The sequence below is a fragment of the Citrus sinensis genome, chromosome 2, assembly GCF_022201045.2.
Source record: "Citrus sinensis cultivar Valencia sweet orange chromosome 2, DVS_A1.0, whole genome shotgun sequence".
NCBI classification, from domain to species: Eukaryota; Viridiplantae; Streptophyta; class Magnoliopsida; order Sapindales; family Rutaceae; genus Citrus; species Citrus sinensis.
This window is the reverse complement of record NC_068557.1, coordinates 10,750,549-10,822,637: the sequence shown is the minus strand read 5'-3', so window position 1 is coordinate 10,822,637 and position 72,089 is coordinate 10,750,549. Positions and strand designations below refer to the sequence as shown.

Below are 72,089 nucleotides of genomic sequence, written 5' to 3'. Positions count from 1 at the left end.
TTTTAGTAGAGTGGATTAGTATTCCTTTAGGTTAGCACATGCTATGTCATCAATGTTGTTTGAGACAAAATCAATCGCTCAAGTCTAACAAAGACCAAATCTTAATCGTTTGGACAATTAATGCTTCGTGGTTATTGGATTATTGACATATACACCAATCAGAATGATAATGGGTTTTATCTTGTTATTATAAGCATTGCCTTGGTGCAAGTCATTTCATTCTCTTCTTTCACATGATTTTCAGTGAAAGATTACTTATTACGTCTGAATTGATACCTTTTAATCTCAATGATTGTTTTTAGCTAGATTATATTAAATATTCTGACTTTATTGGGCTGAATGGTATTAGGCTAAGCTTGCTGCTGCAAAAGAAAAGTTTGGACGAGAAATCCGTGTTTTTGAAACATCTGCACTTTCTTCATCACCAACTGTTGTCTCCAGCAGTGGTATAAATCACCATAACTCTTAAAACCCTTTACTAGGCCAATTGTGCATGCATTAATACTAGCCATCAAAGTATATGTAGTGTCTTTAACATCTATGAAATCTTATTTGTGAAGCCCTGATGCAGTGCTTGTTTATTTTCTGACTAGACGAGCCAGATGACTTTTATGAGTTCACTGCCGAAGATTACTATCGAATTTTGGCAACTAAAAAGGAAGGTAATTTGCCTCTGGCCAGCATTTATTCATGAGTGTATGTACCTTAGTTTCATAATAATCCCCTATTTGCACATTAATGTGCGATTTATTGGGGAAATTAATTATAAGTACGATAAAAATATGTCTAAGAAAATAATAAGAAATTCATATTGATGTATATATGTATACAAGTGTCCATGTAATTTGATGGTTCTAATGATGTCTAAATGAATTATGAACAGATAAATTCTTGAAGACAAAAAAAATTCGAGAAGCAGAAGAGGCAGCTCGCAAGTCCAAATTCACAAAGGTGCTCACTGGAACATTTCTGTGATTTTTTTATTTGTTCACATGTTGTGAGTGCTCGAAAACTGATTAGCTATCATGAATATATGATTAATGAATTCCAAATCCTAGTTCGGGTCAGTGAGTGTATAACTTATGTATCACATGCATGCAGGCTGTAATAAGGGTCCGCTTTCCTGATAATCACACATTAGAAGTCAATTTCCATCCATCGGAAACAATGCAGAGTTTGGTTGATTTTCTCAAGAGAGTGCTTTCTCAGCCAGATCTACCATTCTATTTATGTAAAGTACATTTAGATTATACACCTTGGATATTTTCTATGCAATTGACGGTTGATTCTGAAAATGATGCTGTAAGCCTCACCATTGGTCATTTTGCAGATACTACTCCTCCGAAGAAGATAATAAAAGACATGTCACAAGATTTTTTTTCAGCTAGCTTTATTCCCGGTGCTATTGTGTATTTTTCATATGATCTTCCAAAAGGTTAGCTCATGTTGTTGTTGCCATAAGAATGTAGGGATCTTGAATTTCTTAGAATTTATTGTCGTCAATCTCCCCCACCCCCCCTTTTCTGAATATGGCTGTTCATTTCGTACTTTCTTGGCGGCTGAGTAGACTGCTAGTTCCATAAGATTTAAAAATGCATTTCATTTGCCAAGCATGGCTGGAAGCTTTAATGTACCACTGAAAATTAATAAGTTACTTTATTAAAATTGTGTTGTGCTCCATGAATTCAGTTCTGGTTGATAAGGAAGATTTTTCTTTTTTGTTTCTAGTATTATGGATGTGATGATCTGATATTTAGTGAATGAAGATACTCCATTTTCCTTCCACCCTTTTAGCTGCTTGAGAAGTGAGTTTCGGTCCTATCCGATGAAAACATTTCAATTCTATAATTTGAGGTTACCCACCCAGTGAATATTGCCCTTGAACCCTTGCAATATAGTCTATTGATTGAGGATTGTAGCAAAGAGCTTATTTGTTTTGTATGTTGAGTCCAGGTGATGATGTGGTAGCTGCTAACTCAGGCCCATTCCTTCACGAAGATGTTATGTCTTTGAAAGGTTTGGAAGTCATTGCTGAGCAGCCAGACCCTGTTCAGAGTGCACCAGAACCTGCAACCGTTATTCGTCCTCCAGTCACTCAAGACCCTAAACCTGCTGAGAAAAAGTCTGTCAAGCCTAAGTGGCTGAAAATGTGATATGACCACATCAAGTGAGCTCTTTGTGCCTTGTTTGACTATGGCCTGTTTCATCTGGGTTATCTGTCTTCATCTCAACCTGCCAAGAAAAGAAATATTTAGATAGAAGAAAGAAATTAGGAGACTGATTTTGGCTTTTTGTTGGTGCAGGTGCGCTTCAACATCTGCTCTTGAAGTCTTATTAAAAGTTCAGTTCAAAGAATAGATCAAGGCAGATGGCATACAAATTGGTTTAATTTGTAAAGGGTCTGAAGCAGGTTTGTTCTTTCAGCAAAGCTGCTACCCTAATTTCTGTTGTGGTTGTTTATACAATAATGTGTGAATGTCTTTGTATCAGAGTTGTTCCTTTTAATTATTGTTTTTAATTTAGCCACTAGCATACCAATGTTCTTATTATTGGTTAACTCGTCCATTTTGTAGATGAGGAATTTTTGTTTTGAGGAATTTTTAATCTTAAATTTGCAAAATTGATGGCAATGTGTTATTGGAAGAGGAATTTACATGATTTGATACCGAAAGTGGTAACTTCGTTAGTTTATTTGTTCAATTAAACTGCTATATTTATGTATAGCATTGATTGTATATTGTCTCAGTTGGGTTTCAAGTTAACACCCCTCCAAAATACTTATAAAATTAATAAAAAATGCTCTTAGTTTAATTGATATTTATAAATTATATATTAAAATTAATCATTGTTCCATAAAATTTTACCCAAAAATGCATCCTTATATAAATCTTCTTAAAAAAATTTCTTCGTATTATATAATTTTTATAACTGTAAACTTTTATAATTTTTCAAAAAAATATATATTTCAATAAAATTTAAAATATATCAATTATGAAAAAAAGTTTGTTAAAGGAATAATTGATCTAGGTGCTTAATTGTATTTTCATTTAAAACGAGAAAAGATCTAAGCGGTGTTGGGTTATTTAATTTCCATCAGGGGGGGTCTAACAGAAATATGACGGGGTGTTAAAAAGCCCACTCCCTGTTAAAGCTTCTGGGCTAGCCCATAAAAGTTATGTTTAGTGTTGAAGCGCTTAACTTGGCGTACAAGCAAATTGGATAAACATATTCCCAAAATTCAAACAAGGGCCTCTCAGTCGTGAATCAGACTTTTATGGTCCGTTTAATTGTCGAAAATTGTAAACCAAGATTAGATTTATTGACGGCAATGTTGACTTCACAAAGTAAGAGTTAGATTTATTGTGTTGACTTCACAAAATAAGAGTGAAGCATGAGAATCAATTTAAGATGGTCCACAACAATTTTGGGTTGTAACAATTCATCATGATTCTAAAATAAAAACACCAATAGAGCTCATCTGAATTCCAATTCTCTCAACTTTAAGAAAACAAATTATGTAGATTTCTAGTTTTCATTATAATTCTAACTCATTTAAATTTTAACCTATTTAAATTTTAGTCTATTTCAAAGCAATTTGTCATGCAAATAAAACGATGTGGCATACATATTATTTATCAAAACAACTTGCCTGCACTTATGTTAAAGTTAACACCCTTCTAAATCCATAACCCTTTTGAATTTGTTTTCAAAAATACTTGTAGTTTGATTGATATTTTCATAAAATGACGTTTCATACATAATATATATTAAAACGACTAATCATACACATGTATTAATAAAAACGACTTATCATAATATTTTTATATAAAACGACTTATCGTATATTTATTTGAGAGCGACTTATAAATAAAAATGACTTGTCATTTATGTTTATGCATAACAATGACATGTCATACATACGTATATGAAAAACGATTTGCTATATAGACATACACCAAAACGACGTGTCATACATGTCGTATATGTATCAAAATGACTTTTCATAATGTACCGAAACAGCTTGTCGTATACATTGATATATCAAAGCCACTCATCATCATTTATTTCAAAACGAATTGTCATATATGTATATTTATAATGTCAAAACAACTTGTCATACATATATAAAAATGGCTTGCAATATTATTATTAAAAATGATTTGTCATATGTTATTATCAAAACAACTTGTCATACATTTATCTTTATCAAAAACAAGATAAAAGAAGAGGATTTTTTTATATATCACCTACTCAAAAAGAATATATTGAATTATCGTTAAGAGACATAGAGTTAAGAGAGAGCCAAAAAAGAATATATTGAATATACAAACCAAAAATGACTTGTCATATGTTATTATCAAAACAACTTGTCATGCATTTATATTTATTGAAAGCACGATAAAAAGAAGAGGATTTTTTATATATCACCTACTCAAAAAGAATATATTGAATTATGAGAGCCAAAAAAGAAACTTTTATGTATCGTCCCGCATAATCTTGAATGTGTGGCTACAGGCAAAATTAAAGGTAGTCGTTATGGTTCAATTGGAGGTCGTATATATAGGCCCTCTTATCTTTTCCTTGTATGAGCTCGAGTTATGGAAGAAGGAAAAGAACGAATTGAGAAGGAGGTTTGATGTCCTAAGCGTAGAGGAACTACACCAAACCATCCCAAATTTAGTGGTTAACAAAGAAACAGTTTGAGAATGTTCAATTATTCAAAATGAATTCCTAAATTAGTAAATTTATCAATATACACAATACGTTGTCTGACGTTTGTATGAAAAGTCATTTGGATATTATTATGAACGTATGACAAGCCGTATAAAAAAAAGACATATGATAGGTTGTTTTATTATAAATACATATGACAAGTCATTTTCATAAATAAATGTATGACATGTCTTTTTGATATTCCATATGCATGACCAGTCGTTTTGGTATAAATGTATGACAAGTTGTTTTGATAAATAAATGGATACGATATGTGGTTTTGGTGTAAATATGACAAGTAGTTTCAATATATATACAAGACAAGTTGTTTTGCTATATCAAATGTGAAAAGTCGTTTTGATATATGTACGACAAGTGGCTTTGATATATCAATGTATTGACAAGTTGTTTTGATATATTATGTACAACAAGCTGTTATGTTTCTATACGACATGTAGTTTTTTATTTCTAAGAGTCATTACAAGTCGTCTTTGTATACATACAACAAGTGGTTTTTATATATCAAATGTATGACAAGTCGTTTTGACATATCTTATGTATGACAAATCATTTTATTATTTCAATCTGTGCAGCTAGTAGTCTTGTATATATGACAAGTCATTTTGATATGTAAGCGTATATGATAAGTCATTCTAATAGATATCTTTTACAACAAGTTTTTTACTTTTATATGACAAGTCATTTTTGTCATTTTTATATGTATGACTACTCTTTTTAGTATGTATAATATGTATGAAAAGTCGTTTTGTAATCATTTATGGGTAATACTTATACAATTGCATAGATCCGGTAATAAGAGTTCCAATGACACCAAAATGAACTTCAACAGACATAAAAAACGATGGCCAACTGCAACCCTTATGGGGTCGTATCCGAACCATCTTAACCATGCATTTTAAGTTAGTATGATAAAAAAATGAAATCTAATGCTATGTGGTGTGTGCAATGTATTTATGGTGTATTTGACACACTGTATATTATATTGTATTATATTATTTAATGTAAGTATATTGTATTATATTAACATTGAATGTTGTACAATGTTTGGTGTTACACTATATTATATTAATTGTATATTAATATTTTTTAATATTTATTATTATTTTATTGTTAATTATAATATATAAAATAAATTAATAATTAATTAATTTTTATATTAATTATTAATATATAAATATAATATTATATAATAATAATATAAAATATAGTATTATAGAACAAAAATAATTTATTTAAACAAATAATTATTTTTATAATATTACAATAAAATAAATTTGAGGCAAAAGATAATACCTCAATTGAGGCAAAAGCTACCGCATTATACAAACCTGAGGGAGCCCTAGGTTTATGTAATGCGTCTAAATGACTCATGCCCCACAATGAGGTTCTAAATTTTACCTAACATCTCCTTGGTAATAAACTAATATGAATAATGTTATAATACTACATTATCTTAGGGTCCAAGCACACCCTTAATGTTTTGATTTTGCATTAATTTAAAAGTTAATGCAATGCAATTGATCCTCCAAATATTGGATAAAATTTATTTTAATGAGGAATAGTATTCCAATGCCATATAATGCAGTATCCCAAACATAGAGTGTATGAAAAATGGAGAAGTAGATTTATACAAAACCAAATAGACAATAAGAACTTTTACATTTACAATAATTCTAAAATATATTTAATAATAATGAATAGTTACCTTAAACTTTAAAGACTAAAACAATAAGAACGTTTATTCAAATGTTCTCAACTACAACCTACCATCATCCACATGCAATTATGCAAACCAAATTTCAACTGTCGGCCAATTGTTTGGTTAAATTCAATGGCCTGTGAATTCACTGGCAAACAATACAAAGTCGAAATCATAAATGTGGAAATTTTAAATTATCTTGTAGAAATATCTTATGTTAGACACCAGAACCTACACACTTTTAGAGATTAAATTGATATGCGATTGCTGACTAAATAATAATAATAAGAACAACAACAACAATAACAAAAACACAAATGTCATAAATAAAAAATTATAAATTACTGTCTGTTTAGTAAATCTTATCTAATGATCATAAGTGTTTATTTAATTCCATAAGTTCTTTTTAAATTTTTTGTTGTTGTTTATTTTTTATTTTTAGTGGAACTTTTGAAAATTAAATAAGCTATTTTGCCTTTACTAGTAAAAGGTCAAATTTTGAGCATTTAGAAGTAGATGTTGAAAAACTTTTTAAAATATTAAAATATTAAAATATCTTTTTTTTCATAATCTTATTTCATTTCTTTATAACATAACTTTAAATAACTTACCTATTGAAGTAATTTTATAATTTTTAATATAATTTCTCATTGACAACTAAACAACCAAAATTTTTTTGGTAAAAACTCTACTTAAATAAGTTTTATTTGAAAAATTATAACCGGAGCCTTATTACTACTATTGTCATTACTATTTATTTTTAGTAATTAATTCTCATTATTAATACGAATAATAACATCACAAATATGAAATATTGTAATAAATAATAATAATATTTACAATAATAATAAACTAAGAATATTTTAGTAACTTTTAATAATTCATTTCGATTTCAAAATAAATTATATACACCAATAGTAATATAACTCATTCCAAATTTGATTTCTGTAATTTAAATAAACATAATATTCTGATTCTCATTCATATTTTGATTCCATCCCATTCCGATTTCAATTCCGGTCCATTTTAATTTTAACCCATTTTGATTGCGAAGCGATAAACGAACCATTATATTTCTGATGCCAAAATCCAACAATCTGACACAGGTAACCGACTTCACGCCCATCAGCTTGTGCAATGTAATCTACAAAATCATGGCCGAAGTAATTGCCCAAAGGCTAAAGAATATGCTCGACCTTATCCTATAGTCTATTCTAGAGTGCTTCCCTTAGAGAATGATCATTGATAATATTGTTATTGCTCATAATTGTCTACACAGCATCTGGTTCAGAAGAACTGTAAGGGCATGGTTGGTGGCTTCAAAGCTTGATATGAGCAAAGGTTATGATCGTGTTGAATGGTTATTTCTGGAGAAAGTAATGTGAAAACTTGATTTCGCTGTCGAACTTGTAAGGAGCTGCGTTGCTTCCATATCCTTCTCAAATTTAATCAATAGAGAAGCCAATGAGTATTTTCAGCCCCCGAGGGAACTCTGACAAGGATGCCCTATTTTCTCGTACTTATTTTTAACTCGTGCTAGTGTCTTCTCTTCTCTTCTTACGCATGTCGTGGAAAGGAAATTAATTCACGACATTATATTTAAACATACCCTCTGTGACGACTATTGTAATTTGAAATAAATATTTGACAGGCAATGAGCAGGTTGAGGCAATATGTTTTAGACAAATTTTCCATAAAAGAGATTTTCCAACTCAATACTTTTGGAGAGCCTTCTAAGATATTCTTCCTGTCTCACACAATTTGTTTAGATAGAGAATTCTGGAGAGTCCTACTTGCAAAATTAGCTCTCTCTCCTTATGGCGATATGGATGGAAGAAATTCTAACAGTAGTTGTGAATTTCTTGTAATGCTCTATTCAATTATTGTTAGAAATATGAGTCAATATTGCTTCTTCAAACTCTAAAACCAGCATCACAACAACATCGATTAACAAATGTTGACTATCAATAGGCTGACATGAATATAAAACATGAAGAATGAAACTACATGAATAGTAGCGATTGATATTATTAGCATTACTATTTACGGGTATTGTTCATCCGATATTATGCGGATTGACCTTTAGGATTCAATGAAACTATTGTAAAGTTGCACTTGAAGCACAATGATTTAGAACAATAAGAGAAAAATTGATTACGAAAATATGAGATAGAAGGAGAGGTAATAGTGGTGCCTTGAAGTTTTGTATATCTCCTTTATAGAGAAAACTCGCATAATCTTTTACGTAATTCAATTTGAATTGATTACTCAATTTCCTTATTTATTTAAATTAGTCATCCATGTATCACATAATTTGATTTAATTTAAATAATACAAATCACATCTAGATTTGTCTTATTCCACTTTAATTTGTAATTATATCAAATATATGACTAATTTTAAATTAAATATAAAAATAATTTTTCTCACTTACCTCAAATGTGGGACATTAGTATTTAAAAAATAAATAAAACTCTTAACATTTATTAATGATGTGCATCTATCGGAAATCCCAAGCGCACAAGTTTCTTCTTGAACTTCAATAAGCCTAGGTTTATCCAGCTGATTTATGTATCAAATTTTATGTATATAGATCTTACTCTTTTTTTTTTTAATAAATTCCAGGGGTTGTATTGAATGTGATTTCAATTTCTAAAATTGTACTCTGGGTTTATTTTCTGTTCTGTACTCCTGCCATTTATGGCTAAATGAAAATTTTGCTTATCTACAAAGAATGATTAGTGTACACAGAGGGCGAAAGTAAGAGAAGGCTAACTTGGTCGAGGTTTTTAGTAAAAAAAAATTAATTATAAATTTGTACTTATTAAACTTATGCTAAAAAATAAACGGTGTGTGTGAATCAAGGACATATTTTAAATTTGTGTTTATTTTATATTTATCAAATAAAATTTTGGGGGCGAGCGATTTACTTCGTCAAGCATTACATGTGAATTTTAAAACATTTTAAATGTTACACACTTCATCTCAACTACCAAAAAAATTCTTTAAAGACTACGGGATAGTGGTTGAGAAAATTTTATTAAGGGTGTAGTTTTATTTTGTGAAAAAAATGAGATGGATATGCTCGATGTGAAAGCTCGCCATAAGAAAGTATTTTTTTTCTTCATGAAATTGACTAAGACAACACATCAAAACGAGATGGAAAACGAATTTCTTTTAGATTATATAGTTGTTTGCAATGAAAGAGAAATTACAGACAATACTGACTCACATGAGATAATAGATTAGTTTACTTTTTTAAAAGATCGCGTGACACAACTTCTCGATAGTGTTTTTCTTATTTTTAATATTATATTTTTATTATTAGTTTTTTACTTATGCAGTGCATTTCAATAATTTCTCTTGTTTAGAACATACTTTTTGAGAAATAAATTTAATTTGAAATTCGCCACTAAGTGTACATACAATGTAGCTCCGTAACGGTGTGGAAGCTGAGATTAAATTTTCATATCAGGCCCATAGACAAAGACTCGTCCTTTCACATGTTCAAAGTCAAATACCATTGTCGACTATCCACAAATGAAAAATACAAGTCGTGAATGAATCAGTTGATCAGGTGTATGAATGAGCTACAAGACATGGAGCCTTATAATGTTATTCATAACTAGATATTTGATGAGAACTTTTTGTATAAGTTTTGGTACCACAAATTGTAAATATATGGAGCCGTGACTACAACAGACTGAATCTTTCTAAACATGCAATGAAAAAATCTTCTTTCACTCATATACATGGGTCTAAATTTCTTACATATGAACAAAGAGATATGGTTCGTCATTGCAACAATCAATGGTATTCTTTGTTGAATTGCAGTCACGCCTATAGGATTTTTTTTAAAAAAAAAAACAAAGAGACTTGGAATTTCTTGGGAATTGAGTTTGGTAAGACTCCTACTTCTTTTTTTTTTTTGAATGAGAACTATTGTTTATGATATTTATAAATACTGAGACCCGTTTACATCAATTTTGATATGGCATCGTTTAGATTTTTAATCCTCTTGAATATTCGAGGGACGTCAACTCTCATCTTGGGAGAAAGACTGCCTTTACTCAAGCTCTAGAACTCCGAGAAAAAAAATTTAAATTAAACTCCTGCAATACATTTGCGGAGACTCGAACCGCATCCCTCACATTTGTGAGGGAGTGGCTCTAGCCACTTGGCCGTGGTTGGTAAGACTCTACTTCAAGACAGGTGCCATTGCATTACAGCAAAAGGGTTGTTGCCTAATAATAAGTAATTCATCAATAGGACTTCAATTTGTTGTGCTCTATCTTTCCTTAAAAGTTGTTTGACAAATGTTTTCAACTACCATTTAAATTCCTACCAATCAAGGTGGCAGCACTTTCTTCTTTCTTTTATTTGATTTGATTTTTATTTTTTATTTTTTATTTTGACAACAATGGCATATCATAATTTAATCTCTAAAGCGACTAATTTTTGTGTAGATTGTGTTGTCTGACATAAGATATTTCCATAATGTGACAAGTTTTATTAATTAATAGCGAGTTAATCCACACTTAAGATTTCCACTTTGTATTGTTTGCCATTGAATTTAAACAATTGGCCCGCAGTTGAAAATAGGTTTGCATAATTGCAAGGGGATGGTAGATTTTAGTTGAGAAAATTTGCAGAATGTACCATATTGTGTCATATGGGTAAATCTCGTTTTAGTCTCTATAGTTTAGGCTAACTATTCAATTAGTATTAAATATATTTTAAAATTATTCTAAATGTAAACTTTCTTATGATATCTTTTTTGGATAAATCTGTTTCTCCATTTTTCATCTATTGTATATCAAAATTGTTTGAATTCTAAAATTATATCTAAAAAATTATAATTTGCTCTTAAACAGTTATATAGTATAGCTTTTTAAAATTAACTCTAGATAAATTAATTAGTTCTATCATACACTAAATTTTTACAGTTCCGACTTGAGCAAATAAGAGTTAATTTAATAATTTTGGTAAATTAATAAGATAATCCCTTTTCCCCCCTAAAATTTCTATTGCTTTTTTTTTTTAAACTCAAGGACTAACTAAACGGTTAAACCTAACTTCAGAAGCTAAAGAGTAATTCATATATTAGAGCACTGCATTGCATAGCTAAAATATTATTCCTAGTGAAGATAATGTTACCAATGTTCAGCGGATCATTTGCATTGCATCATCTTTTAAATTAATGCAACATCCACAACATTAAATATATATACATGCACCAACCTTCATTTTTTTAATCGTATTACCTTTCATTAAAACATTTTCTTTATTTGTTTTCATTACTTTTTAAATGGAAAAAGAATTGTGAACCCCCTAATGTTTGGAAAAAAAGACAAAGTCTCTTAATATTTCAAAAAAGACATATAACTCCCATTTTTGTTAGTAAATTCATATTTGTTTTAATAATAAATTTATTTTTAATTTATAATTACTATTATGTCCCTATAATAAATAAATCAATATCTTGATTTTAAGGCATGTCGTTGATGATGTGTATAATGAAATGAATAACTTTTTATTTAAAATTTAAAATTAAGATATAATTACTTTTTGCCTAAATTATTCACTCTAGGTTATGAATATACCCTTCCCGATGATAGGATAATAAAAATGATGAATAATGGATAAAATTAAAATTCACTCTAAAAATAATAAGTAATTTGGGAAATAGGTAATTACATCTAAATTTTAAGTTTTAAATAAAAAGTTGTTGATTTCATTATACACATGACATGTCTAAGCCAATATATTAATTTATTTATTATAGGGACATAATAGTAATTATTAATTAAAAATAAATTTACTATTAAAACAAACAAATCTATATATATCTATATCTATCTATCTATATATATATATATATATATATATAATTGGGACTTGAGAAGGTGATGTGGCATCACCATTTCGCTTCTTTGTATATTCTCTATTATTTAATAAATAGAAATTTTTTTTTTAGATTTGGCTTTTCATCTTCTCATAATTAATTTCATTATATTTAACTCATTTAATAAATAGTAACTTTATTAATATGTATCATTCATCATCTTTTTATATTTTCTATTATCTAAAATATCTAAAATATTGGTAGATATTCTTTGTACTTTTTTTCTCTTTCTATTTAAATTCAACAATATGTAATCATTAATAATAATTAATTATAAGTCTTTTGAAACATTTATTTATTTTATTATCGTACCAATTAAACTTTAGTGACTTAAAATACATGAATTAATTAACATAGGAAGAGATGTTCTTTCATTTTTCCTCAACAATGCCACTAATGCCTATTTTTAATGTCATAATCTCATATTTAATTATGCAACCTTCTGTTGAGTGTCTTTTGGCTTCTTTAAAATTTATTATGCTATCAATTAAACTTTAGTGCCTTAAAATATATCACCTAATCTATATCTATCTATCTATCTATCTATATATATATATATATAAAGTTGGGACTTGAGGAGGTGATGTGGCATCACCATTTCTCATCATCTCATATTCTCTATTATCTAATAAATTGGTTGAAATTAAAAAATAATTACATTACAAAATATTAAAATAGAAAATAATTATTAGATTATAAATGATTACATGTCTTTTCCTCTTTCTATTTAAATTCAACAATATGTAACCATTAATAATAATTAATTATAAGTCTTGAAACATTCATTTATTTTATTATGCCAACAATTAAATTTTAGTGGCTTAAAATACATCAATTAATTAATATTAATATATGAAAGAAGGTTCCTTCATCTTCCCTCAACAATGCCATTAGAGCCTAATTTTAATGTCATAATCCCATATTTAATTATTCAATATTTTATTTAGTGCATTTTGGCTTCTTCAAACTCCATAAACATTAAGTATTTAAGATTTGTGGCATCATTATTTCTCATCTTTTTATATTCTCTATTATCTAATATATTGGTTGAGATTAAAAAATAATTACATTACAAAAAATTAATATATATATATATATATATATATATATAAAGTTGGGACTAGAGGAGGTGATGTGGCATCACTATTTCTCATCTTCTTGTATTCTCTATTATCTAATAAATTGGTTGATATTAAAAAAATAATTACATTACAAAATATTAAAAATAAAAAATAATTATTAGATTATAAAAGATTATATGTCTCTTCCTCTTTCTATTTAAATTCAATAATATGTAACCATTAATAATAATTAATTATAAGTCTTCAACCATTCATTTATTTTATTATGCCAACAATTAAACTTTAGTGACTTAAATATATCAATTAATTAATATAGGAAGGAATGTTCCTTCATCTTCCCTCAATAATGCCATTAGGGTCTAATTTTAATGCTATAATCTCATATTTAATTATGCAACATTTTGTTTAGTGCCTTTTGGCTTCTTCAAACTCTATAAATATTAAGTAGTTAAGATTTGTGGCATTATTATTTCTCATCTTTTTATATTCTCTATAATCTAATATATTGGTTGAGATTAAAAAATAATTACATTACAAAATATTAAAAATAGAAAATAATTAGTAAATTATAAAAGATTACATGTCTCTTCTTCTTTCTATTTAAATTCAACAATATGTAACCATTAATAATAAATTAATTATAGTTTTTAAACATTCATTTATTTTATTAAGCCAACAACTAAACTTTAGTGGTTTAAAATACATCAACTAATGAATATAGGAAGGAAGGTTCTTTCATCTTCCCTCACCAATACCACTAGGACCTAATTTTAATGTCATAATTTCATGTTTAATTATGCAACCTTTTATTTAGTGTCTTTTGGCTTCTTCAAACTATATAAATATTAAGTATTTAAGATTTGTTATGTTTGGATTTTTTTTATTATTTAACCAACATTCTCTTTAGAAATGTAGTTCTTGTGTTTTTATTTTTTGACTTATTTAATTTTTTTGTATTGTGTGCTTCATGGAGTATTCTTTTCTTCATGAGTTAAACAATGATAAAGATAGTTTGATGATAAAGGTTAGGCTTTGTAAAATGTGGGAGTCTGTTAATACCAATAAGAATGGAGAGTTGATTAGTGTGAACATAATTTTTATTGATGAAAAGGTTGTGTACACTTAACTATACAGATTAATATATATTTTTAAAGTTAACAAAAAAATAATTAACTTTCATAAATAACATTAGTCTTATAAGGCCGCGTCATCTTTAAAAAAAAATCAATTCATATTTTTTATCAGTTTTATCAAATGTAAAGTAATAAATAGAGAAATTAAACTCAATACCATTAGTTCAATACTTTTATTTTATACGTACAAAATTTAATTTAATTTTTATTAATTATTTTAAGATAAAAATAAGAGTACAATATAATATTATCATATTATATGATATTAAAAGTGCATTATAATTGTTGGAACAAGAAATGTGGAATGTCAAAAATTGAAAATCAGATTTTAGTCAAATAAGCAAGACAACATGAGAGCACAACTACAAGAGAACATAGTAACTGGAAGCTTGGATAAGTCAAATATGCATAACTGCAGGAAAGCACAATAGTAAGAGAACTTAGTAGCTAGAAGCTTAAATAAGTCAAATAAGCACGACTATAAGAGAGTACAGCTACAGGAGAGCTCAGTAGTTGAAGTTTGAATAAGTTTAATAAGTACAACTGTAGAAGAGTACAGCTACAAGAGAGTACAATAGTAGGAGAACTCAATAGTGAAAAAATTAAATAAGTCAAATAAGCACGATGGCAGAAGAGCATAGCTTTAGGAGATAAGTTTAATTAAATAACCACATATGTTGAATCCAGTATTCAGGGTCCAGTAGTTGGAAACTTTATTTAGACCAGCAAAATTTTTTATTCATGATTATTAAAATAGAAGAATCTAGAAGCTCTAAAAGCTCAATGTAAATTTGAGAAGAGGATAAGTGTTGAAGATAAATGTTGACATCAAATAAAACTCTAACTAAGTGATAAAGATTATCAAAATGAGGAGTCATTAAAGATTTGGGTTATCTAAATTATTTGATAAATAGAGAGTTCTTGACTCATAAAAGGGGTACAAGCAAATACTTAAATAGAAAAAATTTTAAAAAAACTCAATTGTAGTCATTATACAATAGTGAAATTGTTATTTCTTTATCTATGACGTAAGCTAAGTGCTAAACACATAAATTCTTTGTGTCTTATTTATTATAGGGATATTATCATTCGTATACCCTATAGATGCTATATTATCAAAAATACTACAATATTTTGAGGGTGTATCAATCGTCCACCCTAAATTGACAAAAGTTATCTGCCGACCAAACCGTTAGCTGCCGTTTGTAAGTTAACGGAATTATAGCGAATTGACGATTTTACCCTTAAAAATTATCACTTGTATACCCTTAAATTCTTTTATTATCATTTATATACCCTTAAATTATCAATTGTTTCATATGAAAAAACCAAATTACCCTTATGGTGTTATCCTATTTAAACGGCAAGTAACGGTTTGGTGGACGGCATATACATTTTGTCAATTTAGGGTGGACGATTGATACACCCTCAAAGTGTTGTAGTATTTTTTATAACAGAGCATTTATAGAGTATACAAATGATAACTTCCCTTTATTATATCACCCTTATTTATTTCTTTAATTGATTAGAAATATGCGTTAATCTCTAGTGATGATATCCTCACTTAATTAAAATGAGAATGCCACGAACAAAAAAAAAATTGTTTTTAATGTATTGAAAGTTATATATATTTTTTTAATTTTTGTAATATTGTTACTTTAACAAAGTAACGATGTGTTGCTTTCTCTAATTTGACCAAATATAGAACTGTGTTAACTAATGTAAAATAATTCCTTATAACGTGGTATACCAAAACACGTCCTTAGTTGATAGTTACCTTTCAAGAATATCATAAGAAGTAGATGAATGGCTGAGATTATTTTTTCCTATGTGATTTTATCAAAGAAAGAAAAAAAATCTTCATTCATTAGGGAAAAAAAGTGACGTCATAAGTAAATGAACAGGTATATGCACCCTGCTTGTATAAATAAGTACCAGTACTTATTTCTCCTCGATACGATCTATTGAATAATAACTGATCAAGGAAAGCAATTGGGTCATCAGAAGCAATTTGTTCTGAGTTGCCAGATGAATTCTAAAGCTTGTAATGTGATACCACCAAGGCAATCTGCCAATTATAAGCCAAACATTTGGAAATATGATTTCATTCAATCCCTTCACAGCAAATATAAGGTACAATTAATTTATACCCAGTGGTTGATTGTTTTAAATTTATTAGTTCTGTTAAACTTTTGGTTGGTGTTTTGATGATTATCAGGAAGAAGGATGTAGAAGCCGAGCCGAGAAGCTAACGAACGATGTGAAGCAAATGTTTCTTGAAGCAGCTGACCTTTTAGCCAAGCTGGAGCTCATTGATAGAATCTGTAAACTAGGCCTGTCCTATCTCTTCGAGGAACAAATTCGGGAAATTTTAGTCGACACAGTTGCATTTTTAAAAAATGACACTGGTTGTTTAGAAGTAAAGGATCTTTATGCTACTGCATTATGCTTTAAGCTCCTCAGGCAGCATGGCTATGAAATCTCACAAGGTATATAATATACATCAAACTTAATTTCATATCGCTGTCAGCTATGAAATCTCACAAGGTATATAATATAATTGCTGTCAAATACTAAATACTTAAATGCCTAATGTGCATGCGCATATTAATTATTTAGATATGTTTATCGACTTCATGGATGAAACGGGTACAACATTCTCAACTAGCAAGTGTACGGATATCAAAGGACTGATTGAACTTTTTGAAGCCTCACATCTAGCTTTAGAAGGTGAAAGCATATTGGATGAGGCCAAGGTTTTCTCCGGAGGAACTCTAAAGGGTATCTATTCTTCTTTGAATACTGACCTTGCACAAACAGTGGCCAGAGTTTTGGAACTTCCATCGCATTGGAGAGTGCCGTGGTATGAAGTCAGATGGCAGATAAACTCATATGAAAAAGAGAAACACATGAACACAATTTTGCTTGAATTAGCAAAACTTAACTTCAATATTGTTCAAGCCACACTCCAAAATGATCTAAGGGAGCTTTCCAGGTAATAACAATGACAAAACGATTTTATTTTAATTTGTAGAAATTAGTAATATTTAAATATGGTCCCTAGCTACAACTTTGAAAAGAAAAATTGTGGCAAAGAAATTGAAGCAACATTTTGTTCTTTTGTGAAAACAGGTGGTGGAAGAATCTGGGTTTGATTGAGAATTTAAACTTCTCTCGAGATCGACTGGTAGAATGTTTCTTGTGTGCAGTGGGGCTAGTTTATGAGCCCAACTGCAGCTGCTTTAGAAAATGGTTGACTAAGGTCATTATATTCATATTAGTCATCGATGATATCTATGATATTTATGGTTCGTTGGAGGAACTAGAACACTTCACCAGTGCTGTTGAAAGGTTAGTTTTGACATACGTATCATCATCACCAAAAAAGAAAGAAAAAACGACAAATGTTAATATCAATCAATTGCTATTGGCCCATTTGGTATTCTTGTGGTAGCTATGCCGTAAAACCTAGATAGTTTCTAAGTCTAGCAGTTACGAATTCTATTCTACAATAGTTGTGGTTATGCTTAATCACCTCAAAACCAATAAATCCTATAAAATATCTCAAGCGCACTACGTCAAAATATAGGTCTGACATAAATATTTCTTAAATTCAGGTGGGATTTCAAGGAAATTCAACGTTTGCCTGAGTGTATGAAGCTTTGTTTCAAAGCACTCTACGACACTACTAATGAAATGGCTTATGAAATTGGGAGGAGAAATACTTGGAAACAAGTCTTACCTCATCTAAAAAAAGAGGTATCAATGTGTTTGACGTTAATAATGATTAGTTTGAGGCTTAGAGCTATTAACTAATTAAAAAGAATAAGCTTTTTTTTTTGGTTTATTAAAGTGGTCAGATTTCTGTAAATCATTACTTGTGGAAGCAAAATGGCAGAAAAGGGGACACACCCCTTGCTTACAGGAGTACTTAAGTAATGCATGGATTTCATCATCCGGCACCGTGCTTTCTGTCTATTCATTTTTTGGCATAATGAAAGAAGCGACCGAAGAGACTGCAGGTTTTCTTAAGCTAAATCAAGATCTTGTGTATAATTCATCTCTGATCATTCGACTGTGCAATGATCTAGGCACTTCATCGGTAAATTTTCAGTCACGAATTCCTAAAATTTGACAGATGACTTGATTTCAATTTTCAAGTTTGTTATTATTAGTATTATTTTTTTTCTTATCAGTAAATTAAATTGTAATAACAGGCGGAGCTAGAGAGAGGGGACGTGGCTTCATCAATCCTGTGTTGTATGACGGAAATGAATATTTCGGAGGAGATAGCTCGAAATTATATTAAAGGCATGATAAGTAAAACATGGACAAAGATAAATGGACAATGCTTCACACAATCACCCTTGTTGCAGTTATTTATCCATATCACTACAAATTTTGCACGTGTGGTGCACAGTCTTTACCAATATGGAGATGGATTTGGAGTTCAGGACAGAGATACTAAGAAGCAGATCCTGTCTTTGCTGATTGAACCTATGCCACCGTCACCTTTTAGTTGAAGTTTCATATTTCCTCAGAACATAATAATGTGAATCATCCTCCGATGATCCCTTCAATAATATTAAGTACTCTCTTGAAAATAAAAAGATATTGTCTCTTCGCTCGCTATGTATACAAATTAAATGTGGCATCACCATTTCTCATCTTTCTATATTCTCTATTATCTAATAAATAGAGAAATTTTCTTTTAAATTTGGCTTTTCATCTTCTCATAATTAATTTGATTGTTATTACACAATAACAATTATGTAAAGATTTTAATGAAGCATATTCTTTGTAATGAACATCTAAGGAGGAGTATTATGAATTTATTAAAATAAATATAGATGTTCATAACATATATATCTTAGTCTCCCCACTATCTCCCATTACTTAGTCTCCCCACTATCTCCCATTAGCAACCTTTAGCTTTCCTATAACTTCCACTATCTCACAAGAAATTATGATCCATAATTTTTCATTAATTTCATGGAATGATTATGTAACTATAAAAGGAGAGCTCATCTTTTGTTTTGTACACACACAATTGGAATGAATAAAATCACTATATAATATATTCTCTCATTTTATTCTTTATCTTGCGTTGCTTCTTTATTTGTATTGCTGGCTAATAGTTTTTTTTTTATAAGGCTGTCTCATCTTTAAAAAAAATCAATTCATTTTTTTTTTCAGTTCCATCAAGTGTAAAGTAAGAAAAAATAATAATACTAAATTCTTTTTTCAAAGCCGCGTGAAGCGCGGTTCTATTTTCTAGTATATATATAAAGTTGGAACTTGAGGAGGTGATGTGGCATCACCATTTCTTATCTTTGTATATTCTCTATTATTTAATAAATAGAGAAATTTTCTTTTAAATTTGGCTTTTCATCTTCTCATAATTAATTTGATTGTTATTACACAATAACAATTATATAAAGAATTTAATGAGGCATATTCTTTGTAATGAACATCCAAGGGGGAGTGTTATGAATTTATTAAAATAAATGTAGATGTTCATAACATATATCTCTTAGTCTCCCCACTATCTCCCATTAGCAACCTTTAGCTTCCCTATAACTCCCACTATCTCACAAGGAATTATGATCCATAATTTTTTATTAATTTCATGGAGTGATTATGTAACTATAAAAGAAGAGCTTATCTTTTTGTTTTGTACACACACATTTGGAATGAATAAAATCACTCTATAATATATTCTCTCATTTTATTCTTTATCTTATGTTACTTCTTTATTTGTATTGCTGGCTAATGGCTTTTTTTTGTTTTTTATAAGGCTGCCTCATTTTAAAAAAAATCAATTCATATTTTTTATCAGTTTCATCAAGTATAAAGTAAAAAAAAGAGAATAATACTAAATTCTTTTTTCAAAGCCGCGTGAAATATGGTTTTATTTTCTAGTATATATATAAAGCTAAGACTTGGGAAGGTAATGTGGCATCACCATTTCTCATCTTTGTATATTCTCTATTATCTAATAAATAGAGAAATTTTCTTTTAGATTTGGCTTGTCATCTTCTCGTAATTAAGTTGATTATTATTACACAATAACAATTATGTAAATATTTTAATGAGGCATATTCTTTGTAATGAACATTCAAGGGGGAGTGTTATGAATTTATTAAAATAAATGTAGATGTTCATAACATATATCTCTTAGTCTCCCCACTATCTCTTATTAGCAACATTTAGCTTTCTTATAACTCCCACTATCTCACAAGGAATTATGATCCATAATTTTTCATTAATTTCATGGAGTGATTGTGTAACTATAAAAGGAGAACTCATCTTTTTGTTTTGTACACACACAATTGGAATGAATAAAATCACTCTATAATATATTCTCTGATTTTATTCTTTATCTTGCGTTGCTTTTTTATTTGTATTGCTGGCTAATAGTTTTTTTTTAATTTTTTATAAGGCTACCTCATCTTAAAAAGAAATCAATTCATATTTTTTATCAGTTTCATCAAGTGTAAAGTAAGAAAAAATGATAATACAAAATTCTTTTTTCAAAGCCGCGTGAAGCGCGGTTCTATTTTCTAGTACATTTATAAAGTTGAGACTTGAGGAGGTGATGTGGCATCACCATTTCGCTTCTTTGTATATTCTCTATTATCTAATAAATAGAGATTTTTTTTTTAGATTTGACTTGTCATCTTCTCATAATTAATTTGATTGTATTTAGCTTATTTAATATATAGTAACTTTATTAATATATATCATTCCTCATCTTTTTATATTTTCTATTATCTAAAATATTGGTGGATATTCTTTGTATTTTTTTTTCTCTTTCTATTTAAATTCAACAATATGTAACCTATATATATACCTATCTATATATATATATATATATATAAAGTTGGGACTTGAGAGGGTGATGTGGCATCACCATTTCTCATCTTTTTATATATTCTATTATCTAATAAATAGAGAAATTTTCTTTTAGATTTGGCTTTTCATCTTCTCATAATTAATTTGATTGTTATTACACAATAACAATTATGTAAAGATTTTAATGAGGTATATTCTTTGTAATAAACATCCAAGGGGGAGTGTTATGAATTTATTAAAATAAATGTAGATGTTCATAACATATATCTCTTAGTCTCCCCACTATCTCCCATTAGCAACTTTTAGCTTCCTTATAACTCCTACTATCTCACAAGGAATTATGATCCATAATTTTTCATTAATTTCATGGAGCGATTATATAACTATAAAAAGAGAGCTCATCTTTTTGTTTTGTACACACACAATTGGAATGAATAAAATCAGTCTATAATATATTCTCTCATTTCATGCTTTATCTTGCGTTGCTTCTTTATTTGTATTGCTGACTAATAGCTTTTTTTGTTTTTTATAAGGCTGCCTCATCTTTAAAAAAAATCAATTCATATTTTTTATCAGTTTCATCAAGTGTAAATTAAGAAAAAAGGATAATACTAAATTTTTTTTTCAAAGCCGCGTGAAGCGCGGTTCTATTTTCAAATATATATATAAAGCTGAGACTTAAGGAGGTGATGTGGCATCACCATTTCTCATCTTTGTATATTCTCTATTATCTAATAAATAGAGAAATTTTCTTTTAAATTTAGTTTTTCATCTTCTCATAATTAATTTGATTGTTATTACACAATAACAATTATGTAAAGATTTTAATGAGGCATATTCTTTGTAATGAACATCCAAGGGGGAATGTTATGAATTTATTAAAATAAATGTAGATGTTCATAACATATATCTCTTAGTCTCCTCACTATCTCCCATTAGCAACTTTTAGCTTCCTTATAACTCCTACTATCTCACAAGGAATTATGATCCATAATTTTTCATTAATTTCATGGAGTGATTATATAACTATAAAAAGAGAGCTCATCTTTTTATTTTGTACACACACAATTGGAATGAATAAAATCACTCTATAATATATTCTCTCATTTTATTCTTTATCTTGCGTTGTTTCTTTATTTGTATTGCTAGCTAATAGCTTTTTTTGTTTTTTATAAGGCTGCCTCATCTTAAAAAAAAAATCAATTCATACTTTTTATCAGTTTCATCAAGTATAAAGTAAGAAAAAAAGATAATACTAAATTCTTTTTTCAAAGCCGCGTGAAGCGCGGTTCTATTTTCTAGTATATATATAAAGCTGAAACTTGAGGGTATGATGTGGCATCACTATTTTTCATCTTTGTATATTCTATATTATTTAATAAATAGAGAAATTTTCTTTTAGATTTGGCTTTTCATCTTCTCATAATTAAGTTGATTATTATTACACAATAACAATTATGTAAAGATTTTAATGAGGCATATTCTTTGTAATGAACATGCAAGGGGGAGTGTTATGAATTTATTAAAATAAATGTAGATTTTCATAATATATATCTCTTAGTCTCCCCACTATCTCTCATTAACAACCTTTAGCTTCCTTATAACTCCCACTATCTCACAAGGAATTATGATCCACAATTTTTTCATTAATTTCATGGAGTGATTATGTAACTATAAAAGGAGAACTCATCTTTTTATTTTGTACACACACAATTAGAATGAATAAAATCACTCTATAATATATTCTCTCATTTCATACTTAATTTGCGTTACTTCTTTATTTGTATTGCTAGCTAATAGCTTTTTTATTTTTTATAAGGCTGCCTCATCTTAAAAAAAAATCAATTTATATTTTTTATCAGTTTCATCAAGTATAAAGTAAGAAAAAATGATAATACTAAATTCTTTTTTTAAAGCCGCGTGAAGCGCGGTTCTATTTTCTCGTATATATATAAAGCTGAGACTTGAGGGGGTGATGTGGCTTCACTATTTTTCATCTTTGTATATTCTCTATTATTTAATAAATAGAGAAATTTTCTTTTAGATTTGGCTTTTCATCTTCTCATAATTAAGTTGATTGTTATTACACAATAACAATTATGTAAAGATTTTAATGAGACATATTCTTTGTAATGAACATTCAAGGGGGAGTGTTATGAATTTATTAAAATAAATGTAGATGTTCATAACATATATCTCTTAGTCTCCCCACTATCTCTTATTAGCAACATTTAGCTTTCTTATAACTCCCACTATCTCACAAGGAATTATGATCCATAATTTTTCATTAATTTCATGGAGTGATTGTGTAACTATAAAAGGAGAACTCATCTTTTTGTTTTGTACACACACAATTGGAATGAATAAAATCACTCTATAATATATTCTCTTATTTCATACTTTATCTTGCGTTGTTTCTTTATTTGTATTGCTGGCTAATAGCTTTTTTTATTTTTTATAAGGCTACCTCATCTTAAAAAAAAAATCAATTTATATTTTTTATCAGTTTCATCAAGTATAAAGTAAGAAAAAATGATAATACTAAATTTTTTTTTCAAAGCCGAGTGAAGTGCGGTTCTATTTTCTAGTTTATTAATAAAAAAAGAGTTATATGTCTTTTTCAAAATGTTAAGGAATTTTTTATCATTTTTTCTAAACGTTAGGGGACTTACTATTCTTTTCCCTTATTAAATTAAAGGGACTTACTATTCTTTTCCCTTATTAAATTAAAAATAAGTAGTTAATAGAAGCCACATCCGACTATCGTCAAGCCACTGTTAAAACTTTAAATTCCAAAACTTTGCTAGTGATTCACAGTGAATAGAATTTATATTGCCGATAACATGTATACTATCGAGTTGCTTCAAGGATGTGTACTCTAATGGTGTGTGTGTGTGTATGTATATATATTAAAAAAAAAAATACATCAATAGATGCTGGAGCCTGGAGTCTAATTGTTGGCAACGGTTCATGGTGGTCGGCAGTGGCCACCGATGAGTAATTTTATTTTTATTTAAAAGTAAAATAATAATTTTAATAAAAAAATATATAAAACTTTAAAATATTAATAGTTATAAAAAATTAATTTTTATGTAAGTATTAATATAAAATATTATTATAATTAATACAATGCATACTACACCAATTATAATAATACATTATGACTTAATGTAACGTAATAACGTGTAATAACAATGCATCGTAATTCTAATACAATTAAACAATACATTCTAATATAATAGTTGATAATTCAAGATATTAAGTTGGGGGAGTCTAAGAAAGTCTGACCTTATCTTAATTTTTTTATATGACAGTGCTATTATGGAACTGTTCTACTGTAAAACACTAATGATTACCGTAGTAAGTATAAATTTATTATTTATTTTTATAATTATACAATTATCTTCAGCACTTCTGACTTCACCATTGAGTAATTCCTAATTTTTTTTTAAATTCTGATAGCCATGCATAAATTAATAATAATTAATAAATGAAGAGTGCATCACGTTAACGTCACTTGACTGCAACTACCACCAACTACTTACAAGGATTTAATCGGTCAGAGATTTTAATATAGCAAGAGAAACAATCTTTTAGGAGACATGAAAGTCATCACCAATGACGTGGCCTTTGTCCAGGACTCTCTGTTCAGTTGGATGCAGGACTACGGAAATCACATGGTCTTTACCAATCCAGTCCGTAGGCTATCTCAAAAGTAAGGATGACAAAAATCTCCACGGAAACGGATATTCTCGGGGATTTTTTTCATTGGTGATGAAAGTCATCACCAATGACGTGGCCTTTGTCCGGGACTCTCTGTTCAGTTGGATGCAAGACTACGGAAATCACATGGTCTTCACCAATCCAGTCCGTAGGCTATCTCAAAAGTAGGGATGGCAAAAATCCCTACGGGGACGGGTATTTTCAGAGATTTTTTTCATTCGGAGAGGGTATATGGATAATTTCATACCCAATTTTTTATTCGGGGAGGGGACGAGAAAATTTTTTTACCCAATTTCTTATTCGGGGAGGGGACGGGGATGAGATGGAATCCCCATCCCCTACCCATTTCCCCATTTTAATTTTTAATTTTTTAAAATCACTAATAAATAAATAATAAAATTTAAATTATAAAATTATAAATATTGGTAAAAATAAAAAATATCAAAATATTTGCATTATTAAACTTTTAGGCCTAATTAACTAATTAAAGTCCTAAATTTTTATTTAGGACATTAAAAAGACCAAGTAGATTCTATTAGCCAAATATTTTTTTTAATTTTAATATTCTTTAAATATTTTAAACTTAAATCTATTTTTTATTTATTTTTAGATGTTATAATTGCCCACAGTGAATCACAATTTTAATATCTAATCTAATCTAATCTAATATTTACTTTTAATTTGCTCTGATTTAACTATTGTGCTGTAAAGGGAATAGTCCACATTTATAAAGTGCCTATGCCACCATTGAAAAAGTTAATTTTGAATCTAAATTCGATTTTATTTGTAACAATTTTGTATTAAACTATTAATTTGTTCATAATAGTTTGTAAAAGAAGTTTGTATTCCTTGCATGTTGCGTTACTTACTAATTTATAATTTAATGTATGTGACTTTTGTAATATATATTAATGTAAGATATATTTCGAACTTTACTTTTATTTGAATTTTTTATTTTAATATGATTAACTCAAAATTGAAATAAAATATATTAGTTATTCAGGGATCGGGGACCTTCAGGGATCCCCTGTTATTATTCGGGGAGAGAATGAAAATTCTCTCAAGTAATTCTGACGAGGACGGAGAGAGGATGAGGACATACGCAAAATATCGGGAATGAATATGAGGAAATCGATCCCCTTCCCTCCCTTTCCCATTGCCATCCCTACTCAAAAGTGATTTGATCATCGTCAAGGAAAATGCTTTTCGATGAAATACTTTGGTGGTCCTTTAAGCACTCGAGCATTTTCAGCCTTGTTGGGGCTAGTGGGCCAGTGACCTACATAACATAAATGGGGAAGACATGTACTTACTTTATAAATTATCAAACAATTGGGGACTCTCGTGTTATTATCCGATTAGAAAATGGGGCATCTTTTTTATTTTTATTCCAAAATTTGGCAGTCTAATACAACATTGACCACTGGCATTATTATATATATATATATATTTTGGACCCGTACTACCTCCAAAATAAGCATAAAGTCTAATGACAAAGACGAAGAAGAATTACCTCTTTATTTGCTTGATAAACAATGAATTAAAATTGAATTTAACGACATTATCGATTACACTATTATTATTTTGTTCATATTTTGATACAAAATTTCACCTATCAATCTCATGCAATCTAATAATAAAGATTTAAGATCAAAATAGAATTTAATGATGCCATTTTACTTACCATTGGATTGTCATGTGATCAACGACTAAAAGTTTGTATCAAAATTTTAAATATATTAACCTAGTTTAAAATAGTCCTCATTTATTTTTATATTTCTCAAAACTTATAAAAAATGATTTTAAAATTCACTAAAATAATAAATTTGAAGGTTCACTTTAAGTTAATGAATTTAATATGAGTACAATTTAATTTTATAAATGTAATGAATTTTAATTAGAAATTTAACATTATGTATCTTTAATTTTTTAAGCAATATATTGGTAACCCAACTTCTACCTACGTGAAATATAAATGAGAAATTATCTTTACACCACCTCTCTTTTATCACATGTATGTTTAAGTACACAAAATGTTGATATGTTTTTTGCGCCACATTTGTTCTAAACTCATATCAATCAACCACTTTTATACTAATAAAATTTGAATCCGTTAAATAATTTAAATCAAATAACTATTTTACCCCTAAATGAATTAAAAGACTATTTTTTCGTATAAAATTTTGAGAAATAAAAAAAATTATAATTACAAGAATACCCCTAAATTTAATAAGACAAATAAATCTCAAAATTCAAGATGTTAATTTTGTAATTATAAATTTTCAATGATTATTTTTATTTTTATTTTTTGTAGTTATTATTTTTTTGGAGAGTGCACATGCTGATCTTTGCTTAAGCAAAACTTAGTTAGAGCCTCGAAGAGAAGCAAAGAGTTTATAAATGCAAATTAAATTAACATTCAAAGCTTTCTTTCAATTTTGAAAAAAATTATAGTTACAATAATTTTCATTTAAAAATTATAACTACAAAAATTAACATCTTGGATTTTAAATTTTATTTGTCTTATTAAATTTAAGGGTATTCTTGTAATTATATATTTTTTAATTTTTTTTAAATTTTGTAGGATGAAATAATTTTTAATTCATTTAGGGGCAAGATAGTTATTTTATTTAAATTACTCAACATATTCTATCTTTGTTTTTATCAAAATGGTTGATTAATACAAATTTAAAAATAAAGGTGGTGTATAGAATATGTTAAAATTTTTTTGTAGTAGTTAAATGTACGTATGACAAAAGAGAAGGGGTGCAGAGACAATTTTCTAATTTAAATTTAATTAATCCAAGTTTCAAATAAGTTCATATGTGTACAAATTTAAAAATAAAGGTGGTGTACATAATATATTAAAAAATTTTGTAGTAGTTAAATGTACGTATGACAAAAGAGAGGGGGTGCAGAGATAATTTTTCAATTTAAATTTAATTAATCTAAATTTCAAATAACCTCATATGCGTGCATCCTAAATTTGTAGAGTTTCTTTTCATGCTAAATTAAACAAGTCATTAAATGTTATTAAGATTGACTTGTAACATTTTTTATAGTGCTTAAAAAAAGGGTACATGCATAAATTTGAAATTTATAGCATTGGTCCCTCTATTTTATATCAAAACTAAATAAGATAAGATGATAAACGAATAATATAAGGTGGGATTCAAATAATACATCTTGAATTTCATTTATTCATATCCTAAAGATACTCAATATTAAAACAAAAAAAGAGAGAGGCGTAGAGAGAAGCAGCATAAAGACACTCATATTTGTAGGAAATATTTCGATAAGAACTTGTATTGTAATTTTATTAGGTTTGTTAAACTATTTTCAGAGAAATTCTTATTTAGGCAAAAAACAGTTTCATTTTATGATTTACTTACTTAAGACGGAGTCATATCAATCACTAAATAAGGCAGTTAGGTTCACTTATAAAAATTATAACAATTTCTAAATACAGACAATTTCTATTGATATTACTGGAATTTTGGTACAAGAGGCGTGGCTATAAAAATTTTTGATATTGGGAAATTTTCTCTAATCTTACTTGACTACTAACAGTTTTTATTAGGATTGTCATTTTTCACATAAATTTTTTGTGTTATAGATATGTTTATATTGTGCTAATATCTCTATATATTTTATCCTTATTACATAAAAATATTAATTTTGGGTGAATTTAGAAAATCGATTATACAGATTTGAGTATAATTTGGTATCCATAAAACTGAAAGATTAAAAAATAGTCCTTCAGCAAGACAATCTTTACTTTCTGAGGAAAAAATTGCAAATAAACTATAGTTTAGGGGGAAAGCAAGTGTGGATAAAGAAAATGTCCATGTCAACTACGGCTGCTGACATAACAAAAAAGTTGGTGAAACAAATTCTTACTGTTTTTGTAAGAACAAAAAAAATTCAACCTTTTAGGAACATAATACTCGCAATCAAACATCCTTGTTTTCAACTCCAGCAACAATCTTTCTTCGTTCAGTTTTCAACAGGTATGTTGTATGAATAATGAAATCTTTTTTCAGTTCTGTAACCAGTTTTTAAATTTCAATTCATGCCCAACATATTAGTTTTTGTCGTTTTGGTACTTTGATCATTTCCCTTAATTGAATTCTGAGCTATTCTGGATCCGTCAGTTCATTTCTCATCTGGAAATTTGGATTTTTTTGGTTTGTTTAAAACGCTCCCTCTCTCTCTCTCTCTGTTTCAATTTTTTTTTTCGTGTGGTTGTGTGTTTGCATGATTTGTATTTCTGTTTGTAACTATGTATTTCGCGATACAACCGAGGAAATTTGGTCAATTATGATGATTTTTGTTAACAATTTAATCTCATAATTAAGGAAAGTTTAATTTTCTGGTGTCATGCGCCTTAAAGTTAATTCAGGACCCTTTGTTTTTTTGGGTATATAGAGAGTAGGAGATGGGATCAGGTCAATGGATAATGGAGAAAAGGTCAAGTTTGAGGAATGATTCATTCTCAAGAGACAATGACAATGTGCCTGAAACTGGATGTCTTTCAATTATCGTTCTTGGTGCTTCTGGAGATCTTGCCAAGAAAAAGACTTTTCCTGCTCTCTTCAATCTTTATCGGCAGGTTTGATCAGATCATTCTCTCTTTAGGTTTCATATAATTTGTTATCATTTAATAATGAAAGTGTTGATGATATCCATTTGAGTTGCTTTCTGGACTGGCTTAATTCAGCTTATTTTTCAATATATATGCCTGACCTAGGAAAATTAGTTTTAACTGGGTGATTATCTATGGTTTGTTATGGTAAAGTTTCTGTTTTGTCTTCTCTGGGTGTGTTTATTTTGGGATGGTGTTGGCATGTGCAGGGGTTTTTACAGTCAAATGAAGTTCACATATTTGGCTATGCAAGGACTAAGATTTCGGATGATGAGCTGAGAAATCGCATTCGTGGGTGAGAGATACTACACTTTTGTTTTTAAATTTATAACATTATTTCTTTTGACCCATTTTATATCTCAGATGTGTGACATTCTTTCTTCTAGATGGGTCTAATGATAAAAAGTAGAGAGTATGCTTTGTTTCAGCAGTTCATGTATTCCTGCAGTTTGTAGTAGTAATGTAAATAAATAGTTGTGGGTTGAAATATTGGCTTGTTATTTTTATCTTCTTCGTCATTTTCTTGTGAAGTTTGTTTTCATTTTCACATTGTACTGTTATGTTCAAGATCCCTGCAGGTCTTTTTGTATGGTATATACATGCTATCTGATCACTTCAATTGTTCTATGACATACTTATTTTTTTGTTTGATGAACAAAGAAAATGTTAGGGATTAATTTATTTCAACGCCTTGCAGATATCTTATCAATGACAAAAGCGCACCGGGACAATCAGAGCAAGTATCAGAGTTTTTGCAGCTGGTTAGCATGTCTCATTCCTAAATGTTTTCTTTATCATTTTAGTTGTGCTACTCTGTAGTAACATGTCATTGAATTGAAAATTTTCTGCAGATTAAATATGTAAGTGGTTCTTATGACACCGAGGAGGGCTTTCAATTGCTGGACAAGGAAATTTCTGCACATGAATCATCAAAAAACAGTTTGGAAGGATCATCTCGTAGACTCTTTTATTTTGCACTTCCACCGTCTGTATATCCATCTGTTTCCAGGATGATTAAGAAGTGCTGCATGAATAGATGTAAGTTTTCTGACAATCGGAACTGCCTTTATGTAGAAATTGTCAAGTGAGGCTGCGTTTTGCTTATTTTCTGGCCATATTAGGATGGCTTCAAAGGGTAGTCTCAAATTTAAATTACCAGAAAAATTTAAGATGATGTTTAATTTTTTGCAATCCTTAGTCCTATGAGTATGTTTGCTAGTGTTGGAAAATCTCAGTTTGGGCGTGCTGGATAAAGAGAACTCTTTAAGTTCCTCATCAAGCAAAGCTGGATGCTCTTCAAATCCAACAAATTGCATGAGTATTTATTCATATGATATAGATTTGACGTAAAGATTGGGAGTTGTACTTAACTGGCTATTGTCCATTAGAAAATAAATTATCAGCCCTAACATTCACTGGGCTTTGCATTATGCTTTTATAATAACAATTAAGCTCTTGATACTCTAGTATTGAAGTTCTGATTCAAATCAGTGAGCTTTTGTTGAGTTGAAAATGCTTTGCATTTTATTGTAGTAATGTATTTTTCCAACCTTTTGCAGCTGATCTTGGTGGCTGGACACGTATTGTTGTTGAGAAGCCATTTGGCAAGGATTTGGACTCATCTGAGAAACTTAGTGCCCAGATTGGGGAGTTGTTTGAAGAACCACAAATCTACCGTATTGATCACTATTTGGGAAAGGAACTGGTGCAAAACTTGGTAAGATAGAGAAGTGCTTCGTTATTGTTTATGTAGTTTGGTAGACTAAACCTAATCTTATCTCTATGTTAATTGCAGTTGGTACTACGCTTTGCAAATCGTATGTTTTTGCCCCTTTGGAATCGTGACAACATTGACAATGTACAGGTGAGAATGTAACTGACAGGGATTATATATGCAAGTTACTTAACTGGTTTTAGGGTAGTAAGTTTACATAACTGTTAATAGGTTTATTTGAAGGCGCTCCGAGTTTGGCTGTAGTGGCATGTTGTGAGTGCTTGCTATGATTATGAAAGAATGGGAATTTTGGCCTAAACATGGCAGTGGATTTCCAAGTGATTATATGCTACAAGGTTAAATCTGTAGTTTTTTTGGCAGATTGTCTTCAGAGAAGATTTTGGAACTGAAGGTCGTGGAGGATATTTTGATGAATATGGGTATGCCTTACAAATGCGTTCCAATTTTTTGTGCACTACCTCAAAATGAAGAATCATGCCTTTGGATTCATATGGTGCTTTTATTTTGTTGCTGGACTGGAAAACAAATTGTGACGAATGAATCATCAATATCTGATATCAAACTACCTTGAGTTAAATGTTAATGACATTGATGACTGATTATGCATTATATTACTAATAATTATGACCATATTCTTTGCAGGATTATCCGTGATATTATTCAAAATCATCTATTACAGGTGAGAGAAAATAATACTGATATGAAAAAGGTTTTGTGTGGTAAGAAGTCATACTTGCATCATTGATTTTAAAATATATTTTTGAAGCTATTTGGTGGGATCATCCAGAAGAATACTCACAAATATCCTGAACAGGAGTTTATGTGGGTTCTACCTATTCAACACTGTACATGAAGGAGAAAGAAAGGCTTTTTTTAAAGTTTTCCTATTATATTAACATTTTGATATTTTGCCAACTGCAGGTTCTTTGTCTTGTTGCTATGGAGAAGCCTGTCTCTTTGAAACCTGAGCACATCCGTGATGAGAAAGTGAAGGTCTGTAACTTTTCAAAATGTCACTGAAAAGTAATGCAATTTAATCATCTATATATATTCCTAATATGAATTTCCTATCATTTAATTGAACCAAGATTTTCATCATGTTTGTTCTTGTTCTCCTTTTGCAATGATACAATTATAGAAACAAGTAATAAGGAAAACTTTTGCAAATGAGAAGGATTTATGAATTCTTGATTGTGTCCAATTAAAGGAGTCTATGAATGTCATGGTTGTTGTGTAACTCCTCTGACATTAGATTTCTTTAAGTATTCTTGGAGTTTTATGATCTGAGTCCATACATACGTTTCCCATGACATTTGCTAATAAGTGTGAGAAGCTCAGGTTCTTCAATCAGTACTCCCAATCAAAGATGAGGAGGTTGTTCTTGGACAATATGATGGCTATAGGGACGATCCAACAGTTCCTGATCACTCAAACACCCCAACTTTTGCCACTGCAGTTCTGCGCATACATAATGAAAGATGGGAGGGTATTATACTTTTTTGATTTATTTATTTGTTAAATTTTGAGCTTACTACAATTTGTTGAAAAAAATTCTGAATTTTGTATTGGGAAATTGATTTCTTATCTCACTCACAGGCTCAATCTTAATGGGTGTCTTCTTTTTATGCTTAATGTGCTGACCTATATCCATGCACAATCTTTATTTTTATTTCTTTTCCCCTCTATCACAGCCTTTGCCAATTTAGTTATTTTATTTGTTTTCAGGTGTCCCTTTTATACTAAAGGCGGGAAAAGCATTAAATTCAAGGAAGGCAGAGATACGTGTTCAGTTTAAGGATGTTCCTGGTGATATATTCAAATGTACGGCACGAAATTCTGGTCAAGTTTTTTTGTGAAAATTTTCTTTTGTTCCATTGCAGAACTGCTACAGTCTTCCATATCAAACTGGACTGTGAAATGTAGTAATTTATCTGGCTTATTCTGTATAATCATTAGAAAAAGTTACAGAATTTATGAAATATGACCTAGAACTCAGTTTTCACTTATGTAAGAAGACTGAGTGGGGATTTTTGTGATTCAGTTCATGAGGCAGTAGATAAATCAGCTGTAGGTACACAGGTTATAGTTGTCAGCTGAGGTTTTCTTGTTATAGGGATTTTGCATGTGAAAATGGTTGCCTGATTCTTTAGCGAGTGAACCATTTAATGCAAACACACGAAGCACTGAAATCAGTTGAATAGCTTATTCTTGGGTCAACATGATTAATTACCTTTTGCTTACCAATTCCATGATTTTATGCTGCTGTGCTTTATTTTATTCTCTCCAAATATATGAACATAATCAGTTGCTCAAATATTTTGTCTTATTGGTCAGGTAAAAAGCAGGGGAGAAATGAATTTGTAATACGGCTTCAACCATCCGAAGCCATGTACATGAAGCTGACTGTGAGTAATTCTGATGATATCATTATGAGAGCTGTTTCCATAGTTTTTTTTTCTTGAACTATTTGTCCTCTATATAATATTGCATTTTAATGTTAAAATTTGAATTGAGATTCTTGAGGATTTTTGCAAAGCTGCTGCTTAACATATTCCCAACTCATGAGATTTGGTCTGAAAATAAGTTCAAATGTGGTTATCTCCTGCTTTGTTGTTTGACCTATATCAGTCTGCTTATCTCAAATTTTGGATAATCTTCTGGTTCCCAAATTTCATTACAGTTGTTAATTCATGACTATGTCAGTATGTAAATTGCAGTGAATCACTAGACTTTAAATGTGCAACAAACGTAACAGGATTACATGCAGAATGCTGTATTATTTATGAAACCATCTTGTTGAATACTTGCTTAAAAAATTCCTTGCTTATTTGGTTTACATCAACTTTGAGAATAGTGATCTGAATCAGTTCTAGTTTTTCCTTTAGGTTCTGCAAAATTTATTTATGTACCATCTTGTTGAATAATTGCTAAAAAATTCCTTGCTTATTTGGTTTACATCAACTTTGAGAATAGTGATCTGAATCAGTTCTAGTTTTTCCTTTAGGTTCTGCAAAATTTATTTATGTACCATCTCTAAATAAAAGAAATCAGGCTTTGGAGAGTTTATTGGGCGTTGCAATGCTCCTACTTCTGCTGTGATAGAAGATTCCCTTTTTATGTCGAACAGGAGTTTGGCTTTTTGTAGAATAATACTAGTCGATTTGGGTAATCTCTGCGTAATAATCGTTGAATAATAATGAGTATCTTGTTCCCTTGCAACAAAATATTCTCTTTGTTTGGTGTTGTAAAAAAATATTCTTCTTGAGAGATACTTTCACCAATTGGGTTGAAGATATTCAGCTATGCATAGTTACGAATGAAAGGCAGAAGGAATACACTTTTTTGGTAAGAACCAGAAGCAATTTAAGTTCATGCCGACTGAACTGCTCTCTCTCTGTGTCTCCCATGCAGGTCAAGCAGCCTGGTCTGGAGATGTCAACAGCACAAAGCGAACTAGACTTGTCATACAGGCAACGGTATCAAGGGGTTACCATCCCGGAGGCTTATGAGCGTCTTATTCTTGACACGTATGATCTCTTATATGCCTGAATATGCCATTTTATCATTGGACTCTGGCACAACTTCAAATTTCATGCATTCAATGTGACGTGTCAATACTCAATATAAAAAGTAAAAACATGGTTTTTTTGCATGCCTACTTCGCAAGTTTAATGCTTTATGTGAACATGCATTTGTTACTGATGATTTTGGGATTTGTTGTTATAGAATACGGGGTGATCAGCAGCATTTTGTTCGCAGAGATGAGTTGAAGGTAAGAACTTCATGCACTTGGGTTGGAATCTTCCTCACAGTGAATCACAATTAATTGTCTTACTGTTTCAATTGTTAGGCGGCCTGGGAGATTTTCACACCTCTTCTGCATAGAATTGATGATGGTGAAATGAAGCCATTGCCATATAAACCAGGCAGCAGAGGTCCTGCTGAAGCAGATGAGCTGCTCTCTAAAGTTGGTTATGTTCAGACACATGGGTACATATGGATTCCTCCCACCTTGTAGGATTTGGAAAATGTTTATAAGATGCCATATAAGTTGTTTTTTTTTTTTTTTTTTAAATTAGAACCAGAGTTCTAATGCAATAATGCAGCCATGTAATCCTGCTTTCATGGCCTTTTTACCAGCGATCCCGCTTTATTCGTGTGTCAGAAAACTACTTGTGCTCAGCCGTGTATCAAAATATATATGCCTAATATTGTGCATAATAAGTACTTAAATCAAATCAATAAAATTTGTGACGAGCAGTGACTCTTTTATGCTAAAGCTTGCTCAGCTATCTATCTGAATCATGATTCACGAACGACTTCTCAGGACTTCGTAATATAACAGCTTGCTTATACAAAATCTAATCAGATGGGATCTTGCGCATGGCTTCATTATTGTTGGGGTGAAAGAGTACATTCAGTCATTCTTATGCTGGCTAGCTTCTCTAAAGCTTTAGCCTTGGTTGTTATTTAAATGAATTCATTTACTTCCCAAAGAAGTAAACACTTATTAGATAATAAAAAGCAAGTCCATAATTCCAATTTTAGCCGCAAAATATCCTATTTTTTCTAAGGTAATGGAAAGGTGAAGCATCTCAGAAATGCAGCGACAATAAAACTTCTTTGACCCTTCATTTCCTTTTGCCTGAAGTCGGCTTGTTCCGCACGCCAAGGGAAGCCTTCTTGACATTGACAATTTTTTTTTTTATTTCTTTCGGCTTGGAGCCATGTGGTGGTAAAAGGACATGTAACTGTGCGCTGATAACTTGTCTTGGAAGAACATCAAACGCTCATGGTCTAGAATATTGTGTTTGTGAGTTGTGACAAATAAATAAAAGAATATTTGTAAAAAGAAACACCTTGGAGGGAGTGGAAAACTTTCCGTGGAAAATGACACTTTTTCTTTAAAAGTTTTCTTTAGCAACCACAACACATATGCCTCTCTTTTTCCTCACTCTTGTCAAAATTCCTTATTCTTCTATTCGTCAACTTAGGGCAGCATTTGTTTAATAGGTCTTTAAACAAACGTTTTGAATAATTTTTTTTTCAATATCTGAATATAAATAGCATCTCGATTGTTTTTATAAATAAAAAAATATTAAATATAGTTATTTGATATTCATATCTTTATAAATTAAAACAAAAAAGGATATTAAGTTTTATAATTTAAGAATAAACATATATTTAATATAGATATTTTTAAGATATAATATTTATTCTTAAGATATTTTTAATTTCCACACGAATATGAAAAAAAAATTATTTAATAGAAAATATTTTCCGCACAACAGCTAAAATCACATCCCTAATAATTACTTTGATTGTCAATATATGGTAATTGCACAAAGTACCTATTCGAAGCATTACATAGTTGATAGTACTTGATCATGGTTAATTAAAGGCATTAAGCTGCAACAAACTAATCAGTAATCAATGCAGAAAATCCACCAAACCGCTATCAATTAGTTGCACCCGCCCAAGCAGTTGCGACATTACATTTTGTTAATTAATTTGTTTATTTTGCATGCACCCAAATTTGTTGGCCTCAACACTTACATCATGACATAAATTTATCTACGATTAAATTTATGAGATACATTTTAGCGGGACATTTATTCTAAGATGCATAATTAAATATTTAACAATACCATGCTATCTATACTTTCAAATAAGTTTAAAATTAAGAAAAATATTCACCGTCTACCTTTTTTTTTTAATTTTTAAAAAATACACAATTTCTTTTTCTTTTTTTTTTTTTACTGGAATCCACCTAAAGTTACATTTTATTTCACTTTTCCACTTCCGTTTGGAATCTGTTAAGAAAATTAACAGAAACTTAAAAAAAAGATCATTTTACCCCCAAAATGAAAATTACAATTTCACCTTAAAAATATAAAAAATAATCAGATTTAATGATGAATATCATTATTGGTATGTTAATGAAGTACAAAAAATATCTTAATTACTAGAGATTATAACTCAATAAATAATAAAACTCTATTTATCTTAAATTCAATTGATGATTTGCGAGATTTGGCTATTTTTAATACTATTGTTATAACATTCTAATTACAGACATATTTAAAAAAAAAAAACCTGCATTTGATGGTTGTGGAATTAATTTCTTTATTGACCGATGGGAAAAATATTTAGATTTAATCTGATTATTTTTGGTAATTTTTAGGGTAAAATTATTATTTTCGGTTTGGGGGGTAAAATGGTTATTTTTTAAAGTTTCCGTTAATTTTCTTAACAGATTCCAAACGGAAGTGGAAAAGTGAAACAAAATATAACTTTAGGTGGATTCAAAAAAAAAATTGTGTATTTTTTAAAAAATTAGAAAAAACAGGTGGACGGTGGTATTTTTCCTTAAAATTATTTAGTGTTGTAATGAAGAATAAAATTACATATGACGTTATCATAAATGCACATGTGTATGAGGAGAAATTATAGAATGCACCAATAATAATAGAATGCATAACATATGTAATCAAATTTGATTTAATGACACTTACACAACGATTTTTTGAAATAAATATATACATATCTTAGAATTATTTATTCATTTAAGTAATTTATTATCTCTTTAATCTCTCGTTATATTTCTTAGCACGTAAAATCTTTATCTCTGTAGCAAACTCTGTGCGGATCGCACTGGATTGCAATTTCATTCGAGGGGCAGAAGCAAAATTTTCTTTTTTTTAATAAATAAGTAAGTTTTAAATTCTATCTTAAAAGGACATTCACATTCACATTCACAGTCACAGCACACGCTTTCATTCGTATGTAATTAATTAAACAAAAGAAACTACTTTGAGTTCTGTTCTGTCTCTGCTTCCAAACCCCCTTCAATTTCTTCCCACTCACACAACACAAGCACAATCCTTATAAATATATATTTATGCACGCATTCTCTCAACAAATAAAAAAATAGAAGAATCCCATTATTATTTCCCCAAATCTCTCTTTATTTTTACTAGGTTTTATTTGTTCCAATTAATCTTCGTCTCTCTCAAAAAAAAAAAAAAAAATACACAAAAGCTGCAATCTCCTCTTTTTTCCCAAACCCAGTTCGTGTTTCCTCTTATTTCCCAAACCCAGTTCGTAATTTTTTATTTTTGGGGGGGAACAAGTTTCAGGTATTGTCTTTTAATTTTTTTTTATAAAAAAAAAGAAAATATTTTTGATACGTTTGAGTGTTCTGTGATTTATATATCCGGCTCTAATTAAATTTGCTAGCTATCTTGATATAATGATGAATTGTGGCGATTCAAAGAGTTTTAGCAGTTTAGATAAGGAGTCAGAGTCAGGGAATAGGGATTGTGAGAGAATGGAAAACACTGAATTGAAAAATAGCTACTTTGAAGAAGCCTGTAGTTGTAAAGTTGCTGATGATGATGATAATAATAATGCCATTGAGTTGCCTGTTGATCCTTTTGACATGGGAAAAGAGTCTAGATTTAATTCCATTACAGGTTGCTTTGAGAAGTATTGGAAAGATTTGTGTGTGTTTGATGAGAAGGATTTGGAGGATTTGTGTTTTTTTGAGATGGATGAGTTTGAAATTAGTGATCTTAAGCACTTTTCTGGTTTCAATTTTGTTTGGAACGGCACTATGAGGGTACAGAAAGAAAAGGGTATATTGAAATATGATGAAATATACAGTAGTTTTAGCCAGTATGAGATTAGCAATGGAGATTGTGATGATGGTTTTGCTTCTTCTGGTAATGTAAATAATGGAGTTGTTGGTAATGAAAATAAGGGAGATGATTTGGGTTGCGGTGAAGGAGGCGCTCCTCATGATGCTTTGATTTTTGCTCTTGGTTATCTTGGGGCGAAAGACCTCCTTGCAGTTGAAAGGGTTTGTCGATCTTTCCGTGATGCAGTTAGGAGTGATCCCCTGCTATGGAGAACTATTCAAATTGAGCCGCCTTTGAGCGAGAAGATTACTGATGATAGTCTTGTGAAGTTAACTAGCAGGGCTCAAGGAATTCTTCAATGCTTGAGCCTATCAGAGTGTTCTGGCATCACAAATGGTGGTTTGAGGCGTGTGCTTGAAAGCAATCCAAGGCTGACAAAGGTTAGTATTTACAGCCTCATTAAAGTGTTCTTATTCTACCGTTTTGATTAGATGTGGATGTGTGGTGAATTGTGAATTGTGATGTTCTGGAAAGTCGCGTGGCCGCATTCTGCTTTTAACTCACTTTAACTAAATTTGTTTTTCATATTTGGATGAATTATTCCAGTATAACGACAACCTAGTTAGAAGCCAATGAATTTGTGATGATTAATGGTTTGATGCGAATATCGCTGTAACTTATTGCTTAGCATAGGGTTTTCCTTTTGAACTGGTTTTTTTAACTTTCTGGTTGGTAAAGTTGATTTTTTTTTTATTATTTTATTGTAAGAGCATAGTCTGAAGCTACTTTATCCAAGGATTTGGACTGATGCCCTGCAGTTTTTCTTAGGCAGAATTGTGGTGTCTCTTGATGTCCTTTGACAGTGTAATTCTATTCTATTGTGCACATAACCTGACATGTAAAACTTGCTCTCGGATAAGATTGAAGCTATGATTTGAACTGTTATCAATTAAACTATACCCTCTTTTCTGATGTTGGTGTTTTGCATAGTACAATGTAGTGTTGGTTTCAATACATGTTCGTTCTTCACTTGATTGAAGTTTGAAAGTTGTCAGGATTTATAGATTTTAAATTTTCAAGCCTTTCAGCGGATTTTGGTTTTGTAGTTCCGTACTTCCTGAGTTATATGCTCTGTAGTGTGATGAGCTTACAATTCGGATTTTGTGTGCAGCTTTGCGTGCCTGGCTGTTCTAGACTCACCGTTGAGGGAATTTTGGGCAGTTTGAGAGCCTTCAATTCTGTTGGCTTCCCAGGAATAAAGTGTTTGAGAATTGGTGGCCTTTTCGATGTAACAAGAAAGCAATTTGAAGAGTTGAAGTCCTTGCTTGGTGCAGATGACAATATGCAGCAGAAAACCTGTGTACCACAGTATTTTTGTTGGGGACAGTTCTATCTTCCATGTGATGATGATCGTGCAATTGACATTGATGCATGCCCTAAATGCCAAAAGCTGGGACTAGTTTATGATTGCCCAGCAGAGAGTTGCCGGGCAAAACCCGATACTGCTCAGTTGTGCCGGTCTTGCAGACTCTGTATACCACGCTGTTTTAAATGTGGGTGTTGTTTTCAGGACTGTGATTTTGTGGAGACGTTTTCTCTGGATTTTTTTTGCTTGGATTGTTTCAAGGAGCTCCTAATTTGTGAAGAGAAGATGGAACTAATGGGTGCTTCATCATCTAAATGCACCTTTCTTTGTCAAGGCACAAGGTATGAGATTTGTCTGTGTGGCTAGTAGCCGTGATATGCATGATTTGCCTTCGGGATAATATGTGCAAATAGTAAATACAACCATTGATCTAGTGTAAAGATGTCAAGCAGGGAAACTCATTACTGCTGCAGTGCTGCTGTCACTGTTTTGTCTGGTCGATACATTACTTTGGGTCTAAAAGATCAAAAAAGGGAGAAAAAAAAAGAGAGAGAGAGAGGGGAAAAAGTACAAGGATTGAAGAAAAGGGATATGTACAAGTATAGATTGATGAGACTATTATGAGAGGATGTTTTGCATTGAACGAACAGAGGACAGTCTGCTGTTCATAATTCAGGTTGCTTGGAAGTTGGATGCCGAATAACAATTGCTGCTAAGTGGCGGGAAGCAGGAGTATCGATGCTATGTTGTTATGCTATGTAATGATGCAACTGGAAGTATATGTTATTTTTTCAGGATTGTACTTTTTAGTCACATTTTTTAATGTTGTTATTATTATATTTGGTGGTGGTGGGAGTTGGAGTGACTAATTTCTTAACTTTATAATGATTAATAATGTGTTCCTTGTTATTATTATTATTGTTATTTTCTTATATGATCTCCTTTATAAGGCAGCCTTCACGTTTAGTTTCTTCTGAAGTTATGATTTTTTCATATGTAAAATGCATATGCGAATGTCATTACTTAAATGTCTCATGAGCTTCTTGACTCATGATTGGTGGCTGTGAAAATGAAAAAAAAAAGAAAAAAAAGAAAGAGGATTTCATATGCTAGAAATGCAATTGTAAGTTTAGAATAATTTTCTGTTTTTACCATATCTATTGTAGAGCCTCCTTCATTGTGATTGGACCAATTGGGCAATATCCTTTCACAATATACGGTAAATTTATTAAAAATGGCTTTAATCGGTTAAGGTTTTGTCTCTCTAAACGCAGAAGTCCTTGTTTAGGCCACCACACTCACTATGGAAGTGAAGCTCTGAGGGGCATATATTAACCCCGTGCGTCCCATTCCATAGCATGCCGGTAAGCATTATTTTGTCCATTTTAGTCCAAAATCAGATAATACAGCTTCAAAATTATTCGGTCAAGTGGCTCATTAATATCAAATTAAAAGTTGAGGTAATTAAGTGATATTATTCGAAAATTTAGTGGCTACTTGTAATCGCGACAAAGAAGAAGTGATTGAGAGATAATTTCTTGTAAATTAAATAAATGAAGAGATGACTGAAATTGGAAAAATTAAATCGTTTTCTTTTTAAAACTTAAAAGTCTAAATTAAATTTTATTTGCTTATCACTTAGATGCCTCAGGCACAAAAAAATTCGTTAGATGATGATATTTCCACTCCTCAAATTGTGCAAACATACACTATTTTAGGAAATTAATTACAAAAAATTCACATTATTTTTTTGAATAATTTCAAATTAAGAATAAGTTTGAATATTTAACTAATTAAATCCTCATTAATATGATCATTAAACTAAACAAAAAATATTTGTGGTATGATATCTTAAATTTATTAGATATGAAATTTATGCTATTTATTATATTAAATTTAGTAGTTGTGAGAAGGATCTCAATACTTAATTTTCAAAATTTTTCCCCATTTAAAATTTTATAAAATTTTAAAAAAGAATGTGACTTTTAGTAAATATATATATTTTAAATAGGGGTGAAAATATCCCTACCTGAATAAATTTTGATTACATTTAGAAAAAAAATTACAGGATTAAAAAAGAAAAACATAGAAAATAAAGAAGACGTTTGCCATTAATTTTAATTGTAAATTCATAATTGACCGGTAATTTGTGGACCACAACCCAGACCCAGATATCTTATTTTAATCATAATTTTTTAATTATTTTTAATATAATTAGAAACATTTAAAAAAAAAAAGACGAGTCCCCTAGTTTCACATCACAAGACAGAGATCACACCCGCGCCCGCCAAAAACCATAGCCAAGCATTTCCTTTCGCGGCTCTATTCATCATCATCATCATCATCCGTCGTTTGTCGAGCTGTGATACCGTTGGAAATGCCATCTTCATCATCATCAGAGACTTGTGGAGAAAGCAGCACCGATACGGCGAAGGTGACCGCAGCTATGACTCTGTGTTCATTATCATCAGCCGCTGTCACGACCAGTAACCAGCTCTGATACGGTTAGAAGTAACTAGCTCGCCTTCACCGGTTGTTGCTTTGCAGACGCTGACCCTAGAAGTTCGTGAATACTGAAGCCGTGAATCATGAGTTTCGGCTTTGTTATACATATGTAATTAATGCATCGTTATGTTATTCAAGCTTTGAAATATTTTTGTTGCTGATATAGCATCTCCAAAATGGTCTTTAAATTTTATTTTTTTAATTTTAATTTATTTACTGATGTGATAAATAAGTGTATAAAAAAATATAATCTCCTCCAAAAGATTCACTAAATAAGAATAAATTAATATTATTTTAATCAAATCTTTTTCACTTTTAAATTGAATTGTTATTATATTTTTTAAAAGAAATATAAATAATAATTATTACAGTCTTATCTTTTCAATAAATAATAATAAAATATTAATAAAAAAGGGAGAAACTCACTCAGTAATATTGAAGAGTGAGAAACAAATCTTATTTGAAAAATCTAAATTAACGTATCTTTTGGAGTATTTAATATTGATATGGCTCTTCAAATAAGAAGTAGAATCTTATTTGAAGAGTTGTTTAGAGATGCTCTGAATAGATTCGAAATGCTGTCTTCAAAATGTGTAGAGTTGTTACCATTAAAAATAATATTTAAAACGAATCCACATTTTATCGCTTAGAAACATTGAAATTTAGAATCCATCTGTTTTTATTTTGATTTTTTTAGATTTCTTTAAACTTGATTTACTTATCCGGGTCAAAACCCGGAATTCGGAAACCGTATCCGGGTTAACCCGCACCGGCTCCAGGTGCAAAAAGATTCATATCCGGATCCGGTACGGAGAAGGCTGAACTTGAACCGAACTCCAATCCCGACCCAAACCCTGGTCGAAATTTTGATATATCCCTATTTATTTTGGGATTGGCAAAACCAGTGGCTTAAAATTATGGACAAAAGACTTTCACTTTGTAAAACCCATACACATTAGGCCTAGCGGGCTTTAAGCCCAGCCAATGGCTTAAAATTATGGACAAAAGACTTTCACTTTGTAAAACCCATACACATTAGGCCTAGTCAAGGGCCTTGCTTTATAACATAATGCATATATATATAACAAAATGAATTATAATTAACAAAAAAACCAAACCAAATTGGCAAATTCCCAAAACCTAAAAATCCCTAAATTTATCTCCGCTTCCCCAGCTGCTCCATCAGCTTCTCACTTCACTCTCCTCCGGCAGCCAACAGCCGACGTTTATTGCCCCACCCTAACACCGAATTAAGGAGCCACCACCTTCAGCAGCGATCCACCGTTCACGCGCGACGCAGCAGAGCCAGCAACCCAGCAGTAGTGCAGCACCAAACGGGCGACGCAACAGTGACCCACACCCACCAGCACCACCGTGCGACGTAGCTGCAGCCAATCGAACACGCGCGACGCAGCAGCAGCTATCTCAGCTCCAACGCGACCTGAACCCAGCAGCACCAGCAGCGCACGCGAACCAACAGCAAACCATCACCAACTCCATCCCAAGTAAGCTTTGATTTTCTTTAATTATTGTAGAAATTCTGAGATTACTGAAGCCATTGTTGATGACTTGATGTTGTAATGGAGAGTAGTTTTGTGTAAGAATCGAGAGACAGAGAGAGAGAGAGTGAAGAAGAAGAAGAAGAAGAAGAAGAAGAATGTTTCATTGTTTCCGTAGAAAGTGGATAATGAAGAAGAAGCATTGTGTATCAGTTTCAACTACAAATTCTTTTAAAAATTATTAAAGGATATTTATCATTTAGCTAGTTTATGGTGTTTTATCACTTGTAATTTGCAGATTTTTATTTGGTAGGCACTTTCTCTGTTTGTCATTAAAATTAAGCAAATTTTTTTACTTATATATACATTATTATTATTATTTAATGAGATTTGGTGGATTCTCACCTAATAAAAAAGAAATAAATATAAAAATTTATTAAAAATATTAAAAGTCCAAGCCCGCAATTTGACAACCCTAATTAATTTGCCGACTTCAAGACAAGTACAAAAAGGAACTAAACCCAATTCGAAAACTCAAACAGTAATCCAGTCTGCTGGTTAGTTTTCTAAGACCTCCCTCTGTTTCTCTATGCTCAAATCACATGCTTAATGCTTTTATTTTTATTTTTATCTTTTAATTCTGTTTCTTTAAAAACTCACATAATTATTGGCTAGTCGCTTGGCACATATATCAATTATTATGTTAAAAGTTGAACTTCTTATGATTGATACTCAGCTTTAGATTTTTAAGCATAGCTTGAAGACGAAGGGGGGCCTTGTTTTAGTTAAGTAGCTGTTTTCTAAAAGTTAGGGTATTGAATTTTAAGGTGTTTGATGAACTGGGTGGGTGGGCGGGGGGGGGGGGGTATTTTTTTTTTGTATTTGGAAACAAAATAAAGGTGCCCATGTTGTTTTTCTGAATTTTTTAGTTTCTTTTTACTAATTATTTAGGTTTAGCATATTTCATGCATGGAATGATTTACTTTAATAGTCAAGAGCAGGGGATATAAAAAAAAACAGATATGTGGTTTTTGTGTTATTCTGCAGTCTTGTCTCATTTTGATCTTGTTTATTTTTCTCTGTTTATAGCTCTCCTCCTTTGCTTTCATTCACATACTAAGAAGCAGAAGAACTACTATTATAAGAGAAGCCACCAATGGAGAATGGAGAAATTCCAGAAAATGCTAATGAACGTGAGTTTCGGAGTTGATTGATTGCTCTGTTACAGTTGTTTGAAGTTCCTGAAATTCCTTTGTTTTTTTGTTCAGTTTTCTTATTTTGTTTGTTTTTGTTTTGTTATTTCTTAGATTGCCCTGGTCCTCAATCAGAGTCTGCAGGAAAATCTGATGATTGCCAAGGATGCCCTAATCAAGAAGCTTGTGCTACCGCCCCAAAAGGCCCTGACCCTGGTTTATATTTCTTATCTTTCTTTTTTTCTCTGCAATGTGTACATGTTTTATTTATAGCTAGTCAGGAATTTTGATTATTTATGGTTATTTTGGATAGTAAGGTTTTGCAAATTTATATAGCCATATTATGTTTTATCTCATTTAAACTGAGTTTCATTTTTGGATGAATCTAGTGTAATGATAGCCTAGTTCAAAATCAATCAATTGGTGATAAATTGTGTGAATATCATGGCACAAGGTGGTTCTTATTAAAGGATTTCTTGTTCGAGCTCAACTTTTAACCTCTGGTTATTTCTTATTTTTTGTAAGAGCATAGTTAGAAACTAAAAGGGTTAGGACTGAATCTGCTGATCGTGTGCCATTTTTTCTCAAGTAATATCGTGGAGTCACTTCATGTCCTTCGATGGAGTGTTTTGTTATATTTTGCATAGCATTGTCGTGTACACACCATTCTTATAATATCGTGCTGATGAATAAGATGGAACCTATTATCAGACATGATGAGATTCCTGGGCAATTGGTGGATTTAATTTCAATATAATATTGAAGGGGCATATAATTCAGATGTTATGAAAATTTTCATTTTTTTTGTTTGTTCCTCTTTTATGATTGTATTATGTAAAATTATTGTTGAGCATAGCTTGATGATGATGCTTGCGCTTGTTGCAATTTAAGGCTATGGGCAATCCAGAAATATTAGGACTGTTTGCTTTGTGATTTACTAGTCTGAATGAGACGATTCTTTAATCATTTATTTTAAAAAATTGTCTATTATTTTAGAAGTCTTATCTCTTGTAGTGTTTATCTAATTTGTTAGTCTTGTATAAATAATTCTGCTTCATCTATGCTTTTATCTATATTCTTCTATATTTTGTTACAAGAAGATCCTCTCACTAGTCTTCTTTAAAAGAAAAATTGGGATGAATGCAATGGCTCTTGCTTAAATCTTAATTTTCGATTTGTATTCATGTGTCTGTGAGAAGTTTCGCCTCGTACATGTTTGTTTAAAACTCGATACTTGTGTCTCTAAATGATAATGGATTACTTGATTTCTAATGTGAACATGAGAGTTACTTGATCATATGGATTTATATTGGAAGCTTCAACATCAGGTTTTTTTTTTTTTTTTTTTTTTGAAGAGCAACATCAGGTTAAAAGGCATGTGAATAAAAACTTGTGAAGAGTCTATGTTTTCTGAAATTAGGATAGGCAGACAAATTTGGAATAATTCAAAGGTTAGTTCTAATAAAATTAGGACTTGTTTTCTTTCTGCCTTCCAATATGGTAAAATGGCAAATGTAATCTGTTATGATAGAGGCTTCAAGTGTGTGACAATTTATCTGTATAAGTCTCTGCTCAATGTGTTGCCATTAGATAATTCACAGTTGATTGGGCTTGAAACATGTCATAGGTTCTTACTGTGGTTTAGAGAAGGTTCTTCAGTCTTTTCTAAACCTTGTATTTGATTTTGTCGGATGCCATAAATTAAGATATTCCTTGATCTCTGTTTTCTGATACTTGGTTATTATTTCATTATCTGAAATTTTCACACTTTGTTGCTGATTGTTGTGAAACAAAAGAAAAACAGATTAAAGACCTTTTTTTTTTGAGCTTTTCCGAACAATGTGCACTTTTTAGTTTCTACACTTTTTGCATAACTGTGGTACTTATTTAGGCTAAGTTTCATTGCTGAACAAAGTAATTAGTTATTATCCTGAGTCAGAAGGAATATAGTACATGTCGTGGTAAAAGCAGGATTATATTTTACTTTTTTCTCGTACTATATGATTTCCTCCTTGTAAGGATTTTTGAAGATGAATTTGCAGTTAAAACCTTTATTTGTATAATCCTGTTTGATTGAGCTCAACTGTTCTATCATATTTAATAGAGATCTTGTGGATATTGTTGCCATGAAATGTTAGCTGTGATAGGAAATGTCCAGAACTTGAACACAATCACGTTCCTTTTGCCATTGCTGTTCTTCGATGCTCAATTGAAAGCTGAACTAAGTCTCATATGTACTTAATCAGCGTTTTGTTATGCCTTATATATATGCGTAACATTTGTTCATGCATGTTATGAATTGACCATTTTATGTGTTTCAACGATCCCTTGTTTCTTTCAGTAATTTATATATGTTTTCTGCAGACTTGGTTGCTATTGCTGAACGAATGGCTACTGTTAAGCATAAGATACTGGTTTTATCGGGTAAGGGTGGAGTTGGAAAAAGCACATTCTCTGCCCAGCTCTCATATGCACTAGCGGCTATGGATTTCCAAGTAGGTCTCCTGGACATTGACATTTGTGGCCCCAGCATCCCAAAGATGCTTGGGCTAGAGGGTCAAGACATTCACCAAAGCAACCTTGGGTGGTCTCCTGTCTATGTTGAATCCAACCTTGGGGTAATGTCCATTGGCTTCATGCTCCCCAACCCAGATGAAGCTGTCATATGGAGGGGACCTCGCAAGAACGGGCTAATCAAACAATTCCTAAAGGATGTTTATTGGGGAGATATCGATTTTCTGGTGGTTGATGCACCACCAGGGACCTCAGATGAACACATCTCCATTGTCCAATTCCTCCAGGCTACCGGAATAGATGGTGCTATAATTGTTACTACTCCGCAACAAGTTTCTCTGATTGATGTTAGGAAAGAAGTAAATTTTTGCAAGAAAGTTGGAGTCCCGGTTCTTGGTGTCGTTGAGAACATGAGTGGCTTGTGTCAGTCATTAGTGGATTTCAGATTCATTAGGGGAACTGGGACTGGTGAGCAGATTGATGTCACAGAGAAAGTCTTAGAATGCATGCGAGAAAAAGCACCAGAACTGCTAGATCTGTTTGCCATCAGTGAAGTATTTGATTCAAGCGGTGGTGGTGCAGCAAAAATGTGCACGGAGATGGATGTACCCTTCCTTGGAAAGGTACCATTGGATCCACAGCTCTGCAAGGCAGCTGAAGAAGGAAGATCTTGTTTTGTTGATCAGAAATGTTGGGTAAGCGCCCCTGCGTTGAAGAGTATCGTCAAGAATTTACTGGCAGCAAATCAGTGGACTGAAGAAACTGCCATGAACGAATAGCTTATGGTGCATTGCTGATCATCTTCTTCTCATCATCTCGGTGGGTCGAATTTTTGTTTACCTTCATTTCATTTTCGTTTAATCTTAAATTAACTATAGTCTCACTTGATTTACTCAGATCTCCCAATGTTTTTAAATAGCTTCATTACAACTCTGTTACTTTGGCAGCACTTCCATGTGTGCCTTGTTACTATCCACATCGTTGAATTCAATAATGTTATAATATCAATAATATTTTTATTATAAGTTTGATGATGAATGTTTATAAATATGACATTCAACATTCTATCGATCTTGTAGGAGGATGAAATAACAGTTCCCTCTAATAATACTAACCATTGATGAGTTGATGGATCATGGTCAAGCAAATCATCGGTGTGTACGGAGATGTTACATAATTTCTTAAAAAAATTTAATTTGAGGATGCTTTGTCTTACCAGCATGGACATTACGTATTGCTAAAAATTGATCCTCATGATTTGAGTCTCAAATTTTCATTCATTCGGGTGATCGGAATTTTGTAACCCCATGACAGAGCGACCATGATATCAAAACATTCGAAGGATAATGTAAATGACTTTTTTTTTTAATCAATAAATAACTAATATGGTTAAATTAACTATCTCCGTAGGCATTTATTAGCTCAGATAACATCCTTTCGTGAAAAAAAAAAAAAATCTTTGAATTCATACCGTCGTCCTCTTGATGAAGCCTCCTCTCCTTTTAGTAGGCTTGACAAAATCTGGGTCCGGTCCGGGTTTTGGTGTTGCCCGAGACCGGACCGGATGAGAGAAATGCAAGACCGGACCTGGGTTAAAATCCGATATTTTCGGGTGCGGTCCGGGCTTGAGCCCGGCACCTTCCAGGTTCGGGTTTTGATCCGGGCTTTCTAAATCCGCATGTGATAACTTCAATTTTTTCTTTTATTTCTCTAACAATGTAAATTTTAAAAAAGAAAATAATCAAATAAACTCATTCAATCTCAAACTTTAAAAAAGAAAATAGTCAAATACAAATATATAACACACTAACAATGTAAATTTTGCACAAATGATAAATAAAAATTATTTCAATCTACTTTCTAATACCTAAATTCATCCAATTTCTAACTTAAACTCATTCAATCTATATATAAAATAAATAAATTAAATTCAACAACACAATAATCACACAATAAATTTAAATAACATCCAACATATCATAAATTCATAATTATATATTTATATATAATATATTTATTTTTTTAAAATTTATTAAAAAAACTGGGTCCAGTTCGGGTTTTGGGTTTTTTGTGTTGAACCCGGACCTGGGCCCGGAAATGTCCGGGTTTGAGAATTTTAAACCCAGGTCCAGTTTTTATGTGCATATTGGCCAGGTCCGGTCCGGGCAGGCTTTTTTGACACCCCTACCTTTCAGGTGTCCAACGGTTGCAAGGATAAGAGCGCCCTGTGAGCCTGTGAGGCATATACTTATGGCTTTTATGTAAATATAATTTATTTTATCAACCCTAGATTCCTGTTGTTCATAAGAGATTTTCCCAACATCTAAAATCTCCAAAAAATTTCTGAATTATAAACTAGTTAATTTTCTCATTAATAAAAGTACAGCTCGAATGCTCGATTAACTTTACAAGATACATTAAAGTTTCTTTGGATTCTTTAGAATTTTAGTAGAAACAAATATATGAACTAGTTTTCTTATCAACTTCTTTCCTGAATTATATGTGTAAAATAAAATTTGATATATCTCACATAGATATTGAGCTTACGAAGATGATAAATGTGTCTTTATCAAGACAAAAACATGTTTCTAATAGGTCTATAAAATGTAGTGTTGGAGATCTACCAAGAGTAGTAACACTTTTCATTTGACTGTTTAAGGTCTTGTTTGGGGTTAAAGTTGGATAGTTGTAGCTTTTAAAATACAGTATTAAAGTGTTTGGTAAACACTAACTACTGTACTTTAGAAGTGATGTTCATATAATTTTTTATTTGTATGATGAAAAATCTATTATGTCTTTAATAATCTTATTAGAATTATTATTCAAAAATTATATTTTCTACATATTATTAACTTTTGTTTAATAGTCCCTACTTTTTTTTTAAAATTTTAATTTTCTTATTCCTTTTTCACTCATTTTGTCCACAGAATAATCCGTATCTGCTGCATAAGTTTCTTGTTGCTATGAAAATGGAAATTAAAAACAATCTGTAATCAATCAATAAGACAAAATTTAGTGGAAAGTGGGAGGCAGAGGGACTAAAACAAAAGTGTAACCGTTTTGCATATGATGGATACAAAGTTTTGTTTCACTCCAACTTCTCTTTTGCGAAGCTCATGAACTATCTAAACTTAAATTTTTGGTCACATTAAAACTAAGTGCTAGATCAGTTGTGGTTGAGTTTCGTTCTCCAGTTCCATTTCTTATCAAAGCTATTACTGATATGGTAACTGGATAGGAGCCCAAGCTGAAAAAATTTCAACTTACAATAAAAGCTTTAAAGATGATCTTTTGGAATAAAACAACATACATGTGAGTTTAAGTGTTCTTTGTTTGCTTTAAATTTCAATGTTTCTTAATTATCTAAATTTTGATTAATCTTTCAGTAGGGATTGTGTTATTTTCAATTGCTTTGCTTTAGCAACAAAAGTAAGTAATAGAAGGTCTAAAGAGAAACTACACTGTTCATTCAAGATTTTATACTATAAGGTAGGGATGGCAAAAAAATGGAAAAAAAAAACCAATCCGATTTTGGTCCGATTGACTCAGCCTGAAAATTTCAAACTTTCACCTGAATTTAAGGATCAAGGGCAGGGTTGAGCTTTAAATATTAAGGTCCGATCAAATTTAGGTCAGAGTTTGAACCTTATTTACCTGACCTGACCCTAACACTTAAAAAAAAAAAAAACACAGTCACACTCACACACATATATCACAAACTTATACACATGACATATCCCACACTCTCAAAACACAAAAACAACCCTAACACATCACACAATCTAAAGAAGCCGCTGCAACACTGCTCCAAGCCACCAACACCAATCCCTGAAATAGCTAGGAAGAAGAAACACTGATTTTGACTAAAAATATGATTTTATTGATAGCTTCTTTGATGCCCCTATCACAACAACCTAATGCTCTTTATAAGCAAGCCAAAGAGCCTAACAATGACTAAGCCACAATTGACGAAATGAAGCACTACACACAAATCTAAATAATCAAAAAAGCAATTTAAACACCTTAAAATAGGAAATAAAAACAATCCTAAAATAACCCAAAATAAAATATTTTTCAAAAATAAAATTGTCATTACATTCCCTGCCCCTTGAAAAATGTCTTGACCTCAAGGCTTGAACAAAGGAAACTTCTCCTGTAACTTAAATGCACCCTCCTGAGTCGTATCTTCAAGAAAGGAGTTGAACTAATGAACAAACAATTGCACCAATGGACGATTGTTTCGCTTGACTACTCTCTTGTCGAAATAAAAACAAGTGCTAATTGTAGACGCCCATCTTCCTGCATTGTTGATAGCTCTGTAACATGAAAAATAGGATGAATTTTAAATCTTCAGCCAGTTTTAACTCATGAGCAACCTGTCCAATCATTTTAATTACCTTATAAGGCCCATAAAATCTCGGAGACAAATTTCGATTGCTGTACATTGACAAGCTTAATTGGAGAAATACCATATCTCTCACATCAAATTTCCTCTCAAACTTCTTCTTATTGGATTACAGTTTCATTCGAGCTTGAGCATCCGCCAAATTGGCTTTTAATGGACATATCATAGCATCTTTATCCCTTAAGCTCAAATAAATAGCCGCCATACTAGACTTACCAGGAATATAAATAATATGTGAAGGAGGTGGCCTACACTAAGTAACTTTAAACGATGTCATTTAAGTCGACAAATGATAAGAAGTATTATACCACCATTCAGCCAAAAAAAGCCATTTCACCCACTCCTTCGGCTTATCAACCATCATTCATTGCATATATTGTTCTAAGCATTTATTAACCACCAGTCTAACAGTCGATTTGAGGATGGTATACAGTGCTCATCAACAAGTTCACATTCATCAAGGAAAGTAGATTTGCCAAAAAGTATTAATGAAAACTTTATCTCGATCATTAATCATAGAATTTGGCAAACCATGTAACTTATACACCTTATCTAGAAAGAACTGAGCTATATTAAGAGCAGTATATGGATGACTTAAGGGCATGAAGTGTGCATACTTTGCCTATCCACCACCATGAAAATAACTTGCTTATCACCAGACTTAGCCAATCCTTCTATGAAATCCATTGATCAACCAATCCAATTATGCTTAGGAATTGGTATAGGTTAGAACAAACTAGAAGATAACACATTTTCATGTTTATTTCTTTAGCAAATGTCACAAGCTACTACAAAAGAACAAATATCACTTCGCATCTTCTTTCAATAAAAGATCGTCTGATCTTGGCTAAAGTTTTTCTAATCCCTGAATGCCCACCTTTTGTTCCACCATGAGCCTCAGTTATAATTAACTGCTTTAAATATGAACGTTTTCTTTACCTAAACCCTTTGTTTATACTTGAGTAAATTATTTTCCTAAGTAAATTTTGAATGCAGGCACTATTGGTAACCATTTCTTGAATCAGTTCTTGATTTCTTAATCCTGCTGCCATTCTTGTTTAAGTTGTTTCACCTATACACCTATAGCTAGGGCTAGGCAAATAATTAGGGATGGAAGAAATACCCACGAGAAAGGGGACCCTCGGGGATTTTTCCCATTTGGAGATGGTATGAGAACGGTTTTATACCAAATTTCTTATTCGGAGAAGGGACGAGGACAATTTTTTACCTAACTTTTTATTCGGAGAAGGGACAAGGATGAGTGGAATCCCTATCCTCTTATTAGTGAATAAATAATAAAATTAAAATTGTAAAATATTAAATATTGGTATGGATAGCAAATATCAAAATGTTTATATTATTAAACTTTTGGGCCTACTTAATTAGTTATAATTTTAAATATCTATTCAGAACATCGAAACAGCTGGACAAGATCCTATTGGCCCAAATTTTTTTTAATAATGTTCATTAACTATTTTAAACCTTTATCTAATAAAACAAAAGTTAAAGAAAAAATTGTAAAACCTAATTTCTAATTTTCTACAATAGCTAACAACCGCCTTAACTCTACTTTTATTTAAATTTTTTATTTTAATATAATTAAATTAAAATCAAAGACAAAAAATGTATCAGTTACTTGGGGATCAAGAACCCTCGAGGATCCCCTGTTATTATTAGGGGAGGGGATGGAGATTCCCTCAAGCAATTTTAATGAAGACGGAGAGCGGACGAGAACACATGCAGAATATTGGAGATAGATACGGAGATGTTGGTCCCCTCCCCTACCCTCCCCATTGCCATCCTTACAAATAATCCAATTTGACCTAACTTGACCCGATCTGATCTAAAAAAAAGGATTCAGATCGGATTGGATTGTGCATCCAATTTGATCGGATTTACCTTAGCCAACTTGATCGGATCGGGTTTAAACATCTAATCAGATTGGCTTAAAAGATATTACAAATAAAAAAATGTAACATACACACAATCACACATCGACGCAAATACACAAGCTCACAGCCTCACACTCTTACTCTTTTCTTCTCCAGTCTTCAATTCTTCACACGTTCACAGCCTTACGGCCTCACGACTCATGCTTGTCGCTCACAGTTCACGGCTCACACTCATTGCTCACAATGATGCTCGTTGCTGATAGTTCACAGCTTCACACCTCACGATTTCTCACACACACGTTGCAAAAGCAAAACGGCAGCCGACAACACACTACTAGTCCATCGATGCAGCAACCTACACATCCTGTAGTCATCGACGATCTAATCTGCTGCTTTCCGACCAGATCTGTTGCTTCATGCCTCCACCATCACCAAGTTTCTCCTAGCTCCACTCCAACCTGAAAACCTGAATTTGTCTTTTGAAGTTTTGATGGTATATACTATAATTTGTATATTCAACGACTGTTTTAGGTAGGCTTTTTCAATTTTTTGCTTTTTTTTTTCTTTATGAAATAAAAATATGTGGAGTAATCTATATATAATTCGAATCCGATATGATCTTTACTCAACCTGATTTGTTGTCCCGATCCAATCTGATTCAATTGGATTAATTTTTTTCCAACCTGATCAACCAATTGGGTTAATCTAAATTTGATTTTGCCTAGTCCTACCTAAAGCAAAGGGGATTGCCATCACATTCTCAATAGATTCATGTAGCCTAGATAAGGCGTTAGCTGCTTTATTTTCTCTTCCACTCCTCAAAACAATTTCAAAATCATAACCCATTAACTTGGTAAGCCATTTCTACTGCATAGATATAGATATATGCTGCTCCAATATATATTTCAAGTTGAAATGATTATTGATGACCTTGAAATGCTTTCTTTTTTTTTTTGAAAAGGAATCATAACCTTTATTCATTAGAAGACTGGAACAAATACCAGATATTTTTTGGAAATGGGTTCTCCCATATGACAGACTCCTCACAACCTAGAGCTAATCTAGCTAAAGAGTGTGCAATGGAATTACAATGTCTTGGAGTATATTGGACTTTAACATTACAAAAATCCTTGACTAGCTCTTGAATTTCCAATATCACCCAGAAGACTTCAGATCTATTACTCTTCTTGTTGTTGAGCAGATCCGAAACACCTTGAGAATCAATTTCCACTATTATCGAAGCCATAGAAATAAATCTTGCAACCTGCAGACCCCATTCTATAGCCTCTGCCTCAGCAAAGATTATATCTCCATAAAACTTAGATGGCTTTACTGCAGCAGCAACCACACTCCCATTAAAGTCTCTTAGGACAATTCCCAATCCTGCAACTTGTTTCTCAATCTTTGTGGCTGCATTTACATTAATTTTAATCCATCCTTGTGGGGGTGGTTTCCACCGCTGCTGCTTAACAGTTATCTTGCTCTCCAAGTGTGATGAGCTGGGAATTTTGACTCGTTTATATGAGTCCAACACAGCCTCAGCTTTTGCCATGGAAACCAAAGGGTCCGCCTTCTTTCCTTCGAATAGAAAAAGGTTCCTTGCATGCCAAATTGACCAAAAACAAGCCACCAACAATTCAAAATCTGTTCGATTTAGCATTTCTGTCATACCTTGCAGCACATACGACATACTTTGCTCTGCAAATGTGTAAACCTTATCCACACAAGAGACAATTTTCCATACCTTCCTAGCCATTTTGCAATCCACCAAGGCATGAGAGATGCTTTCCATAGTTTTTTTACACAGTTGACAAGTAGGATCTGGGATCACTTTTTGCTTTAAAGATTCTCAGTTGATGGTAACGAATTCCGGGCAGCTCTCCACATGAAGATTTTAATTTTTTTAGGCAGCAAACAAGTCCAGATAGCCTTCCAAATACTTGGATCCGTAACTGAGCAACTAGGAGAGTCTTGGAATTTTATTTGCTGAGCAATCTGATATCCACTTTTGACAGTATAATTGCCTTGCTTATCATAATGCCACATGATCTGATCTGGCTTTGGTCTTCGCGGGAGAGGAATGCTGGTAATTAATTCTACATCTTCCTTTATAAAATGTTGGAACACTTTAGTCACATTCTAGTTTTGGTTAGAATCAATCAACTCAGATACCACAGCCTCATTTGGGATAGTTGGAGAGGAGATTGGTCTGAACGTTTCTGGTCTTGGGATCCAGTTGCTGTTGTGAACTTGCACTTTGTTCCCTGAACCGATCCTCCATCTGCTACCCTTTTAGATTACAAGTCTCCCCCACATAATACTTTTCCAGATATACGAAGGATTTGACCCCAGTTTTGCCTGCAAGAAGTCAGATTGCCTGAAGTATCTTGCTTGTAAAACTCGGGCTGCTAAAGAATCTGGAAACTGTAAAATCCTCCATCTTTGTTTGGCTACTAGAGCATGATTGAAGCACGAGAACTCCTTGAATCCCATTCCACCTCTGCATTTTGCTTTACTTATCCTCTCCCACTTAGCCCAATGAATGCCTCTCTTCTCATCCTTAGATCCCCACCAAAATCTAGTAATAATTTTCTGCACATCTTCATACAACCCCAGGGGAATTTTGAACACGCTCATGGCATAAGTTGGAATAGCTTGGGCTATTGCTTTGATGAGGACCTCTTTACCACCACTAGAGAAGTGTTTGTGCTGCCAATTTGAAATCTTACTCCACTCTAAGCTTTAAATCATCAAAAAAATTCCTTTTGTTTCTTCCAACTATGGATGGCAGCCCTAGATATTTTTCGTGCCTAGAAACGACCTTCAACTGAAAAATTTCTTTAATGGCAGCCACTTGATCAGCTTTGGTCTTGCAACTGAAAAACATTGAGGATTTGTCTAGGTTGAAAAGTTGTCCCAAAGCCATGCTGTAACAGTCAAAGATTGCCTTGAGATGCTTACAATCATCTATTGTTGCCCTCGTGAAAATTAGGCTATCATCTGCAAACAACAAGTGGGATACCGTGATGGTGTTCCTAAAACTCACTCCATGAATAAGATTCTGGTTTTCTGCCTGCATTAGTAAGTTGGAGAACACCTCAGCACACAAAATAAAAAAATATGGAGACAACAGACAGCCTTGTCTAAGCCTTCTTTGAGGTCGTATCAACCCTTTTGCAACCCTATTAATAAGAACTAAAAAGGATGCGGTCGTAATACATCTCATTATTAGATCAACCCAACCAGAGGAAAATCCTAACCTAAGCATTGTAGCTTTTACAAAAGACCACTCCACTCGATCGTAGGCTTTGCTAATGTCTAATTTTAGAGCCACTAGACCATTTTTATTATCTTTGCTATGACGAATTTTATGAAGACATTCATACCCAATGATAACATTGTCAGTGATGAGTCTATTGGGAATAAAAGCACTTTGAGTGGGGGATATGATCATATTGAGTAAGTGTTTAAGTCTATTTGCAATGGTTTTTGCCACTAATCTATAGAATACATTACAAAGACTTATGGGTCTGTATTCAGTCACTTTCCTTGGTTTCTCAACTTTAGGAATGAGTGCAATATATGTGTGATTGAGTGGAGCAAGAGTACCTTTCTCGTTGAGCACATGGAGGCATGCAGTGATCACCCTTTCATGGACAGTTTCCCAATGCTTTTGAAAAAACACCGCTGGCAGTCCATCAGGTCCAGGGGCTTTGGTGGGGCACATCTGCGCCAAGGATGTTGTTATCTCATCTTCGGTAAAGGGCTGTTGAAGCTGTTCATTCATTTCATCCGAAACTTTTGGAACTAGACTTGCCAGGGCAGCTTCTAATTAGTCATGAGTAGGATTCGAAGACTTGAAAAGCCCCTCAAAATAGTCACAAAACTCCTTCTCTACTTCTCTTTCACCCTTGATCCAGTTGCCTTGTTCAGTTTCAATTCCTCTGATCTTATTCTTTCTTTTTCTGAAGGAGGCTTTTGAATGGAAAAACTTTGTGTTCTTGTCTCCATTTTTCAGCTAATCCGCTCTCGATCTCTGTTTCCAGTATATCTCTTCATCGATCAGAATGTTATCAATTTGCTTCTCAATCTTTTTTTTCTCAGCTCCACATTCATAAGGCTTCTCGCTTTGTCTGATTAGCTGCAACCCATTCACTAATAATTCCAGCTTCTTTTTTCTCTCCCCAAACTCTTCTTTGCTCCAGATTCTCAAGTGAGCCATTGATGTCGTGGCTGATTTTTTGAAAAGTTGCACTGGGTTTGCATTTGTCCCCCCTCAATGTCTAGTCCACTCATTCTTAACAATCTCTTTACAAGCATCGTAAGAGCTCCACATATCCTCATAGTGGATTCTACGCCAACTCTTCCTTTTACAAATTTGCTCTACACCCTTCTTAACCATTTCCATCATAATGGGGCTATGATCTGACGTCTATGACTCTAAGTTTGTAGCTGCCAATTCTTGAAAATGATTACCCCACTCCTTATTACATAAAAATTTGTCTATTATCTCTTTTATAAAGTTTGGCCCATATCTTTGGTTTGACCATGTGAAAAATCTCCCTGTGCAACCCAAATCAGCTAAGCTACATTCTCTAATAGCATCTCTAAACTCAGAAATCATATTAACATCCCTAGCATTACCTCATTTCTTCTCACTTAAATGTAAAATTTCATTGAAATCACTAAAGCATAACCACGGTAAGGAAGATAAACTTGCTAACCGTTTAATTAAAGTCCATGTGTGCCTCTTCTGAGTTGTTTCTGGGTGTCCCGTAAACCCCCGTACATCTCCAATTCGGTCCTCCTTCATTATAGATCTCAACATCTATGTGGTGTTGACTGTAATAGACTATATTTACATCTATGTCAGAGCTCCACAACATTGCTAGACCCCCTCCTAAACCATTCCTGCTTACGGTAAAACAATTCTCAAAATTTAATTCGACTTGAACATTGTTCATCTACATAAGTAGCATTTTTGTTTCGCATAAGAAGACAATTTGTGGCCTATGTGTTTGGAGAATTTTCTTGAGTGACGTCCGGGAATTCCCCAAGCCCCGGACGTTCCAGCTGAGGATTTTCATGGCTCCCAGCGAGGCTGACCCTCAGCCTCCGCCAATATTTCTTCGATAATTGACCCTATTACCTTCATTTCTTCCATATCTGATGCTTCTGAGTTTACACTTGCATTAAGTGTTGCTAAGAAAAACACTCCATCCTGTGCTACTGCCCTCTCCACCGAACTACTCATCTTTAGTTTCTTTGCTTCTGGGTACCGTTTTTCCGCTTCTCCTCTAGGCCATTTCTTTACAAGTGAACCCATTTTGTTTTCATCCTTAGAACATGTGTCCCTGGCCAGATGCTTCAATTTTTTTGATTTGGGCTTTTTCTTGGCTGTTACTTCTCCCTCAGTTGAAATTGTTTGGGCTTTATTTTTTAAGCCCATTAACCCCAAACTTTGGCTTTCCTTTGTATTCTCCATTTCCCGCCACTTTCCTCCCGCTTCCTTTTTCACATTCCCCAACATCTAATTCTTGCCAGCTATTGTGGTCAGATTATCACAGCCAACTTGTTGTTCCATCAATTTTGCTCCCTCTAGCATTAATGTTTCTGCACCCATCTCAGCCATGTGGCTTTTACTCATTGGTGTTGTAGCTCCACCCACTTCAATCCGGGTTGTTTCTAACCCGTTTCCTGAGTCTGAGTTGGGATGTTTCTGGTTTTGCTGTTGATTTTCATGACCTTCTTGGTTTGCCGATTCCTCCTCCCTTGAATTGTTGCCTCCATTCCATATATTTTTGGCTTTATGAGAATTAGCCCGCTCAGCCATTGTAACTGCTCTCATCCATGGGCCGAATGCAAGATCTTCTTGTTTCTGATCTTTATATTTGATACATTCTCTAAATTGATGGCCAAGGGTTCCACAGCAAAAACAAAAGTCTGGTAATCTCTCATACCTAATCGGCATTGGTATTTTCTCCTTACCCTCTGGTTCCAAGAAAATGATTTTCTTTAAAGGCTTTGAGATATCCACTTTTATTCTGACTCGTGCATACTCCCCAATGCATTTCCCATTTTCGCCTGTCTCCACCTCCTCGACTATACCAATAATGGCTCCCAACCTTGAGATAGTGTCTGTATTCATAGCCATAATGGGCACATTTAGGATTTGAACCCAAAAAGAGACATGAGTAAAGGCTTGCTTCGCAATATTTCCAATTCCAGTTGGCTTAATCAGTACTAACAAAGCTCTATTAAAGTGTCAAGGTCCCCCTGTTAACACTCTTCTTTTATCAGCTTTCAATGCAAACTTGAACAAGAAGACATTTTCCCCCAGGTTTTCAATCCTCACTCTACGTATTGTTCTCCAGACTTGGTGCATTGCCGCTCTAAGCCCTTCGATACTCACTCCCCTTGTGGTCAGGATCTTCCCGACTAGACATCCTGCAGCAATTTCAGCACCTTTTGTTTTCATGTTTCCAACAAAAGAAACCTTATCCTCTTCTTCCCCTTCTAAGGAAATGACCCTACACTTCTTAATAAGTTCTTTTGTCTCCATAGTAGTTCAATCAAAAAGTAATTAAGCTCACCAACCACACTTTATGGTTTTTAACTCGCTGAAACCCTTGACGATTAATAGGGAAACGATTTATCTATTGCAGCTCACACTTTTAGACTGCTCAAAATACACACAAAACGGAACTGACCCACTCGCTTAACTGGGAGTGACAAAGCTGAGCCACTAGGAACCCATTATCCTTCAATTCGTGATTCTCTTTTCAGAGAAAAGAGATTTTCGAAGAAAGACACACCTCCCATTTCTTGTTAATTCTCGTTTGTTATACCTTGAAATGCTTTCTTAATAATAAAGACTCCACTTTTACATTGTGAATATTACTACTAGCATTTCCTTTCCATAAACAAATGTTTCCAAGTTTTTTGGTGACAAGGCCTTACTTAAATAGGATATGGGCCTGGTCTCTTGTAGAAGTAGAGCTCTTATGCCTTCCCTTGATGCCCGACACTCAAGAACAAAGGTTTTCTAGAAATTGGGCATAGTTAAACAAACGGTGTGCATATTGCTTACTTCAAGCTATAAAAAACATCCTTTGCATTTTGATTCTATAAAAAAAAATTTTCCTTTTTAAGCAAATTTTTTAGTAGTTGGCTAATCTTCTCATAATCTTTTATTAAACTTCTGTAGTACCCAAGGAGACCCAAGAATCCACGCAACGCCTTCAACGAGTTCAGAGATGGTCAACACTTTATACTTTCAATCTTGCCAGGTCAATGACAACTTTTTGCTTAGAATCAATTGTTCTAAATATTCTACTTGTTCTTAGCCTAAAGAAAATTTTGATTTTTTTTTGACAAAAAGATGATTTTTAAGAAGCACCTCAAGCCCTAACTTTAATTACTTTATGTACTCAGCCTAACTTTTACTGTAGATAAAGATATAGCACAAATTTTCTCAAAAAGGGCTGAGAAACTTCATTCATAAGGCTTTAGAATGTTGATGGAGCATTTGTATGACCAAAGGCATGGCCAAAAATTCATATTGCCTTTCATGAGTTTGAAAGGCAATTTTTTGAATGTCATTGGGTGCACTTAAATCTGATGGTAGCCCAGCCTCAAATCTAACTTCGAAAAGAAAACTTAGCCCTATGCAAGTTGTCCAGCAACTCATTAATAACGAGTATAAGAATTTTATCCATAATAATGATAGAATTAAGAGCACGATAATCCACGTATGTGCACCAAGTGTCATATTTATTTTTAACTAAGAAAATCAAAGAAGAAAATGGATTCACACTCTTTTATATACTCCCCACTATAGCCAGCTCCTTAATCATCCGTTCAATCTCTACCTACTATATGTGTGGATATCTATATGGTCCTATATTTAAAGGAACACTGTTAGGTAACAAGGGAATTCGATTATCTTAAGCCTTAAGTGGTGGCAAACATTTGGTTCCATAAATATGAGTTAATACTTTTACAGTTCCTCTAGCTCTTTTGTAATAACTTTTGCAGCAGTAGTAGAGTTAACACATGGCTCCAGTAATAGTGAAAATAATATGGGCAGCGGTAACTTGGGAAGCTTGTTTAAGATCTTTTTGCATTTGGATAGCTAAAACTAGCTTAATGGGCTCCGCCATAGAACACCATAACACCATTCTTCTTTCTTCCTACTTGAACTCTATCCATAGATTATTGAAATCATGTAATATTGGGCCTAATTGAGATAGCCATTAAATTTTAAGCACCATATCATATCTCTATAAAGGAATCACTCTCACGTCTGCTCTGAACTCTCTCCCTTGCATGCTTCGGACTAATTGCTTACAAGTTGCAGTAATAGCGATTTTGGTGCCATTAACCATTGCCTGCATTAGCAGTTTATCTTATTGTACTTCACACCCTATACGCTTGGTCACTAATGACATGACTTAAAAGTGCTTAATTTACTCCCAAGTATAAGAGAGCCTAATCATACTATATCTTGATAAGTCCAAGGTTGATCCACAGAGAAATGATTTAGTTTGTTTATTTAAGTTTATCTAAAAAAATGAAAATAAAATTAAAATATATGCAATTTAATTTGAGAAAAACTATGAAATTGAATTAGTTAGGGTTATGGATCCAATCCTAGTAATAAATACAATTTAATAAATTCTTTTTATTTTTATTTTATTGCCCAAAATATTAATTGTATAAATTATAATTATTTTCCCATTAATTTTATTATGAATTAAGTACTTAATGTGCTAAAACTTAACTTGCCTACAATAAGTCAAAATACCATTTTACCATACTTTATACTAAGATATTATGAATTTATTGTGCCAAACTCCCATGTTTGTTTACAATAAATCAAAATTTTAAAATATAAAATATGGATAAAATTAAATAGAAAATAATTTAATTTATATTATTAAAATTAGAATTTAATTAAATCATATTTTTCTACTAAGAGTTTCACCTCACCCTAACCATTAGTATTTAGCTAAACATATTTGAAATAAAGGAAATTATTAAAATTGAAAAGTACATAATTTAAAAAAATGGTATTTGAAAATTGAAAATAAAACTAATTTTATTTATTGAAAATATACTATAAAGAGAGATGAGTTGAAAAATTTGAGGGGAAAGAAGAGAAGAAAATGTGTGGAGAGGTGTGTTCCTCCCTCTCTATTTATACTAATACATGATAAATTCACACCACATAAACAAATAAAACTAATTACATTTTAGCCATACATTTGTCCCACTAACAAAACATGAACTTAACTTAACCCACTCAATCATATCCAACACATTCCACTAACAATTACCACACATAACATAATAAAAACTTATAATTTCACAATTACCACATTTACTATAGTAAAAACTTATAATTTTACAACAAAAGTCACGAATCCTCCTCGACAATGACCTAATTTCTCGGACTTCCGGAATCCAAATTTAACATCCGTACATTTGTTTGGAGCCTTAAATTGCATGAAATTATTATTTTACCTAATAAGTACAAAAATACACAAAATCAAATATTTAGAAAAATAATTAGAAATTCATAATATGTTACATATTTACAAATGTAAATTATATTATAAGCACAAAATAAAATTTTTACCGCTTAATAAACATACAATTTTTAATACTAATCAACTAATATATCTTACTATCAAATCAATCAAGATGATAATCCCCTTGTTTTTGATATTCCCTTTAATCCTCATAGTTTGATGAGAAATAGCCCTTAACATTGCACGAAGAGACACCAAATGATCCACTTTATCACCATCAATTTTGTTACTTCATCAACCGGTTTCCTTATCATCTTTCCTTTTCAATAATTAAATTTGCCACTATTTGTACTTGTGCCCTTGTTCATGCTTCTCGTCACAATAGTAACACAACTTCTTATCTCTCCCTAATTGCATTTTTGCAGTAGATATTCTTTTGATTGGAGGAATTTTTCCTATAGAACTTTGTTTTGATTTTGTTGTAGAGGTTACATAGGAAAACATTTTCCTTATTAAAGCCTTGGCCTCTTTAATCTTTGCCCCTAGGATACTCTCTTGCAATAAGGCCAATCCAACAACTTGAACTAGCGTTTTTAGTTGAAACATGACTACCTGATTTTTTATGGCATCTTTTAATCCACTCAAAAAGCATTGCACAAAGAAATCTTCTAGTAGCCTTCGAGTTTTGGCCATCAATGCTTTAACTATTCTTGGTAAATCCCTAGTGTTAAAGTCTGTTTAACTTAGTAAGTTCACCAGCCAAATTATCATAGTCACCCGGACCGAACTGTGCAATTAAATTTGTAGGAAATTACTTCCAACTAGGTTCTGCAACAACCACCTCTTACCCTTGGAACCACTCTAATGCTTTCCTTTCCAAATGAATGGTTACTAAACCCACCATATTAGATTCTTCCACCCATTGTATTTGAAAAAACGTTCACACTTGTAGACCAACAATTAGGATTTTCTCCCTCAAATGTTGGAAAATTCAATTTGAAAAATCTCATTTGAGAGTTGTACATACCAGAATTCACCCCAGTTTTTGGTGTGATTTATACCTTTAATAGAAGTAGAGTGTGTAAATACCGGATGCATAGGTTGAGTCTTTCGCTAAACAACTATTTTGTTGGGCGATCAACCAGTTGCTCCTACCCAACCGGACTTACTAGAAACCAACTTATCCAAGTCCAAGTAAAGAACACCCCAGTTTTTGGCGTTATGGAAATACTAACTTTACCCTCCAATAATGTTCATGAAGCCCCTAATGTGCTCATCATTTGATCAAGTTTGAGAGTTGAGATTGGTTACTGCCATCATTTGAGAAAACTCCTTTTATTCCACTGCTTGCTGGTTAGAAGTCTCTTTCAATTGATGTACCGAATCCTCTAGAAATTGCTGACCTTGTACTCTAATTCTTTCTATCATTTTTTTACGGTGCTAGATCACTACTCTGATACCAATGAAATAGCCAGGAAGAGAAACACTAATTTTAAATGAAAATACTAATTTTATTAATAACCTTTTGTTTATAACCCCATATACCGTAACCTAATGCTTTTTATAAGGAAGTCATAGAGCTCAAAAATGATTAATTCATGGAAAGAAACACTCCAAGCGAATCTAAATAATTAAAATATTAATTCAAAGCACCTAAATAATAACTAATCATAACAATCCCAAAATAAACCAAAATAGAATATTGCCAAAAACAAAACGATTGTTACATCCTCAATAAGTGCAATGGCTGGCGGTACAAACTCATGCCGTCATGTATCACCATCACAGCACGTGCTATTGCCAGCCAAACAACCACCAAAATTGACTGCCACGCACCAGAGAGGCCTCCATCACCACCACGTTAGCCACTCGCCATCACGGTACACCACTATTTTTTTTTTTGTTTCTGTAGGCATTTTTGTTGTTTTTGTTTTCTGCAAAGCCACCTAAATCTAGTATGATGAATGTATTCAATGCATTGTGCGTTCTTTGTTTTCATGGAAATTCTGTTTGTTTCCCCACTGAAAAGAAAAGAAAAAAGCTTTAGTGATAAGTCTTAGTTACATATGCATGAGCTATTTTAATTAAAGTTTTCCTTCAAATTTTGATATAAATTCTCATTCGTTGGTCTTTGTATAATCCAATAATTGGGAATCAAAAGACTAAATGTTAAGTTTTTACTTTGAATATTTACAATGGTCGAAGAATAAGGTGGCGTTTGTTTTTTAACTTAATGACTTAAAGTGACTTAACTTAATTAATTAAGTTAATTAGAGGTGTTTGTTTTTATAACTTAATGAGACTTTTTAGATAATTTTGACTTAATAAAATAAGCCAATTTTTTTGGCTTTTTACTTAATGGAGATATCTGAATTAAGTCAATTACTTGCTAATGTCAAAAATATCATTGCTTTATAATTTATTTTTCATGTCTATCCCAAACTCACCCATATACATTTACCACACATAAAAATATCCATGTTTTTTCTTTCTTATATTATATACGATAAAATTTAAAATTTATGTTATTTTATATATTAAAATTTCAAAATAATTATGTATTTACTTAAATATAGTTTTACTTATAAATGTTAAAATATTGTGGTATTTAATATATTATTTATTTGACATTCAAATTTAATAAGGATACAAATGTAAAACTATATATTTTTAGCTTTTTAAGTTAAAAAAAACAAACAACTTAATACTTATTTTCTGAGATTCAGACGAAAAAACAAACATATTATTCAGATTTAGACATTCAGATCTATTCAGAATTCAGACTAATTCAGGTCTATTCAGATTTCAGACAAAAAAATAAACGCCACCTAAGTCTTTTTCTTTTCCGCATTGGTGGAGATTTTGAGTTTTATGGTCGGAATTGCATATTTACATATCAAAATAATACTTTTTTTTATAAAAATTATATTAATTTTTCATATTGTTTAGATTGCTTTTTAGCCTAGCCAACTTGTAAAGCATTTTCTCATTTATTCTTTTTATCTCTTGTTATTTTACTTAATAAACAAAACCACTGTGAGTGGCTAATTAAAAAAAAAATAAAGAAAAGAAAAGAAAAAAAAAGGAAATGAGAGTGAGAGCAGAGCTAAGATAATTGTGAAAGAGAAAAGATTAGGAAAAAAGAGACATATAAGAGAGTCAAGGTAAGTGATTGGGGATTTTCTGAGAGAAAATTTAATTTGAGTGCAAAATGCTAACACCCATCATGAGGTTTTAAAATCTGAAATGGTGATGGAGGAGAAGTGAAATCTTTGAAGGATTAGGAGCTGTTGAGTTGGTTTGAGGTAGGTAATTCTAAGCAATTGAGTGATTTATGTTTTAAAACTGAGAAGTAGGGCATTTTAACTATTTTTGTTCTTAAAGTTGCTGTTGTTAGAAAGAACTTGTTTGAATTAAATTCTTTTAATAATGTTTATTAATTTCTCCTTTGATTATAGTATAAAACGGAGTTGCAAAGACTGTTTCAAAGTTTGATTTTATTTTTGCAAATATAAAAATAAGAAATAATCAAGGTATATAATTGTTTGGGAAGAAAATAGAAGGCCCAATAACAAACCGCCGCGTGTCGATATTACGAAACTTGTTTATGCTGGGTACTCTAAGTGTTTTGGAGGGTACCTCGAGTACCTCTCGTTGGGGAATAGAGGTAAGAAAATATTCATAAAAATGTCAAGAAATAGATGAACCCAAGTCTCAAAAAGATCGACTGATTTCCTATAAAAAAATAAGGAATCAATGAGAAAATCTCGTGCTACAAAAGAGGGGATAACAACCTGTCACACCAGTAAATAAGCCAAAAATATTGATGTTATGATAGTTGGGACCACTAGCTTTCCCCTGTCACGCCTGCAAATTCTCAATAACTTTAACAGAGGTATGTGGGACTACCCCACCACACCTGACATGTATACACGCCTCAAACTTGCTCTCCATGCTTATTTTTGAAATGTCCAAGCTGCCACACATATGAAGGATAAAAGTAGCTCTGACATGACAGTAAGGAACGCTAATAAAATACGCTAGGTGGCACGGCAGGCGGGGTACACCTTATAAAATACTTAGGTTTAATTTTTATCTTGAGAGCCAATACACACACACACACACACACACACACACACTATAAGACCTGAGGTTTCTTCAACCTCTAGCCTCTATTGCTAAGAGCTTGCAAGCTCTTTAACCTTAGATAACCCAACTCTTACTTGAGCGTCAGAGTGTGGTTGCCGGCCACCCTCGGCTCCACCTCTGTCATTTTTCTCGTTGTTTTGCAGGTTTAAGGCTACTTTTAGAGCTTTCCGCAATTGGATTCAAACTTCCCACCATATCCACTACCCACTGACTCTTCCTTCACTCCATAAAAAACCAAAATAGTCTGTACACCTAGAACAAGCGAGGCACCCTACTTCCCAACAAAAATAAATTTATTGTTCTTAGTTTAGTTTTATGGCTTTCATTCATGTACCTAAAATCTACTAAAAATAATTGGCACTGTCTGTGGGGAGCGCATAAAAAGCCACTACACGGTGCTAAGCTTGTCGATACGTGTGCTTATGCAACCATGGCACCTGACGTGCCTGCTGATGACACAATACTAGATCATGATAGATTAAAGGACCACAACAGTGATGAAAGAGGTGACTCAGCAAGGAGGGCACACCCCGCCTTGATAAAGGAAAATTTGTCAAGCAGTCAACTGGTATTCCCCCCCGATGAAGAGCTCATTACCCATAAGCACTTCGATGATTTAGCCTACGTGATTCTTAGAGCGGTGGGATCCCGAGTACCCGAACCAGTCGCTTCCCTGGTGATTCAAGATGTTCCACCTCTATGCGGCGATTAACATATCATACCAAGATCTGAAATACCTTAGGGCAGTAGACCAAAGCATGGACCATCGCGTACATGTTCAAAGTTTCAAACCGGCGGCTCACGGGAAGAGTGTTCTACCACCTCTTGCTATTCCCATAGTAGCTAGGGTACCAAACGCAAACAAAAGGCCCAAGAAGATCTCTGGCACAAGTTGAATGCCAAAAGAGCTTCCCAAACGATTGCAGCCTTCTCAGGTGCACCTGGGTACCCTGTGCGTTCATGGAAAAAATATAGTACCTTGAAGCTCAAGTAAGGCTCCTCTCTGAAAAGTAAAATGCTACCAGTGCTCCAACATTAGTAACATATAGCTCGCTATTCATCATGGAGATTCGAATAGCTGTTCTCCTGGAAGTGTTAGTTATGCCTCAAATACTGCAATACTCTAGTAGCTCGGATCTCATAGAACATACTGAGTTGTAACGTGACCAAATGTTGATTAAAGGTGTGGACGACAATGCTATGTACCAGATGTTCCAGTATACCCTCATTGGTCTGGCCAAATCGTACTTCCGATCATTGAAGGCAGGTAGTGTATCTTCTTTGGACCAGCTATTAAAAGATTTTGTTCATGAGTTTAGTTATGCTTCCTCCCAAGATATTGCATCTTCCAAGCTTGCTTTTATCAAGCAAGAAGAATTGAAGTTTTTAGCCTAGTATATAACCCGTTTCTATCAAGAGGTGCTGCACATCAGTACGTTTGGCCACCAGCACACTCTCACTCATTTTGAGAATAATTTACGTTTAGGGAAGTTGTGGCAATCATTTCAAAAGCACCGTCCCATCTCATATGGGGAAGCTCGCTCTCGAGCTTTACAACAAATAGAGATGGATGAGACGTGTCACTTAAAACGGGAGGAAGACAAAGTAGAAGCTGTAAAAAGCAAGGAGAAACCAAAGATATTTGAGGCACCCCAAACACCCTCCAGAACATCTTGGGTAGAGAATTAAATTTCCTTGGTGTACCCTAAGTACCCCAGCTTGTTAAGCCGCCACCTCCAGAACGACGGGAATCGCGACAAAAACCCTAATATGATTATTTTTATCCTTTGAATCAGTCTCCAAACATATTTTCTACCAGATCAAAGATACATGCATACTATGTCCACCCAAGCCAATACAAAAGTACCCCAATATGAAGCATATTTTGAAATATTGTGAGTTCCATGAGGATTTTGGCCATAACATTGTGAGTGTTTTCACTTGTGGGAGGAAACCGAGTCCTTAAACCTGAGCAAATTCCTCAAGGAGTTTGTGGCCGATATGCATGAGGCTATGAAGTTTCTGGAGCAAGATAAGGGTAAACAAATTGTTGACCTTAGTCATGAGGTTGAGGCACCCGGGGGGTCTAAGAAATGAGTTTACATTCAAATGATAGCAGGAGATCCTACTATCACGGGTGAATCCAGACGAGCCATCAAGCGTTACAATAAGTCACTGATCTTGGGTTGCACTAGTAAAGATGTCAACTTTGCTAGTCAAAATCACTCTAGGGTACCTCAGGTACTCGACCATCCAATCCCAATTCTTTTTACGGAGAAAAATATGGAAGGTATCTTATACCTCCATGATGATGCCTTAGTCATAACACTAAAAGTTGCCACTAGCAAGGTAGCGAGGACACTTGTGGACACCGGTAGCTCTGTAGATGTCATCTTTAAAAGTGCATTGGACCAGTAGCTGATCGAATCACCAAGGATCACTCATATGACACGCCACTTATCGGTTTTGCAGGAGAGATGGTTATCATGAAGACTATCATCACTTTACCTGTTACCCTTGGTAAGGTATCCCACTGAGTCGTCCACATGATTGATTTCCTTATTGTGATCACCCAGGTGCCTATAATATTATTTTGTGAAGACCATTATTAGCGACAATTAAAGCGACAATCTCCATGCATTACCTCGCCATGAAGATTAGTCAATTATTGACATAAGCTTTTCCTATTTCTATTCATTAACTGACTTTGCATAATGAAACAATAATAATAGATCAGTGCATAACATATATAAGCCCAAAACACTAAGAAAGCTCTTTTCTGCAGGTGAATTTTGGTGATAATTGAGATTGAATTGCGTAGAGGTATTTTTCTAGGGATGATTGTGACTGATACAAACCTAAAATCAAAGAAATTGTTTGTTAGAGGCAACTTATGCAGTGGCCAAGGATGGCACTCTGATGGTCAAGTCAGCTGGAAGTTAAAGGAGATGATGAGTTTCGGAAAAACTCTTGAATGAGAGGAAATTTTAGTATTTTGTATGAGTGAGAGAACTTACCTACTTTGAAAGATTGACTAGATATTATATGGTGGAGTATCCTAAGGACATCTTAGTGTCTTTTTGGACATGTAGGGGTCCACTATTGATTGTTTCCTTTCTCATGTAGGGATTTAAGAGCAATTTAGCCTTTTTATTGAGGCTTTGGGCTTCCTTAGGCTGAACAACTATCCTTTAAGGGACTATCCTTACTGACAATATTTCTCCAACCTTGAATTATTTCAAATAAGTTAATTGAGTGGAGACACATCTGATTTAATTAAAGATGATGCAATTAGATGTGTCTGTGGTCCCTTATTCTTATATATGATTCATGTGATCTGCAATGAGAGATTTGGAGACAGCCCATGGGGACCATGCTGTACTAAAAATTTTATTTATTCAAAATCAATTTTTCTAGCTTTCTAAAATGCAAAATTATCTATCAAACTTTTATATTCTTATTTCACTAATATATTTTTCTCAATAGATAATATAACTAATTTATTTAATCTTTCTTTTGACATGGTTGATCTTAAATAAGTTTTTATCAATTTTAATTTTGAGAAACTTCTTTGTGTAGAAACAACTATTACTGGTATTGTTAATAATATTCTATGAGCAACACATTTGGAAAAGAATCAAATTTTATTTTTCAAATAATTAAGTGCATCGAGTTGGGTATTTTTTTTACCTTTAAAAACTTCTTTTAAAATCCTTAAATTTGAAAACAAATATAAACCATCTATATTAGAAAGCATATCATGTTTAAAGCATTTTCAAGATTAGCACAATAAATCTAATTTGTAGATCAAAATTTCCAAAAGTCTCGATTCAGCCATAAAGGTAAAATCAAATACAATTACAACTCATCCCAATCAATTTT

At 32.2% G+C, this 72,089-nt stretch overlaps 6 protein-coding genes across 6 annotated transcripts in view; 5 read left to right on the top strand and 1 right to left on the bottom strand.

Annotated features, from left to right (window-relative positions):
* The window catches only part of LOC102608481 (plant UBX domain-containing protein 1), a 3,562-nt gene extending 932 nt beyond the window's left edge, over positions 1–2,630 (top strand). Inside the window, exons 2-8 of the mRNA XM_006469911.4 lie at positions 350–446; positions 594–662; positions 884–951; positions 1,102–1,231; positions 1,331–1,435; positions 1,954–2,167; positions 2,304–2,630. Of these exons, the coding sequence (XP_006469974.1) occupies positions 350–446; positions 594–662; positions 884–951; positions 1,102–1,231; positions 1,331–1,435; positions 1,954–2,153 (669 nt within the window). The 3' untranslated portion in view covers positions 2,154–2,167; positions 2,304–2,630. The remainder of the gene's footprint in view (positions 1–349; positions 447–593; positions 663–883; positions 952–1,101; positions 1,232–1,330; positions 1,436–1,953; positions 2,168–2,303) is intronic.
* Positions 2,631–16,515: 13,885 nt separating this feature from the next.
* On the top strand, positions 16,516–19,307 carry LOC102625123 (alpha-farnesene synthase-like). Its single transcript, XM_052435020.1, has 7 exons — positions 16,516–16,686; positions 16,772–17,042; positions 17,173–17,548; positions 17,686–17,904; positions 18,171–18,312; positions 18,407–18,655; positions 18,771–19,307. The coding sequence occupies exons 1-7, from the start codon at positions 16,582–16,584 to the stop codon at positions 19,074–19,076; spliced, it is 1,668 nt and encodes a 555-aa protein (XP_052290980.1). The 5' UTR covers positions 16,516–16,581; the 3' UTR covers positions 19,077–19,307.
* Positions 19,308–28,978: 9,671 nt separating this feature from the next.
* On the top strand, positions 28,979–35,790 carry LOC102608770 (glucose-6-phosphate 1-dehydrogenase, cytoplasmic isoform). The gene is made up of 16 exons (XM_006469912.4): positions 28,979–29,141; positions 29,560–29,743; positions 29,986–30,071; positions 30,474–30,537; positions 30,628–30,814; positions 31,336–31,493; positions 31,572–31,640; positions 31,872–31,930; positions 32,154–32,190; positions 32,433–32,504; positions 32,850–32,997; positions 33,237–33,332; positions 33,846–33,916; positions 34,923–35,038; positions 35,238–35,283; positions 35,362–35,790. Exons 2-16 carry the CDS (start codon positions 29,570–29,572, stop codon positions 35,527–35,529), a joined length of 1,551 nt encoding a protein of 516 aa, XP_006469975.1. The 5' UTR covers positions 28,979–29,141; positions 29,560–29,569; the 3' UTR covers positions 35,530–35,790.
* A 2,483-nt stretch (positions 35,791–38,273) lies between these two features.
* Positions 38,274–41,432, top strand: LOC102609065 (F-box protein SKIP14). The gene is made up of 2 exons (XM_006469913.4): positions 38,274–39,591; positions 40,323–41,432. Exons 1-2 carry the CDS (start codon positions 38,764–38,766, stop codon positions 40,881–40,883), a joined length of 1,389 nt encoding a protein of 462 aa, XP_006469976.1. The 5' UTR covers positions 38,274–38,763; the 3' UTR covers positions 40,884–41,432.
* Positions 41,433–44,129: 2,697 nt separating this feature from the next.
* Positions 44,130–49,259, top strand: LOC102609537 (cytosolic Fe-S cluster assembly factor NBP35). Its single transcript, XM_006469915.3, has 4 exons — positions 44,130–44,527; positions 45,611–45,714; positions 45,829–45,930; positions 48,079–49,259. The coding sequence occupies exons 2-4, from the start codon at positions 45,678–45,680 to the stop codon at positions 49,005–49,007; spliced, it is 1,068 nt and encodes a 355-aa protein (XP_006469978.1). The 5' UTR covers positions 44,130–44,527; positions 45,611–45,677; the 3' UTR covers positions 49,008–49,259.
* Positions 49,260–55,498: 6,239 nt separating this feature from the next.
* On the bottom strand, positions 55,499–56,281 carry LOC107175839 (uncharacterized). The gene has a single exon (XM_015527619.1). The coding sequence runs from the start codon at positions 56,279–56,281 to the stop codon at positions 55,499–55,501; it is 783 nt and encodes a 260-aa protein (XP_015383105.1).
* Positions 56,282–72,089: the final 15,808 nt, after the last annotated feature.

Excerpts from the sequence above, each read along its gene's own strand:
- LOC102625123 (XM_052435020.1), top strand. The coding sequence starts at position 16,582 with ATGAATTCTAAAGCTTGTAATGTGATACCACCAAGGCAATCTGCCAAT. Across the intron at positions 17,549-17,685 it reads GATCTAAGGGAGCTTTCCAG|GTGGTGGAAGAATCTGGGTT; the intron begins GTAATAACAATG and ends TTGTGAAAACAG. Across the intron at positions 17,905-18,170 it reads TTCACCAGTGCTGTTGAAAG|GTGGGATTTCAAGGAAATTC; the intron begins GTTAGTTTTGAC and ends TCTTAAATTCAG.
- LOC102608770 (XM_006469912.4), top strand. The coding sequence starts at position 29,570 with ATGGGATCAGGTCAATGGATAATGGAGAAAAGGTCAAGTTTGAGGAAT. Across the intron at positions 30,538-30,627 it reads TATCAGAGTTTTTGCAGCTG|ATTAAATATGTAAGTGGTTC; the intron begins GTTAGCATGTCT and ends AATTTTCTGCAG. Across the intron at positions 30,815-31,335 it reads GAAGTGCTGCATGAATAGAT|CTGATCTTGGTGGCTGGACA; the intron begins GTAAGTTTTCTG and ends AACCTTTTGCAG.
- LOC102609065 (XM_006469913.4), top strand. The coding sequence starts at position 38,764 with ATGATGAATTGTGGCGATTCAAAGAGTTTTAGCAGTTTAGATAAGGAG. Across the intron at positions 39,592-40,322 it reads GCAATCCAAGGCTGACAAAG|CTTTGCGTGCCTGGCTGTTC; the intron begins GTTAGTATTTAC and ends TTTTGTGTGCAG.
- LOC102609537 (XM_006469915.3), top strand. The coding sequence starts at position 45,678 with ATGGAGAATGGAGAAATTCCAGAAAATGCTAATGAAC. Across the intron at positions 45,715-45,828 it reads TCCAGAAAATGCTAATGAAC|ATTGCCCTGGTCCTCAATCA; the intron begins GTGAGTTTCGGA and ends GTTATTTCTTAG. Across the intron at positions 45,931-48,078 it reads CCCAAAAGGCCCTGACCCTG|ACTTGGTTGCTATTGCTGAA; the intron begins GTTTATATTTCT and ends TGTTTTCTGCAG.
- LOC107175839 (XM_015527619.1), bottom strand. The coding sequence starts at position 56,281 with ATGGCTAGGAAGGTATGGAAAATTGTCTCTTGTGTGGATAAGGTTTAC.